The following is a 72089-nucleotide window of genomic DNA, read 5'->3' as shown; positions in this document are numbered from 1 at the left end:
CCCAATGAAAGATTTTGCAGGTCATCCTTACCCTGAAAAAATACCAAATAGGCATAAAGAAGAAAACTGGAGGTGAAACCATTCAAAAAATTTTCATTAGCATAATAAATGTTCAAACTGTAAAAGCAGGTTAAGCACCTGTACAGAAGGAAACTGTACTCAAACTTTACACAGACACTTAGAGCTAACAAATGCGAGAAACCAATATCCATTTCTTTCTGGATTACCAATTTTGCTGTTGGGAAAATAGGCCTCTACTGAGCAATGTAAATTCAAACAAGATAGCAACCTCTCAGAACGCAACACTCACAGTCGTAGAGTTCTGTTTTCACAGGTTGGAGTATAATAGGGTAAAGTACAATACACCAAATCTTCTTTGGTACCCTTTTCCTTCCATAAAGCTGCTTTTAGTAGATGCGCACAGAATTCATTTTATACACATTTAAAAGTTTCTAAGTTCAAGAGGCCAGTTCCAGCACTTTGACTTGCATCTTCTTCATCATCACAACAGAACAAAATAAACTCTCTCTTTGTAAGTCACGTTTTCAATTTTTAGTGACAAGGTGAAGTGCGAGAACTGCTCACTTGATGTTAAAATGTCCTAAGTATGTACCTATATATTTCAATTCTGTGAAATAGGTGGAATGAGTTCGAGAAAAGGATTAATTTTGTTGCTCTGGGAGAGAGCTGGTACAGATAAAATAGGCTGAATGGCCTCCTCCCATGCTAAAAATGTCCATAACTGTTCTTGGCGCTGCTAAATTGAAGTGGGCATCCTTTCATTATGACTGTGAGACGTAGCATGTTACAATAGATGGCATAATGGAGAAATCCTTTGTTATTAATGAATTTGTCGACACGAGGCATCCTTCCGAAGTCAAATGTTCGACATATACCTGTTGCACTGACTTAGTTCCAAACACTTACAATATGGAGGTGCTGGTGTTGGACTGGGATGGACAAAGTCAGAAGCCACATGGCATCAGGTTATAATCTGACAGGTTTATTTGAAATCACACAAGCTTTTGGAATGCAGTCCCTTCATCAGGTGCAGTCAGAGAGGAAAACACACAGACACTCAATTTATAAGCAAACAGATCAAAAGATCATACAACTGGTGTGAGTGGAGTGTCAGATAATAAGTCTTCATCCAGGATGTCTGTTTATTTGCAGATGTTTTGTTGAAGAAACACACAACTTGTAGTTACAGTCAGTGTGGTATCTTATAAATTCCTGCTTTGGAAATAAAGCTTAAAACTCTAAGACAGATTCTGAACACAAGCCTCTAAACTACAAGTCAGAGTCTGACCTGAGATGTCACCTTTTGTACATTCCTGTTGCGCTGCCCGATTATCATGACAGCACAGCACTGACATTGACTTCATAAACACTTTACTTGCCTCTAACACTCTTGGTCACCTGTAGAGAGTTATTATCTGACACTCCACTCAGGCCAATTCTATGATCTTTTGATCTTTCTGCTTATAAACTGTGTGTCTGTGTGGTCACCTCACTAACTGCACCTGATGAAGGGGCTGCACTCCAAAAGCTTGTGTGACTTGAAATGAGCCTGTTGGACGACAAACTGGTGTCATGTGACTTCTGACTTCAAACAGTTATAGAATATGTTTTCAATCCTACCTTGACTTGATAATAAGACAACTTCCTAAAATTTATAAAATGAGAAATATGTCTAACCCTGAGCCTTTTAAAAAGGAAATATTACAACCATAGTACAGTCAGACAGTAAAGACAGAAGGAACTGTGTCTGACACCACACAATTAATCCCCCTTATGGAAGAAAGGTTGGCTGCGTTCTCTTTCTTCAGGAACATCCAGCTAATACCACCTTACTACTGCTTGTTTTATTCAGCTGGTGTTCCATCTAATTCCTTTCGGTCTTGGTCAAACCCTCATGTAATTTATTTAAATTTTCAACAAAATAAATTTAACTTTATATTCCACAATTTGAACATTTCCTTTTAAGGTTTGAATGGTTCACTTTGTACAGTGCACATGTGGTGTTCATAATTGGAGAACATGGTGGAAAAATCAAGATATATTGACAAGCTAACTTCTGCGTTCTTGTCAGTAATGCCCTTTGAACAGAACATGAAGTTGCGGAACGATGTGGAGACAACAATTTAAAACTGGGAAGACCACTGTTTGTGGTCCGACCACACATTCATGCAATCCCTAAAGCTGTCTCTTTACATCTTTTTAATACTCTCTACCTGTCTCTTGTCTTGGCTCATTAGCAGTGAAACCTTCATCTGGAACTACTTCACTTCTGGACCTGACAATTCCAATGCATTCCCTGCTGGAGTCTCACATTTGCCCATGGCATCTAAAACACTCTAAGGCTCAGGGTTAGACATACTTCTCATTTTATAAATTTTAGGAAGATGTCTTATTATCAAGTCAAGGTAGGATTGAAAACATATTCTATAACTGTTTGAAGTCAGAAGTCACATGACACCAGCTTGTCGTCCAACTGGTTCATTTGAAATCACACAAGCTTTTGGAGTGCAGCCACCTTCACCAGGTGCAGTTAGTGAGGTGACCACACAGACACACAATTTATAAGCAGAAAGATCAAAAGATCATAGAATTGGCTTGAGTGGAGTGTCAGATAATAACTCTCTACAGGTGACCAAGAGTGTTATGAGGTCATCTAAAACTCCACTGCCTGAGTCTCATCTTGAAACAAATCCTATTCTCCGTACTTTCTAACTCACTGATACTATTAACAGTAAATTTATTAAATTCTCATTTTTGTTTACACATCGTTCCTTGGCTACGCCTATCGCTATTTTGGTAATCTCCACCAGTCCAACCATACTTCAGGATATCTGCACTCGTCTAATTATGTCCTCTTGCCCACTCTTGATTTTAAATGGCCCACTACTGGTTGTCAAACATTTAATTGTGTAGGCTTCAAACCCAACAAGAGACTTCCTCCACCTCTTCGCCGCTGTACCTTTCCTCTTTTAAGGCACTTTTTAAAACAATCCTCTTTGATCAAGCTCTTGATCATCAGAACTAAGAACTTAATAAGGCTCAGTTGTATTCTGGGATCGTTAATACTCCTTTCAGATGCCTTCAAAACTTTGCCTCCATTAAAGAGATATAAAGTGGTTGAAGACATTGCACAGCAGACAGGGATGAATTGGGGAGTTATTTCAAAGAGCTATGATATGCCAGAAGACCTCCTTCCACACGCCAACTCTGATTCTACGTAACAAAAATGATTTTCAGACTTGGGAAGAGCCTTCAAAAATGTCACTGGTAACCAGCTTTTGGGCAGAGTAGAGCTGCTGAGATGATAGACCAGGAAAGAGGGGTACCAGTAGTGATAATATGCTGAACACAATCAAATTTTGAGGTTGTAGAATGATGTGGTCTTCAGCATTTTTGAAACTTTGACCCTTTTCCTTCCTCTTCACGGAGCAAGTCAAATAGCGGCAGCACAATGTTGCATGGCTGCTCAAGCCTGCTCCACCGTTGATGATGATTGTGGCTGGTCTTCTCCATCAATTAAACTTTTGCTCGTATCTCATCCTCTTTTCAAAACATCGGTCTATTCACGTGTAGTATCCCTCTCGCTAATTTAATGAGAATTCATTCCAATCACTGAACTCCTAACGCTGACCCACCCCAGATCAAAAAATTCAGCTGAGATCAGGAACTCATCTAACCTGTATGGCTGAGCTGGCTTTTAAAAAGTTTGCCAGTGAGAGAGTCCCAGTTAGAAACATTCATTCAAAAAAATACAATTGCATGGATTACTCTACAATCCTAAGCTCCATTCAAATTCAGTTGGCTGAACGGTTGGTTTGTGATGCAAAGTGATGCCCTGCAGAGAGGGCTCAATTGCCACACCAGTGAGCTTACCACAAAGGATCTTTGCCTCAACCCCTCTACTTGCCCGAGGCATGGTGATCTTCAGGTTAAATCATAACCAGTTGTCTCTCTCTAAGGAGTGGCCAAATGGCGTGCTAAGACTTTACCTTTAATCCTGATAACATAGCAACAAGCAGATAACTCAGCTGATGTCACTGACTAATAGAATCCTCAATTATACTAATATTACCGATGTGATATCATCAGAAGGCATGCTCAACTAAGTTTTAATTTTCAAATTAAGTTAACAACCATTCAATCAATATTACTTAAGTACTCATATTACTGATCGTCTCGATACAACATTGCAGTTACATCTGTTCATAAGTGAAGTGCAATGTAATTGCACTTATTTTGGTTTTATCAATGTGATCCTGCAATGAGTCAATAAGCAGGTCACCCACAGGTTGCCAATCAGTGTGGACCCCCTCAGCTGTTATCACGAGCCTCAAGATCATCCAGAGCTTTCTGCAGTTCTTGAAGTTTCTCCAATGCCTTTTCCACCTGTTTCTGCCAGTTGCTTGCATGGATTTTCAATTGCTCCCAATTTTCCTTCACTTCTGTTGACTGTTTGAGGACAGCTTTGGCAATTCTCTGGGCTCTCTCTTCCGGGTTAGGTTCTGGAAATATGAAATGCAAATAATTTATCAACTATTCATGACTTTGATCGTTGGAACTGAAGTTTTCTTTCGAAACCCCTTTCCTTTAAAAGGTCTCTCTGGACTTTATCCTGAAATTGGGAATATATAGTATAAGACTAAAGATTTTGTTACAGGCACATCAATGATAAATTCTGTAATGAGCTAGCAGGTCATGGAGCCATTAACAGAAAATCTCAGAGAACCAATACAAAGCCAAATAAAATTGTGCAGATATTTGAAATTTATGACTACCAAGGAAACTTTAAAAAAGGAAAAAGATTAGAGCGACTAAATGGGTAAAATTCTCAACAAAAGATTTGACATATCCTTTCAGGATATCTTTCATAGCTATTAAAACAAACATCCAACACAAACCAAGTTTCATCTTTCAGGACTGGCAAGTTAGAATGATAAACCCTAAGTCTACCCTGCACAATTCGCTCTAGAACTCACTCAATGAGGTTGTTACGAGATATAGAGATAACAAAGTGTGCAGCTGGATGAACGCAACAGGCCAAGCAGCATCTTAGGAGCACAAAAGCTTACATGTTGGGCCGAGACCCCTCATCAGAAAAGGGGGAGGGGGAGAGGATTCTGAACTAAATAGGGAGAGAGGGGGAGGTGGATCGAAGATGGATAGAGGGGAAGATAGTTGGAGAGGAGACAGACAAGTTGAAGAGGTGGAGCTAGTAGAGGTGAGTGTGGGTGGGGTGGTAGGGAGAGGATAGGACAGTCCGGGGAGGATGGACAGGTCAAGGGGTGAGGTTAGTAGGAAGGAAATGGGGGTGTGGTTTGAGGTGGGAGGAGGGGATAGGTGAGAGAAAGAACAGGTGAGGGAGGCGGGGACGAGCTGGGCTTGTTTTGGGATGCAGTAGGGGGAGGGGAGATTTTGAAGCTTGTGAAATCCACATTGATATTATTGGGCTGCAGGGTTCCCAAGCAGAATATGAGTTGCTGTTGCTGCAACCTTCGGGTGGCATTGTTGTGGCACTGCAGGAGGCCCAGGATGGACATGTCGTCGAAGGAATAGGAGGGGAAGTTGAAATTGTTCGCGACTGGGAGGTGCAGTTGTTTGTTGTGAACCGAGCATAGGGACTGCTTTGCAGAACACCCAAGTCTCTCCTTGGTTTCCCCGATGTTGAGGAGTCCACAACGGGTACAGCGGATGCAGTATACCAGATTGGTAGATGTGCAGTTGAACATCTGCTTGATGTGGAAAGTCTTCTTGGGGCCTGGGATGGGGGTGAGGGAGGAGGTATGGGGGCACGTGTAGCACTTCCTGCAGTTGCAGGGAAAATGTCGGGTGTGGTGGGGTTGGAGGGAAGCGTGGAGCCAACAAGGGAGTCATGGAGAGAGTGGTCTCTCCAGAAAGTAGACAAGGGTGGGGATGGAAAAATGTCTTTGGTGGTGAGGTCAGATTGCAGATGGTGGAAGTGTTGGAGGATGATGCGTTGTATCCAGAGGTTGGTAGGGTGGTATGAGAGGATGAGGGGGTTCTCTTTTGGTGCTTATTGCGGGGATGAGGTGTGAGGGATGAGTTGCAGGAAATGTGGGAGACATGGTTCTTGACCACTGTGTGTGGTTGGGTGGGGGGGTGGGGGGTTGCGGTCGTTGAAAAACAAGGACATCTGACGTGTACGGGAATGGAATGCCTCATCCTGGGAGCAGATGAGGCGGAGGTGAAGGAATTGGGAATAGGGGATGGAATTTTTGCAGGAAGGTGGGTGGGAGGTGGTGTATTCTAAGTAGCTGTGGGAGTTGGTGGGCTTGAAATGGATATCGGTTTCTGGGTGGTTACCTGAGATGGAGACAGAGAGGTCCAGGAAGGTGACAGAGGTGTTGTAGATAGTCCAGGTGAACTTGAGGTTGGTGCCTGAGATGGGGACATATATAGCTCCATTCATATTCACAAATCTCTGTTTCAAATCTAATCTTCTGAAGCACGTACGTAATTTTTCATTGTCAATGAATGTTGTTATGTTGATTGCATAGAGAAAGTGTTTCAAGAGACTGATTGGCCTCATACTTTTCATCCAATTGTATTTGGCAAGTTGACGTTCAGCACTTCTGTAACAAGTCCAATTCCAGTAAGTGGAGCAAATGGCATGGTCAACATTTCAATATAAATACAAGAGAGAAAAATTAAGACAATGGCCTGAGTGTTTCGCCCGATTACAGCAGAGGCATTAACACATACTAGGTTACATTAATTTATCTCTGAATCTACCAAGGAATGAATTCTTTGACAATGTCATGACAACATTGAGACATTTGGCAAGCTCAGGGGCAAGGGGACTGGTTCAGAACTGTGCACAGAAACGTAATGAACAGAAACACTGTATGGTGAGAATGGTACTAAAAAGGAAATGGTACAATTTCATCTGTATCAATCTGTAGTTGGAAAACACATGGTTTGAACCGGCACCAATGCAAAATTGAATTGCCATTGCGTGACATACCATGTGTTCAGAATCAGAATGAGGAAGAGATGAAGCTTAGTTATGATTCATTTCATTAAAATGAATCTTAACTAACTAATCTAATTAAACGAAGCAGTTTTACATACAGAACGCTTGTTTACAAACAAAATCTGCACTGATTGACTTCCAGATAGTAAAATGAAAGCTGTTGATCTCAGACTTTGATTATACACAGAATTGAAAGATGAAGTGACAATCTTGGATTCAGGATTGCAAACTGACATCGGGGATTAAGCAACTGATAGAGACCATCCATGTAGTTAATCTTGAATTGGCAGCATTACAAGTGACCAGGACAATACCTGCTCTATAAAAATAAGAAAAATTAGAAACAGAAGACAACTAAGATACAAAAATGCGACATTCAATTCGAATTACAAAATACTTTAAGCAAACAATTTTATTTAATTCACATATATTATCTGCAATAATATCCATTTAATATTGGTTCTTCCAAACTGTTGCAGCATTTTGACATTAAAAGAATATTCCATCACAAGTATTGCTTGCTATAAAAATCCCAGCATGTTCTGAAATTCTTAGAATAAAAGTATTTCAATCCGATGGTGCTCCTGCATTATTCATCAGTTCCCCACTCAATGGGTATGTTCTGATATGCAGGAAACTTCTATTGTTCGATATGGGGACGGGTATTTACTTGGCATTGTTCTAATGGAGGCAGCACTGACAGATTATAATTTTCTTCCTGTGGGCTCTATAGTCCAGATTTTTCTCTCCTCCATTATATTGCATTAAAGATCAACAACATTCACCATTTCCTCAGTCTGAGAACCTGCCATGTTAAAAAGTGACCAATTAAAGTGTTGCATTGCCTTCAATTTCACAAGGACTGAACTAATCTGCTGCTTACGACACTGATTGCAAAATTAAAAACCATGAATTGATAACAAAAACAGCGGGATTTTGTACTTTCCCTTGTGGCAAGTTTGAAAATAGAGGACATTTAATCAGGTGGAAGGATGGCACCACCTACAATTCTGCTTAGAGCCAGATTAAATCCATGGTGAGAAGACTTGTGCATAACTTCCCAACTTCATTGCGAGTTAAAGTCCCCAATTGAGCAACTGACGTACACATACATCATCCCACAACAACTGGTATTGAGTCAACAGTGGGCAGGGGAGTCACCATTAAGAAATGTAACAGGCTTTCAAAGGCATTCAATGTGCAACATCAAGAAGGGGAAGTGGCGTGCTAATGGTGTTTCACTCAATCCTGGTCCGAGATCGAGCAATAATCGTAGGTTGGTTGCCAATGGTAACAGAGATCATCACCTCCCAAGTGACACTGCTGCTTAGTACACATGCTGGGTTCTGGTTAGCCAACCGCTCATGGAAAGTGACATCCCACCAGGTTTTCCACCGGTCTATTATGTGCCAGAGGGGAGAAAGATGTAGCTGCCTACGCATGAGAGGAGCAAGGTCAGGATGACATACCCCTTGAGGGGAGCGACCTGAGGCTGGCGTTCCCCTGAAGGGAAGCTGGTTGGGGCAAGCCGTTCCCTCATCAGTTCTCGAGTCAATGACCTAGACCCTCGTCGCTTCCACAGGATTCCATCCAGAGGCTAAATAGCTGCCTATTCATCAGTGCTTGCAACTACTTCAACTCCGATTCACAGCTGGACCTGCAGGTAAATCTGAAAAACCACTGTCCCAGAGTACAGTTTCTTTGCATAAAAGGCACATTTTCAAGCTAGGAAGTCAAGGTAAACCAATCTCTTCCAACCTTTAGAACTTTTGATGTTGGAAATCAGTCAAGTACAAAGTCGCAGCTCATCAGGAACTAAAACAAAGTTGCTGGAATAGCTCACCGGGTCTGGCAACATCTGTGATGGAAAACAAAAACAGCGTTAACGTTTCGGGTGCGGTGACCGTTCCGCAGCTCATCAGGGATGTTTATTACTGGAATATTAATTAAGTAGAAACTAAACAAAATTGGATAAAAGGCAGGAGATGGAGAGTGGTGATGCAAGGAAGTTTTCCATACTGGAGGCCTGTTGCCAGCGGTGTTCCACAGGGATCATTGCTGGGTCTGCTTTTGGTTGTCATTTATATAAATGATTTAGATGAGGATATAGAAGGCCTGGTTAGTAAGTTTGCAGATGATACCAAAATCGGTGGTACAGTGGACAGCAAAGAGGGGAAATGCCAGTTTTGAGGAAAGGTCACCAGACCCGAAACGTTAACTTTGTTTTTTCCTTCAAAGAAGCTGCCAGACTTCCTGAGATTTGACAGCAACTTTGTTTTTGTTCGCGATTTACAGCATCTGTAGTTCTTTCGGTAGTTAAGAAGGTGTTTCATGACTCAGACCTTTGAGGAGAAGAGTTGGAATGCCATGTTGAAGTTGTACAGGATATTGGTGAGGCCTCTTCTAAACTGTTGTGTCCAATTCTGGTCGGTGTTCAAGGAAGGATATTATTAAGCTGGAGAGGGTTCAGAAAAGAATTACCAGGATGTTGCCAGAAATGGAGGTTTTGAGATTTAAGGTGAGAATAGACTGGGGCTTTTTTCACTGCATCTTAGGAGGTTTCGGGGTCACCCGATGAATGTTTATAAAATAATGAGGGATCTAGATAAGGTGAACGCCAAATGTCTTTTCCCTACTGTGGAGGATTTCAAAACTATGGGGCATAGTTTTAAGATGAGAGGAGAAAGATTTAAAAAGGAAACGAGGGGCAATATTTTTATACAGAGGATTGTTCATATGTGGAATGAACTTCCAGAAGAATTGGTGGATGCGGGTACAGTTTCACTATTTAAAAGACATCCAGGTAAGTACATGAATGGAGGGATATGGCCGAGCGCAGGAGGCAGGCAGGACTACTTTAGTTTGGGATTATGGTCAGCATGGACTAATTGGACTGAAAGGTCTGTTTCGTGTTGTATCACTCTCTGACTCTATAAATACAATTTTATTTAAATGCTAGTGTATCTTCTTTAGCATTGATCAAGGGTAGGTTATGGACAAAATAGAGCTTTGTAATTAGTCTGATCTCAGCTGTTTAAGGAGACTGGTGAAGTCTTTGTTGTCAGAAAAGTGGCCTAAAAAGGAAACAAATACAAGATTGGGTTGCCTCTTGAGGTTAACCACAGATCTATGTAAATGTCTGGCTCACATTCAGGAGGACTTTGCAATGTGTGACTTACTAGTGTTTTATACCACTACAACAATCGAATATGATGGATTTGCTTTACAAGAAAAATGGTGAAGGGCTATTTTGTTTCACTTTATAATTTACAACACACTATCAAGGTCATTCATGTATGACAACTGAATGAATCAAATTCCATTTTAGTTGAGGAATCGAGTGGTAATATCAGGTTTGGCCTTTGAAATGACAAGTGTTATGATCCCAGTTGATGGTGATACTGGACAATTCAGATTCCAGGGTGAGATAAATTTTCGTTCTCTTTACTGTGGTATTCAATTACTGAAAATGCTCACAAACGGATGCCTATGTATATTTATAACAGAAGAACACAGAAAATTATTAGATTAAAACCCACGTCTTGTCCTTCTCACTACACACGGTATAGGTGGACAATTCAAACTTAAAACTTGCGCAGCATTCCTCCAGTATAGAATCCAAGCTCACAAATAACATTATTATGTGAAGCCTGTTCAATATTGCTCTCCAGAGAGAGAAAAATGTTTTCATTTTCTATTAATGTCCTCTTATCATTATTTTAATTTTACTTGGATGGATTTCATTTTAACAGCATTGAAACCTTCATTTTTTTTAGTTTTATGAATCACAGAAACTCAGTAAGCAGGTACAGCAGGTATTAAGGCAGGGAAATGGAATTTTGGCATTTGTTGCTCAAGAAAGAGAGTATACAAATACAAAAGAAGGTCGCTGCAACTATGCAAGGCATTAGTGAGTCCACACCTGGAGCCCTGTGTACAGTTCTGGTCTCCTTACTTAAGGAGAGATGTCATTGTATTGGAGGCAGTCCAGTGGAGGTTCACCAGGATGATTCCAGAGACGAGAATGCGTCTTAAGACAGACAGAGTAGTTTCGGCCTACATTCTCAGGTGTTCAGAACAATGAGAAGGGATCTAATTGAGGGATATAATATGTTCAAGCAGATTGATAAAGTTGACGTGGAAAGGATGGTTCCTCATGCGGGCAATAGAACAAGAGGTCATAGTTTTAGCATAGGGAAAGAAGGTTTAAAGGGATGATGAAAAATTTCTACACTGGAAGGGTCATGAATCTCTGGAATTCACTCCCTGAGAAGGCATTGGAGGGCTGTGACATTGAGCAAATTTGAAGAGGAGATAGAACGATTTTTGAGTTCATAATGGGTTCAAGAATTATGGAGAGCAGGTAGGAAACTGAAGTTGCAGCAGAGATAAGATCAACCACAATCATATCAAACAGCGGGGCTCAAGGAGCTGAATTGTCTTACTCCTCCTAGTACTTAAGTTCATTATCATTTTTGGTTTGGAGCTGTGAACTGTGAGCTGAGAGTGACCTTTGGACTGTGAGCAGCAGCTTATGTGAAAAAAGAAGAAACAATTTGATATTTGTTTATGAGGCTAGGTCTGGATGTTAATTGCAGGTCAATTCTTCTTCCAAGAAAACTCTATTGATGAGTCATTAGCAAAGAGAAACCAATATTGAACTGTCTTTAAATCAGAAGGATTGTCCCTGCAAAAGCTACAGGACAGAGATTTGATTGCCAACTGGTTGTCCTCCCATTATCAACTTATTCTAAGTTAAGAGGTCCTCTGTTACAAGTAATAATTAAATATCCCCCAAAGCCTACTGAAAGGTATTTGCATAGCTCAATGTTTTCAGAAACCAAGACAGAAGCTCAGAAATTACTGGAAATGCTCAGCGAGTCTGGCAGCATCTATGGACAGAAGTTAGAATTAACGTTTCAGATCCTGTGACACTTAGAAATAAGGAATTCTGAGGAAGGGTAATACGACCCAAAATGTTAACTCTGTTTTCTCTCCATAGATGCTGCCAGATCTGCTGGTTTTTTACAGCAACTTCTGTTTTTGTTTCTGATTTACAGCATCTGTAGATTGTTCAGATTTTAACTTAACATACAATCTCATCTGACTGTGAGATTTTAGATGATGGACAAAAACAAAATTTCTGGAAAAGCTCAGCAGGTCTGAAAACATCTGTGAAGGCAAAAAAGAGGTACGATGTCAGATCTGGTGGCCCTTCCTCAGACCTGATCAGAAGAAGGGTTAACAGATCTGAAATCTTACTTCTTTTTTTCCTTCACAGATGCTGCTGGACCTGCTGAGCTTTTCCAGCAGCTTTGTTTTTGTTCCTGATTTGCAGCATCCACAGTTCTTTCCATTTTAAAGATCATGCAGTCTGGTTCAGTAAACTGGCCAGTTACACTTGATTTAGTTTTTTCTCTTTGATACATTCCTTAATTATAATCTGTTTGTCTGTCTTTCTGTCTTTGCTAGAATTGGGGCTAGAATCAAAAAAGATGATGTTTAAGTCATAGGCGTTCGTCAGAATACCTTTTTGCTTAACTTTTTTTAAAAAAGATACTATATTGTTCATAAACTGTAAAATCTTTTGTTTTAGCTATGAACCTGGTGTCAGGTATTGTTATTCACAAAGTCTGGCACTGGCTTTTCAAAAAATCTGATTAGGAAACATTGGGATCAATTTTGAACGTCACTAAATACTTTATGTCAATGAGTTGCAAATATAGACAGTGAAGCTGATTGAATACGGCTGTGACTTCAGGTCATAAAATCAGTAATAACATACTTATATTAAATAAATAAAGACATTCCATCACATTCTCTTACTAATCAAGTTCACTTTGATTGTGACATTAATTTCTCTCCGTATTTGTTCTTGATAAAGCAACCACATTGATATTGTCTCTAATTCAGATAAGTGGGCAAGGTAAGGGCACTGTGACAGTCAGCCAGTGTTACTCAGAACAGCGGATGAGGGCTCTGTGACAGGCAGTGTTACTGAGAGGAGGGAGTGAGAGGCCTGTCACATTCAGTCAGTGATTCTGAGAGGAGGGGTTTAAGGCCGGGAGATAGTCAGAGTTACCAAGAGGAGCAGTTGAGGGCCCTGTGACGGGCCGTGTTACTGAGAGGAGTGGGTGAGGGCCCTGCGACAGGCAGTCTTACTCAGAGGAACGGCTAAGGTCCCTGTGACGGGCAGTGTTACTGAGAGGAGCGGGTGAGGGCCCTGTGACAGTCTGTCAGTGTTACTGAGGGCAACGGGTGAGCACCCTGTGACTGGCAGTGTTACTGAAAGGAGGGGGTGAGGGCACGGTGGCGGAGTGTGTTAAAGAGAGGAGGGGGTGAGGGCCCTGTGGCAGACAGTATTACTGAGAGGAGTGGGTGAGGGCTCTGTGACAGTTGTGTTACTTAGAGGAGTGGGTGAGGGCGCTGTGACGGGCAGTGTTACTGAGAGGAGCGGGTGAGGGCCCAGTGACAGTCAGGGGATGTTACTGAGAGGAGTGGGTGAGCGCCCTTTCCAATCAGTCAGTGTTACTGAGACGAGTGGGTGAGGGCCCTGTGACAGTCAGTCAGTGTAACAGAGGAGCGGGTGAGGGCCCTGTGACAGTCAGTGTTACTGAGAGGAGCGGGTAGGGGCACTGTAACAGGTAGTGTGACTGAGTGGAGCGGGTGAGAGCCCTGTGACAGTCAGTGTTACTGAGAGGAGCAGGTAAGGTCCCTGTGACGGGCAGTGTTACTGAGAGGAGCAGGTAAGGTCCCTGTGACGGGCAGTGTTATTGAAAGGAGCGGGTGAGGGCCCTGTGACAGGCAGTGTTACTGAGAGGAGCGGGTAAGGTCCCTGTGACAGGCAGTGTTACTGAAAGGAGCGGGTAAGGTCCCTGTGATGGGCAGTGTTACTGAAAGGATCGCGTGAGGGTTCTGTGACAGGCAGTGTTACTGAGAGGAGCACGTGAGGGCCCTGTATATGGCAGTGTGACTGAGCGGAGCGGTGAGCGCTCTGTGACAGTCTGAGGGCACTGTGACGGAGTGTGTTACTGAGAGGAGGGGGTGAGGGCCCTGTGACAGTCAGTCAGTGCATAACTGAGAGGGGCAGGTGAGGGCCCTATGGCAAGCAGTATTACTGAGAGGAGTGGGTGATGTCCCTGTGACGGGCAGTGTTACTGAGAGGGGGGCGCGAGGGCCCTGTGACGGGCAGTATTACTGAGAGGAGGGGGTGATGTCCCTGTGACGGGCAGTGTTACTGAGAGGGGGGGGGGGGGCGAGGGCCCTGTGACGGGCAGTGTTACTGAGAGGGGGGGGGGGGGCGAGGGCCCTGTGACGGGCAGTATTACTTAGAGGAGGGGGTGAGGGCCCTGTGACGGGCAGACAGTGTTACTGAGAGCAGAGGGTTGGTGTGTGGGGTGGGGGCGCTGGGATATGGGAGAGTTTAGGCCCTAACATTGCAGAACTCAATGTTAAGTCTGGAGGGCTGTCAGGTCCCCAAGTAGAAAATGAGGTGTTGTTCTGTCTGCTTGTGCTGGGCTTCACTGGAACACTGTAGCAAGCCGGAGACAGAGATGTTGGCCAGGTTGGTTGATAGTATATGTTTCAGGGTGTTGTTTTGTGATTGAATGCAAGTTTTATGAGGAGAAACTGGTAGGCTAATTGCGTTTTCCATGCAGCAGAGGAGGCTGAGGGGAAATCTGATCGACGTATACAAAATTATGAGAGGCATAGATTGATTGTGAGAACCAGTAGACGAGTTTAAGTCAGGGGGCATAGATTTCAGGTAAACTGTCAGCTATTTAGAGGGGATCTGAGGCAAGTGTTTTCACCAAAAGTGATACAAACATGTAATATGCTGCTTGACAAGGTGGAGAAGGCAGATACGCTTGCAATATTAAAGAAGCAACAGATGAGCATTTAAAGGGCCAGGGTATGGCAGGTAATGACTCAGTGCAGGTAAATGGGATCAGTAGTTTGATGTTTGTTAGTTGGCATTGATGTTGATCAAGTGAGCCTGTTTCTATACTGCATGACTTTATGAAGCAGGGGAGGAGATATCAAAAGGTCCTGGCAAAGATTTTTCAAGTCATTTCTGGCCACAGCTAAGGTGCCAGAGGACCGCTCATACTTTTATATAAAAGAAGAAAGGACAGATCCAGAAGTTACAAGCCAGTCTAACCTTGGTGGTAGGGAAGTTATCAGAAAGAATTTTAAGGGACAAAATGTCGCTGCACTTGGAGAAACATGGAATGTTCGGGGATAGTCAGCATGGCTTTGTTGAGGTAATGCCATGGTTTGCAAATTTTATCTAATTTTTATTGAGGAGATATCAGAAGTGTTGAAGAGGGAAATTCATCTGATGTGGTCTATATGTTTTTGATATGGTCAACAAAACAAGAGCTCATGGGATCTAAGACTCAGTGGAGTGTTGGATCCAACTTTGCCTGAAAGGCCAGAAGCAGAGGGCATGAACTCTTGCTTTTGGACATCAAGGTCCCTTTGTTTCTCAGTGCTCTCTAGGGATCTACTAGTCATTGTGAACATCTTTCACTTACCAGAGCTCCCAAAATGCATCACTACACATTTGCACTCTATCAATTGAGATTACCAGATCAAATTGTTATCCATTCAGATGCCACAAAGCTGTCAGATCAGAAAGTAACTGGATTCATGAATGATTCTCCATTTCCCCAAAGTCAGTTGATCTTCCCTGTCTCAGGCAAAGGCAGCATTTTGGTATGGCTGATATACATCTCGTGGCATGCAGAAAAGTGTCCTCTGAAAATGAGACACATCAATACATCACCAAAATATGGTAGGACAGTAAACACATGCTTTTTGCTTTTGAATATGGTAATTAAGAACACATTGCAGAACGTAAAGTCATGTAACGTTTTGTGAAAATGAACAAAAACATATTTCAAGATGCTGATCTATAAATTTTCTAATAATTTGAAGTTACCACGATCACTAGGTGAGTGGAAACATTTTCAATTGTTCCCACAACAAACAATTCTAAGTAACTGTCACAGAATCTTCTGTCATGCGCTGTAACATGTTTCTTTAAATAACATACGAGTCCCTGCATTATTTCTCACTCTCCAGCTTAGCATTACTTTATTTCTAAAATCTTACTCCTCTATAAAGCCAAGTGTTCTGCAGAAAAGTGGTTGTTCCTGCAATAGATGAAGTGGCTGACCTGTTTAAACATGAAGGTGTCAGCGCGGCTCCTCTGGCCCTTCTATGGGCTGAATCCAAAGCAGTTATGATTGTCTCCTCCTTATCCATTAGTTCATGTCTGAGTGCCTGCACGTGAAATTCCATTGAGAAATTATCACCATTTGAAAGCAACACTGTACATTTCCATTTAGTAAATCCAATCAATCAGCACTGTCAAAAAAAAACACTGATAATTGTATTAGGTTCCAATGAAGTAGTCAATCACTTAAGTTTCTAATATTGAAAGTACATTTAATGCAGAAAGACTAATTACCACCGCAACCTTAAGCAACAGTCAAGCAATGCTGACACAACATGTTAATGCCCATTAGAAGGCCTCTATTTATCAGATATCAGAAGTATTGAAGAGGGAAATTCATCTGATGTGGTCTATATGTTTTTCATATTATGTTCTTCATATTAAATGTGCTAATCTGTGGATGGGGACAAAGGATGAAGATGGGCATATTTACAGAAAAACACCGTGACTGACAAATCACATCACTGGTTGGAAATGAGAATTGAGAGGAAGATACAAAGATGCTTCAAGAGGATTTGGAGTGACTAAGAGAGAGGGCAAAAAAAATTGTTTGATTCACTTTTTTTTTGAGCAGCTCATGCTGGGTTCATCCTCACCTTCACCAGCTCTCACCTGTGGCTCCAAATAGTTACTAGAATCTGACAGAAGCCACATAATTGTAAAAAAAATTTCAATAGTAAGGTCAAATGCAGGGAAGGTAAACACTGCATCTCTTACAATTGGTGACTTTATGATTGGTCTATTCTAGCAGGCAAAGGCTGATTCTCCAATACTGGACAGATGAGACCAATCTCAAGGCCAATGGTCACGAGCACAGAACCATGTTGTGGAACATCTGGTTTCCGGGACAATTCACTCTAGATCTCCCAAACATACTGAAGAACTTGCAGCTTCTAATGTTGCTGTTCCAGTTTCAGAAAAACAGAGCTTGATTTTTGTTTTTTCATGAGATAAGACCCCTAACAAACAAAAAAAAATTCTGAAGAGACACAGTTTGTTTCTTGTGATTCAGGCCAGGATTTGTTCACACAACAATGATGGGAAAGTTAGAGGAAAAGTTTCCATATAATGGAATAGGGAATGCTTTTACTGCAAGTGATTATTCAAGCAAAATCTAGTGCTTCACTTAAAAGGGAACTGGGTGAAATATTTACAAGAAAAGAAAATTAAAACAAAGGAAACAAGTAGGGAATTTGGATGAAAAGTCCCCCTTCCTCCATTAGGAGGGTAGCACCAGCACATGCAAGACTAAACTAATCATCCTCAGGGCAAATTTTGTTTTAAATCAATTAGAGAAGGAATATAAATGTGGTTCCATTGTTTATAAAGGGTACGAAGGAAATGCCAAACAATTAAAAGCCTGCTTGTCTTACGTTAGTGGTGGGAAAATTTTAAAATCGATCTGAGAGATCAAATAAACTAACTGAGAAAGGCATGGACTAGTCATGGATAGTCAGCACGGCTTTGTCAAGGTAAGGTCATTACTTACAAATTTAGTTGAATTCTTTAAGAAAGTGGCAAGGAGGATCGATGAGGGTTGCGCAATGAATTTGTCGACATGGATTTTAGCAAAGCAATTGATAACGTCCCACCTGAGAAGTGCAAAAAAGTGAAAGCTCATGGGTCATGGGATACGGAGTAATGTGTTGACTAATCAGCTTAGTGGCAGGAAACAAGGGTAATTGTTCATGGCTGTGCTTATGAACAGAAAGCAATTTCCATTGGTGTTTCACAGGGCTTGATTTTGGGGCCCCTTTAATTTATTTTATAGATGAACGATTCAGACTTGAACATGGGGGGCACAATTGGTAAATTGGCAGACAACTGAAAAATTGGATGTAAGGTGGCTAGGACAGAGGATAGCTCCAAGTTCCAAAATGATATTAGATGGGTTGGCGGAGAAGGCAGGAAAGCAACAGATGGAGCACAACTCTGACAAGTGTGATGCATTGCTTTTCATGAGGACATAAAGGGAATACACAATAAATAGGAACATACTGAGAGGGGTAGATGAAGTGGGGGATCTAAGCATGGAAGTGAACAGGTTCCTAAAGGTAGCACTACAGGTCAGTAATGTTCTGATGAAGGCACAGGGAATGCTTTGCCTCATTGGGAAAAGTGTAGATTACCAAAGTAAGGACATCATGATAAAACTGTACAAGATACTGATGATGCCACAACTGGAGTAGTGTGTGCAGTTGTGTTCATCACAATCCAGGAAGTATATAATAACTCTGGAGACAGTGCAGAAAAGATTTACTCAAATATTGCCAAAGCTGGAGAATTGTAAATATGAGGCTGTTTTCCTTGGAACAGAAAAGTCTGAGGGATGACATGATTGAGGTATACAAAACAGTGAAGGGCAGAGATAGGGTAGAGTTAGTGTAGACAGGAGGAAGCTGCTTCCCTTGGCAGAGAATTCAAAAATCAGCAGTTACAGAGTCAAGCTAAGTGGCAGAAGGGTTAGAGGGGATGTGGGAAAATCCGTTTTATGCAGAGGGTGATGGGTGTCAGGAATTTGCTGCCTGAATTGGTGTTGGACTAAGAGATTCTAAACTCTTTTAAGAAGTACCTGGATCTGCACTTTAAGTGCTGCAGGTCCATGTACGTTTGTAACAATTTGGGATTAAAAAAGGCATCAGATGTCTATGGGTCAGTATGGACAAAGATGGCTGAATGGCTCCCTTCTGGTTTATATCATTTGTATGGCTCTATGTTGGTCCTGCGCAAGGCCAGCATACATTGGTCACACATTATCACTGTTGCAAAGGCACTGAACTAACTTCATGGACCGCAAGTGTTCATCTGGGATAGATACCCTGCACAAGGCTGATAGATAGGGATGGCCAGGATTCTGGCCCAGCATTTGATCTGATTTATTTGATTTATTGCAGTCACACGTACCCAATACAGGTGAACTACCCTCGTTTTTCCAGTGGGAACTGCTGTCAGATGAGTTATTGCAGTGCATTTTGTAGATGGTACACAATGCCCCCATTGTCTATCAGCAGTAGACAAACATCAATGTTGAGGTGATGGAAATGGTGCCAATCAAGCATGGATGGCATCAAGCTTCTTGAGTGTTACTGGAGCTGCGGCATCCAGGCAATCATATTCCATCACACTCCCAACTTTGCCTTGTCAGAGATGGACAAGCTTTGGGGAGAAACGAGAGGAGATACTAACCACATGATTCCCAGACGTGCTCTTGTAGCCACAGTATTTATATGGCTTATCTCATGCAGGTTCAAGTCAGTAGTAACGCCCATGAAGTTGATAACAGAATTTCAGTGTTGAAACTCAACAAAGGAAGATGGTGAGATTCTCTCTTGTTAGAGATGATCATTGCCTGGCACCTCTGTGGTGCAAACATTATTTGGCACTCATCAGTTCAAGCCCGAGTATTATCGACATCTTGCTGTTGATGCTAAACACTGTGCAATTATTAGTAAACATCCCCAAGATTCATCCTTGAGTTGACCATTTTGCCATCCTTCCACTGTGTCCTTCCACTGTGAAACAGTGAATAAATATAACTTAGATACATAAATGGAACTGTCCTGTTCAAAGGTCAAATCCAAAACTTCCAAAATATACAGCTTCTGTCTCACTGAGCTGAACCAGACACTTGATTCTTCCTCCTTGTAACCATGCAGCCAATGCACAGGAAGGGTCATGTGCTGGCTGATTGGTGACCTCAGTGCAATTGTTTCACTTATTTAATTTTGATCAGCAAACAAGCAAGCATACAAGCATCCAAAGTTGGTGTATTATGTGATTTTATGAAGGGAAGGTCGTGCCTCAGAAACCTTATTGAGTTCTTTGAGAAGGTGACCAAACAGGTAGATGAGAGTAAACCGTTTGATGTGGTGTATATGGATTTCGGCAAGGTTCGATAAGGTTCCCCACAATAGGCTATTGTACAAAATGTGGAGGAAGGGAATTGTGGGAGATATAGCAGTTTGGATTGGAAATTGGCTTGCTGAAAGAAGACAGAAGGTGGTAGTTGATGGGAAATGTTCATCCTGGAGACCAGTTACTAGTGGTGTACCGCAAGGGTCGGTGTTGGGTCCACTGCTGTTTGTCATTTTTATAAATGACCTGGATGAGGGCGCAGAAGGATGGGTTAGTAAATTTGCAGATGACACTATGGTCGGTGGAGTTGTGGATAGTGATGAAGGATGCTGTAGGTTGCAGAGAGACATAGATAAGCTGCAGAGCTGGGCTGAGAGGTGGCAAATGGAGTTTAATGCAGACAAGTGTGAGGTGATGCACTTTGGTAGGAGTAACCGGAAGGCAAAGTACAGGGCTAATGGTAAGATTCTTAGCAGTGTAGATGAGCAGAGAGATCTCGGTGTCCATATACACAGATCCTTGAAAGTTGCCACCCAGGTTGACAGGGCTGTTAAGAAGGCATACAGTGTTTTAGCTTTTATTAATAGAGGGATCGAGTTCCGGAACCAAGAGGTTATGGTGGAGCTGTACAAAACTCTGGTGTGGCCGCACTTGGAGTATTGTGTACATTTCTGGTCACCGCATTATAAGAAGGATGTGGAAGCTTTGGAAAGGGTGCAGAGCAGATTTACGAGGAGGTTGCGTGGTATGGAGGGAAGGTCTTACGAGGAAAGGCTGAGGGACTTGAGGCTGTTTTCATTAGAGAGAAGAAGGTTGAGAGGTGACTTAATTGAAACATATCAAATAATCAGAGGGTTAGATAGGGTGGATAGGGAGAGCCTTTTTCCTAGGATGGTGACAGCGAGCACGAGGGGGCACAGCTTTAAATTGAGGGGTGAAAGATATAGGACAGATGTCAGAGGTAGTTTCTTTACTCAGAGAGTAGTAAGGGAATGGAACGCTTTGCCTGCAACGGTGGTAGATTCGCCAACTTTAGGAGCATTTAAGTCGTCATTGGACAAGCATATGGACGCACATGGAATAGTGTAGGTTAGATGGGCTTAAGATCAGTATGACAGGTCAGCACAACATCAAGGTCCGAAGGGCCTGTACTATGCTGTAATGTTCTATAAAAACTCTGTATTGCAAGAAAAGACAAACAAAACATTGTATCGTATTATCCTACATGACAAGGCAAAGGGATCCTTTTATCAAATGGAAAGAAAGAATAGATATAATGTTGCAAAGATTAATCACAAGCCAGAGGATCGAGAAATTCTTAAAAGGCAGAAAACAACCAAAAAAAGAAGGGGATTAGGTAAACTTTGAGGATGGACTTGCAAATAATATCAGGACAGGCAACTGGAACTTTGTTAAATATATAGAAAGGAGGACAGGCCAAAGTTAATACAAGCCCCTAAGAGAATGAGGTTGGAGAAATAATATTGGGGAACCAGGAAATGGCTGAAGAGTTAAATAAATTCTTTGCATGAGTCCTCAAGGCCTACTGGTATTATCATTAACCTATTAATCCAGAAACCCAGAAAATGTTCTGGGGACCTGGGTTCGATGGTGGAAGTTTAATTTTTAAAAGAAGTCTGGACTTAAGAATCTACCGATCACCATGAATCCATTGTCACTAATGTCCTTCAAGGGAGGAAATCTGCCAACCTCACCTGGTCTGGCCCACATATGACTCCAGACCACAGCAATGAGCTTGACTCTCAACTGCCCTCTAAAATGGCCTCGCAAGCCACTCAGTTGGACCAACCACTACTTAGACTCAAAGAAATGAAACTGGATAAATCACACAGCATTGACCTAGGCACCAGAAAAGACAATGGCAGAAACTGCCCTGTCAACCATGCAAAGTCCTCCTCACTAACATCTTGGGGTTCGTGCCAAAATTGGGAGAACTGTCTCACAGATTAGTTAATCAACAGTCTGACACAGTCATAATATCTTTCACACAATGTCCCAGACTCCACCATCACCATCACCATCCCTGGATATGTCCTCTCTCACCGGCAGGACAGACCCAGCAGAGGTGGTGGCACAGTGGTGTACAGTCAGGACAGTGTTGCTCTAGGAGGCCTCAGCATTGACTCTGGACCCCATGAAGCCTCATGGCTTCAAGTTAAACATGGCCAAGGAAAGCTCTTGCCGATTACCACGTACCGTCCTCCCTCAGCTGCTGAATCAGTACTCTGCAATGTTGAACAACACTTAGAGGAAGCACTGAGGATGGCAAGGGCACAAAATGTATTCTGGGTGGGGGATTTCAATATCCACTGCTAAGAGTAGCTCAGCACCAGTGCTACTGATCGAGCTGGTCAGATCCTAAAGGACACAGCTGCCAGACTGGGTTTGCGGCACGTGGTGAGGGAGCCAACAAGAGGGAAAAACATACTTGACCTCATCCTTACTAATCTGCCAGCTGCAGTTGCATCTGTCCATGTCAGTATCAGTAAGAGTGACCATCGCACAGTCCTTGTGGAACAACGTCCCGCCATCACATTGAGAACAACCTCCATCATGTGTGTGGCACTATCACTGCAGTAAATGGGACAGACTTCACATAGATCTAGCAACTCAAGGCTGGGCATCCATGAGGTGCTGTGGGCCATCAACAGCAGCAGAATTGAACTCTAGCACAATCTACAACCTTCGTGGCTCAGTATGTCCCTCACTCAACCGTTACCATCAATCCTGGTTTAATGGAGAGTGCAGGAGGGCATGCCAGGAGCAGCACCAGGCTTACCTGAAGATGAGGAATCAACTTGGTGAAGCCACCAAACAGGACTACTTGCATGCCAAATAGCGAAAGCAGCAAGTGATAGGCAGAGCTAATCAATCTCACCATGGATCTGATGTAAGTTCTGCAGCCCTGCCACATCCAGTCATGAATGGCAATGGACAATTAAACAACTCACTGGAGGAGGAGGAGGCACCACAAATGTCCCCATCCTCAACGATGGAAGAACCAAGCACATCAGTGCAAAACATGAGGCTGAAGCATTTGCAGAAATCTTTAGCCACAAGCGCTGAATGGGTGATCAAACTCGGCCTCCTCCAGTGATCCCCACTATTGCAGATACCAGTCTTCTGTCAATTCAATTCACTCCATGTGATATCAAGAAATGGTTAGGGACACTGGATACTGCAAAGGCTATGGGTCCTGGCAACATTCCAGCAACAGTACTGAAGATTTGTGCTCCAGAACTTGCTGCTGCCTGAGCCAAGCTGTTCTAGTTTGTTTCAACACTGGTATCTACCTGACAATGTAGAAAATTGCCCAAGTATGTCCTGTACAGAAAAAGCAGGACAAAACCAGGCCAGCCAATTACTGCTCCATTAGTCTACTCTCAATCATCAGTAAAGTGATGGAAGGTGTGATCAACAGTGCTATCAGGCAGCACCTGCTCAGAAATAACCTACTCAGTTACGCCCAGTTTGGGTTCTGCCGTGGCCACTCAGCTCCTGACCCCATCACAGCCTTGGTTCAAACGTGGACAAAAGAGCTGAATTCCAGAGCTGAAGTGAGAGCGACAACCCTTCACATCAAGGCTGCATCTGACCGAGTGTGGCATCAAGGTGCCCTAGCAAAATGGGAATCAATGGGTTTCACAGGCAAACTCACCGGTGGTTGGAGTTATACCTGACACATGGGAAGGTGGTTGTGGTTGCTGGCAGTCAATCATTTCAGCTCCAGAAGATCTCTGCAGGAGTTCCTCAGGGTAGTGTCCTCGGCCCAACCATCTTCGGCTACTTCATCAATGACCTTCCCGCCATCATAAGGTCAGAAGTGGGGATGTTCGCTGATGTTTGCACAATGTTCAGCACCATTTGACTTCTCAGACACTGAAGCAGTCCAAGTTCACGTGCAACAAGATCCGGACAATATCCAGGCTTGGGCTGACAAGTGCCAAGTGACATTTGCGCCACACAAATGCCAGGCTCTGACCATCTCTTGACATTCAAGAGTGTTACCATCAATGAATCCCTCACTGTCAGCTGGGCGTTACCATTGACCAGAAACTCAACTGGTCATCACATTAAGATAGTGGCCACATGAGGAGGCCAGATGCTGGGAATATCACATCAAATAACTCACCCCCTGACTCCTCAAAGCCTGTCCGCCATCTAAAAGGCACAAGTCAGGAGTGCGATGGAACACTCCCCACTTGCCTGGATGAGTGCAGCTCCATCAACACTCAAGAAGCTTGACACCATCCAGGACAAAGCAGCCAGTACAACATCTACAAGTATCCACTCCCTCCATCTGCAATGCTCAGTAGCAGCGGTGGGTACTAACTACAAGATGCACTGCAAAAATTCACCAATGCTCCTCAGACAGCACCTTCTAAACCCAAGACCACTTCCATCCAGAAGGACAAGGGCAGCAGACATATGGGAACACCACCGCCTCCAAGTCCCTCACCATCTTGACTTGGAAATACATTGCCATTCCTTCCCCTCAAAATCCCGGAATTCCCTCCCTAATAGCGCTGTGGGTCAACCCACAGCAGGAAGAATGCAGTGGTTCAAGAAGGCAGCTCACCATCACCTTCTCAAGAGGCAACTCAGGATGGGCAAGAAATACTGGCCAGGCAGTGACACACATGTCCCACAAATGAATACAGTCACAGTAAAAGACACTGACAGTGTTCCAAAATTCCTGCATAATCAAAGGGCAAATGATAGGACAGGATATAAAACAGCAACTATCCCTAAAGAAAAGATATGAGGGAAACTAACTGGGTTAAAGACCATTAGGTCCCCTGGGCCCGAAGTGCTGCATCCCAGGATATTAAAAGTAATAGCTATAGTGATAGTTGATGCACTGATCACAATCTCTCCAGTATCCTTGGCTTTTCAAAAAGTCCCAGTGCCCCACAGGGCAGTATGGTGGCTCAGTGAGTAGCATGCTGTTTCACAGTGGCAGGGACCTGGATTCAATCCCATCCACAGGTGATTTTCTGTGAGGAATCTGCACCTTATCCCCGTGTCTGTGTGGGTTTCTTCGAGCTGCTCCGGTCTCTTCCCACAATCCAAACATGCACAGATTAGGTGGATTAGCCATGGGAAATGCAAGGTTGCAGGGGCTGGGCAGCTGGTTGAATCTGGGTGCCATGCTCTTCCGAGAGTCAGTTTGGACACAATGGGCCAAGTGGCCTGCTCTCATGCTGCAGGGATGCTATGACTAGTACCTTTATTTTAGAAAGGAAAGGAGACAAAAAAGATAACTACTGGCCAGTTAGCTTAATGTCTGTTATTGGAAAATGCAAGAGCCTATCAGAAAAGATGTAATTGCAGAGCACTTAAAATACGTAATACAATCACAGTCACTACGGCTTGATAAACAGGAAATTGTGCATGACAGATTTATAAGAATTCCATGAGGAGATTACAAGTAGTACAAATAAAAGGGTGTGACATTCAAAAAGGTATTTGTAAAAATAATCACACTTCAAGCAGATAAGACTTTTAATAAGACCACATAGTTTTGGGGAAATATATTAACATGGATAGGGGATTGACCAAATAATAGAGAACAGACATTTGGTACAGGGGGAGTCATTTCCAGGTTGGCAAGCTGTAAAAAGTGAACTGCCATACGGATCAATGCCACGGCCATTCTTGTTGCGAATAAATATTAATGACATAGTGATGAAAGTGAATGTACTATTACTGAGCTTACAGAAAACACAAAAATAGGTATGGAAGACAAGTGATGAGACTGCCAGACTGCCTGCAGAGGGATGTACAAAAGTTAAGATGCTCAGACTGGAGTATTTTTAACAGTATGGGAATGAAACGGCAGGAAAGTGGTATCGAGGAATATCAGTATTTTATGATCTCATTGAGTGGCAGACTCAATGGACTGAATAGCCTTCTGCTCATTCATCATATTTCAAGAGTAAAACCTAGAGTCAATGAAATTCTAATTGAATTAAATATGGAAAATCAGCAAGGACATGTTACATTGCTTAACCCAAAGTCAAAGTACAAAAGCAGATTCCACAAAAGCACAGATAGCACATTCTTTGAGATGCCTCTTACTTCCAGACCAAAACGTTGCAACAAAAACTCACTAATGTAGAACCAAGAATACAAATATTCATGCAGCTACTTTCATGATGTGAAATGTCAATGTGATCTGTCACCCGCCAGTGACACAATAAGCAATGCTGCAGTAAGGTCAAGACAGACAATTAGGATGATTATTATTGATCAGTTTGGGTATTCAGAGACAGTGAGGGGGTTCTCAGACAATGTTGAACCTCAAAGCACTTACAATCTGGGATTATGGTTTCCCTCCAGCACTACATTACAAAAGAAGAAGAAATGCTGAGAAATCAAAGGTCGAAAAACATGGCATACGTTTTAGGCAACACAGGAAGAAACCAGAGTGTGTCCAAATTCTGTGACAGAATATAATTTTCATACAACGCTTTCCTTAACATTTGGAAATGAGAAAGTATCTTTCATCAATGTTGTGTATATGGCTGCATTATTTTCTCTCAAACTGTGTTCTGTCATTGCTGTGAACAAAACAAAAAGTGTTCTGGAGAGATAGCAGGAACTGCACATGCTGGAGAATCGGAGTTAACGAGGTGTACAACTGGATGAACACAGCAGGCCAAGCAGCATCAGAGGAGTAGGAAAGCTGACGTTTCGGGCCTAGACCCTTCTTCAGAAACATCAGCTTTCCTACTCCTCTGATGCTGCTTGTCCTGCTGTGTCCATCCAGCTCTCCACCTTGTTGTCTCAGAAACAGTGTTATAGTGATTAGTATGAGTCCTAGCTCTGACCAACTTTTTGTGCGAAAGGTTGAATATTCATCATTCTAGTTCTTGTACTCATTTTGCAGGACCTAAATGCCACAGCACAGTGGCTGAGTGGTTAGCACCACTGCCTTACAGTGACAGGGCCCCAGGATCGATTCCAGTTGTGGACAACTGTCTGTGTGGAGTTTGCGCATTCTCCCCATGACTGTTTGAGTTTCCTCCAGTTACTCCCATTTCTTCCCACACTCTAAAAGATATTGCTGCTACGGGATTGTACGACATAATAAATGTGTTAGTGAGAATGGGGGGAAAAGAGTCCCTTAAGACACAAGGGTAGCCTTGGAGAAAGTCTCAAGGGCAACAAGGTGGTGCAGTGGTTGGCACTACTGCCTCACAGTACCAGGGACCTGGGCTCAATTCCACCCTTGGGTGACTCTTCGTTTACACATTCTCCCCATGTCTGTGAGGGTTTTCGCTAGGTGCTCCAGTTTCCTACCACAGTCCAAAGATGTGCAAATTAGGTGGATTGACCACACTAAATTGTCCATAGCTACCAGGTTTGTTAGCCTTGCAGGGGTAGGTGTGGACCTGTTGGGCTGAATGTTTCTACACTGTAGGGATTCAGTGAACCCTCTTTCTACCGATGTCGTTGGCAGAAATGTGCACAATGAGCTATGTAGGAATCCTGCTCATTGACTGCAGCTCCACCTTCAACACTATTATCCCCTCCAGACTGATCTCAAAACTCTATGACCTAGGTTTCTGCTCTGCCCTCTGCTACTGGATCCTTAACTTTCTGACCCAAAACCACAGTGAAGATAGGTAACTGCCCCTCCTCCACAATAACACTAGTGCCCTCTAAGGATGTTTCCTCAGCCCCCTACTGCACTCCTTGTGCACCCATGACTGTGTTGCCAAATTCCAAATTAACGCCATCTGCAAGTTAACTGACGACACCACTGCAGTGGGATGGATATCTAACAATGAATCAAAATACAGAAGGGAGGCAAAGGGTTTGGTGACGTGGTGCAGAGAACAACCTCTCTCTCGATGTCGGCAAAACTAAAGAACTGATCACTGATTTCAAAAGACAGGAGGAGAACACGCCCTGATGTATATCAATGGAACTGAGGTTGAGAGGGTGGAGCGTGTCAAGTTCCCCGGTATGACGATAATCAACAACCCGTCCTGGACTTTCCACGAAAATACGTTGGTCAAGGCGGCACAACAATGCCTCTCCTTCCTCGGGCAGCTCAGGAAATTTGGCCTGACCAATTTCTACAGATGCACCATTAAAAGCACATTGTCCAAGTGTATAATGGCCTGGTATGGCAACTATTCTGCCCAGGACTGTGAGAAACTACAGAAGCGGGTGTGCACAGCCCAGATCATCACGGAAGCCAACCTCTCATCCAAGGACTCCATTTACATGGCTCACTGCTGCGGAAAGGTAGCCAGCATCACCAAAGACCCATCGCACCTACGTAATGATCTCCTACATCCTCTTCCATCAGGCACCAGGTACAGAAGCCTGAACACATGCACACCAACAGTTTTAGGAACAGCTTCTTCCCAGTTGTTATCAGACTGATAAATAGACTCTCTAGCCTGAAATAACGCTGATCTTGCTAACATTGATCTCACTGAGCGCATGCTCTGTTCAATGTAACCTGCATGCCTCTGTCATTTTCATCTGTATATCCTTCGCTTACTATGATCTGCCTGTACCACTCATAAATAAAGATTTTCACTCTACTTTGGTACACGTGACAATAAATCAATCAATTAGTCAACAACCTTAATACAAGTTTGAGGAACAAGACTTCATCATCTGTCTTGTCACTTTCTAGCCTTCTGGTCCAATATTAAGTTCAACCAATTTAGATCAGAACCTACGCTTCCATCTTGCTCCTGTATCCCTTTTTGCATTCAGATGCCTATGTAGCTATTCACACCTCTTCTGGACACAACCTTTGATTTTTTTAAAAAAAATTACCATTGTGTTACCAAGCTTTTGCAAAAAATAATGTTTCGTAACATAATTTCTTCTACCCTCCACCTCATCACAAGCATTCCCTTGAGAATTTTTGGGAGTTTTCCGACCTCCTGTCTACCAGCCGGAAATACCTTACATTTGTGTCTTTCATTTCAGAGAGACTTTTATTACCAAAGCAGTTTTGTCTTACACCCAATGGAACAAACGCAAGAACATGATATTTCAAACAATTGGAATAATTTATACGAGAAGAAAAACATGTCGTGTGGTTGACAAGTCCACTCTTGTGGACTGAATGAGGGTGTACCGCAGGATAATCACCTAATCAATGTATCATTTCCCCTTTGCAGAGAAAACACTGGAAAAATTGAATATACCTGTATGTTTGAACAGATGAAGTACGGGTAAATCGCTGTTTCACTTTACAAGTGTATTTGGGACCTTGCTTGGTGACTGAGGAAATGGTCACTTTGGAATGCTGAAAGGGGATACTGGTGAAGATGCTGGAAGATAATCTGCTGAACGCAGAGGTTGATGGAGGGACAAGCTGAGAATAAGGAGAATTTATGATTCTGGGATAGGTGGAATGGATGAGGGCCGAATTTTGTGAAATGGATCAAAGTGAAAGTTCTGCGAACCATGTTGGGGTCCTTGGTTGTGGAAAAGAGAAAGCATCTCACACGTGCCGGTGCGGTGTGCTCTGCTCATTACAAACAAGCAGTTTTCAGTCGGCCAATCATTATCATATATGACCTATATGTCTGGCATAATACTGGCTGCAAATTTCATAGACAATGTTGGTCAATGCAATGAGGATTATTTTTGGACTGACAACAGCATCCTGCTAGGGGAAAATACCATTCACATAACCACTATACAGCAGCAGCATGAATTACTTGCTTAAGCTCAAACTTTTGAGAAGCTTTGGTTTTCCATGGCAATTTGAGGTAGACCAGGCACTTTTCAGTTCTAAAATTTGAACCATTTGACAATGCACAGTATACACATCAGTCATCTACTTGTGATATCCATTATAGAACATAGAACATAGAACAATACGGCACAGAACAGGCCCTTCGGCCCTCGACGTTGCGCCGACCTGTGAACTAATCTAAGCCCCTCCCCTGACACAATCCCATCATTATCCATATGCTTATCCAAGGACTGTTGAAATGCCCCTAATGTGGCTGAGTTAACTACTTTGGCATGCGGGGCATTCCACGCCCATAGCACTCTCTGAGTAAAGAACCTGCCTCTGACATCTGTCTTAAATCTATCACCCCTCAATTTGTAGCTATGCCCCCTTGTACAAGCTGAAATCATCATCCTCTGAAAAAGACTCTCACTGTCCACAATATCTAATTTTCTGATCATCTTATATGTCTCTATTAAATCCCCCCTTAGCCTCCTTTTCTCCAATGAGAACAGACCCAAGTCTCTCAGCCTTTCTTCATAGGGCCTGTGCTCCAGACCAGGCTGCATCCTGGTAAATCTCCTCTGCACCTTTTCCAATGCTTCAACATCCTTCCTGTCATGGGGCGACCAGAACTGCACGCAATATTCCAAATGAGGCTGCACTAGCATTTTGTACAGTTGGAGCATGACATCATGGCTCCGGAAGTCAATCCCTATAAATCCCGTGACTGTACAAAACGCTAGTCGAGTAGCCTGTATCTCAGTATTCTCCTCGACAACATTGTCGTTTTCCAGAGTGAATACTGTCAAAAAATATTCAATTAGTGCTTCCCCTATCTCCTCTGACTCCACACACAACTTCCCACTACTGTCCTTGATTGGCCCTCATCTTACTCTCGTCATTCTTTTATCTTTTATCTTATTTATCTTCATGATGTACTTTATGAGCAATACCACACATCCCCACATCACTTTAAACCTTTGGAACCTTAACAAGTTGTAGATATCTCCAATTAGCTCACTTCTTCGCTTGAAGCAGAGCAAGGACTAAGTCCTGCACGGTGAAAATGTTAGAAACAACAATGAGCACTGTCCTGCCGAGCCTTACCTAACTTCGTTACTGACCAAACTACCAGCACCCAGTTCAAAGTTGCACAATTGCTCAAGCTTTGCATTTCAGAGAGTGACTATTGTAAACATGGAAGCTAGGAGGAGGGAGGAGGCCAAATGGCTCTTTGAGCCTGCTCCACCATTCTTCATGATCATGACTGATCATCCAACTCAACAGCCTAATCCTGCTTTCTCTCCATAACACTTGATCCCATTCACCCCAAGTGTTATATCTAGCCATATCTTGAATACGTTCAATGTTTTGACATGAACTGCTTGCTTTGGTAATGATTTCCACGGACTCACCATTCTTTGGGTGAAGAAATACCTCCGAAATCGTCTATCCTGAATCCTCATACTGTGACCCCTGGTTCTGGACACACCCACCACTGGGAACTGCATCTATCCTGTCCAGTCCTGTTCGAATTTTATAAGTCACCTCATTCATTTGAATTCCAGCGAGAACAATCCTAACCGAGTCAATCTCTGATCATACATCAGACCTGCCATTCCGGGAAACAGGCTGATAAACATGCGCTGCACTGATAAACTATGAGAGCAACAGCATCCTTCCGCAGAAAAGGAGCACAAAACTGCACACACTATTTTAGGTGCGGCTTCACCAAGGTGCTGCGTAACTGCAACACCACATTCTGGCTTCTGTACTCGAAACCTCTCGGAACGAAGGCCAACAGACCATTTCAGAGACGGGAGGAACTGCCAATGCTGGAGAATCTGAGATAACAAGGTGTGGAGCCGGATGAACACAGCTGGCCAAGCGGTATCAGAGGAGCAGGAAAGATGACGTTTCGGGTTTGGGCCCTTTTTCAGAAATGGGGGAGGGGAACGGGATTCTGAAATAAATAAAGAGAGAAGGGGAGGTGGATAGAAGATGGATAGAGGAGAAGATAGGTGGAGACAGATCAAAGAGGCGGTGCTGGAGCCAGTAAAGGTGAGTGTTGTTGGGGAGTTATGATGGAGGTTCATCAGTCAAGGGAAGACAGACAGGTCAAGGAGGAGGGGATGATGCTGGTAGGTAGGAGGTGGGGTGGAGATTAGGGTGAGAGTTCGGGTTAGGGTTACACCCTAACCCCACCCCACCTCCTACCTACCAGCGTCAGCCCTGCCTCCTTGACCTGTCTGTCTTCCCTTGACTGGTCAACCCCCTTCCTAACATTTGTCTTTACCAGTCTCTTTCTCTTCACATATCTATAGAAACTCTGTCAGTCTTTATGTTCCCTGTATGCTTACTTTACTGCATTTACCCCTTCTTAATCAATCCCTTGGTCCTTCTTTGCTAAATTCTACTATGCTGCCAATCCTCAAATGTTGTTTCCATGGATCAGATACTATCGCTAATTGCCTTTGTTAAGTCATGGATTGGTCCTCTTACCCATTTTGCTTTCATGCCAGACAGGAATAAACAGTTGTTGTAGTCCGCCCACGTGCTCCTTAAATGTTTGCCATTGCCTATCCACTGTCATCCCTTTAAGCAACTCTTTGTGATCTATCAAGGCTAATTTCATGCCTCATATCTTCAGCTTTCATTATTAAGATGCAGCACCCTGGTCTCCAAGTCAACTCTCACACTCTCCATCTTGATTGAAAAAATTCTATCATGTTGCGGCCACTCATCTCGAAGAAATCTTGCACAGCTAGATTGGCAATGATTCCCTTCTCATTACACAGCACCCAGTCTTAGATGCACTGCTTTCCAGTTGGTTCCTCAACATATTGCTCAAGAAAACCATCCCGTATCCATTCCAGGTCTGTTCTAGTTCTGTTATAAACTAGTAGAGCTCTCAACAATAAATTAGAAGGTTATGGCTTCAAGCTGTAATTTATATTTAAGCATAATTTTTAGGGTAATACTTCAATGAAGTACTGAGGAATTTGGATTGTCGGAGATGCCAGCATTCAGAAGAGGCATTAACTTGAGGCTCCACCTGCTGTTAAGAGCTCAGATCAACTGAAGTCGTGACACACTTTGCCTGGGTAATAAATTCTAGTGACAAACCAGTCCATATCAATAGTGCAAGATAACAAAGTGTGGAGCTGGATGAACACAGCAGGCCAAGCAGCATCTCAGGAGCACAAAAGCTGACGTTTCGGGCCTAGACCCTTCATCAGAGAGGGGCATGGGGAGAGGGAACTGGAATAAATAAGGAGAGAGGGGGAGGCGGACCGAAGATGGATAAAAAAGAAGATAGGTAGACAGGAGTGTACAGGTGGGGAGGTAGGGAGGGGATAGGTCAGTCCAGGGAAGACAGACAGGTCAAGGAGGTGGGATGAGGTTAGTAGGTAGGAAAAGGAGGTGCAGCTTGAGATGGGAGGAAGGGATGGGTGGGAGGAAGAACAAGTTAGGGAAGCAGAAACAGGCTGGGCTGGTTTTGAGATGCAGTTGGGGGAGGGGAAGAACTGGGCTGGTTTTGGGATGCAGTGGGGGAAGGGGAGATTTTGAAGCTTGTGAAGTCCACATTGATACCATTGGGCTGCAGGGTTTCCAAGCGGAATATGAGTTGCTGTTCCAGCAACCTTCGGGTGGCATCATTGTGGCACTGCAGGAGGCCCATGATGGACATGTCGTCTGAGGAATGAGAGGGGTAGTTGAAATGGTTCGCGACTGGGAGGTGCAGTTGTTTGTTGCGAACCAAGCGGAGGTGTTCTGCAAAGTGGTTCCTAAGCCTCTGCTTGGTTTCCCCAATGTAGCGGAGGCCACACCGGGTGCAATGGATACGATATACCACATTAGCAGATGTGCAGGTGAACAAAACGAAAATGAGCTCAAAATTCATACTGGCAAGTAGACCCGCTTGACATTATGAATTGGTGCAGAGCACACTTACATGTTGGGAGCAACTGCGGACACTTGGTTCAATGGTGCTGCCTCCAAATGAAGCTACCTCACCCAGCTGCCGAGGGATCTGGACTGCATCGTGAAGCAAAAGGCTCAGGCTTCGTTGGTCACATAAATCTGTGGGTTCAGCTACTTGTTTGAAGATATCTGCAAAAGTTATCCAGAAGAAAAATACTGACATTCCTAAACTTAAGGGAGGTAGTTGAGAGTTCAATACATCCAATACATCTTCCTCAATTGCCTTGCTTTGTAAATCATCTTACAACATTATTTTTATGATCTTGATTGGCTATTTGCAAACAACTGTGGAAACAAAAACTTCTGTTTGTTTACAACAATGGACAATGTATGTTGTCTGATTCTCCAAGGAAGTCATTTTGTCAATTTCTTTCTTGATTGTAAATCTCAAACCTCTCTAATAGCTCCTCGTTCATTTCACAGAGGTAATCTTTGTGTGGACCTGGAAAACATCGGCACGGTCCTCAATGAATATTTTGTGTCAATCTTTACAATGGAAAAGGACACTGCAAGTAAGATATCAGGGCAGAGGACCTCGGAGCATCAGAGGTTAAGATACAGGGAGATGCAGCTGGTTGAGCAACTTTAAAAGTGGATACATCTACAGGGCGAACTGAAACGTATACCAGCTAGCGGGGGAAGTGAGGGAGGAGATATCTGGGCCGCTGGCAGCAATTTTCAAACCCTTGTCAATCACACGTGAAGTAATGAAACACTATTAACATTGTCCCACTATTAATAAACGGAGAGAGGAACAGACCAGGAAATTAAAGGCCAGTCAGAATAATCTCAGCACTGGTGAAGCTATAAAGAGGCATTCTTAGGGGTAGAATGTACTTGCAAGAAATAATCAGGGATAAACACTATGGATTTGTTAAGATGAGGTCACATTATGCATTTGATGTGGGCTTAGTAAAGTCCCCCTTGGCAGATTGAGCAAGAAAACAACAGCCATGGGATCAAAGGCAAAGAGGCACACTGGAGCCAAAACTGGCTGTGGCAGAGAGCACAGGGTGATTGATGGTAGAGGGATATCTATTTGACAGGATGTTTGCTTTGAGTGGGGTTGTGCAGGGCTTTCCACAAGGACCCTTGAAATTTGTCAAGTTAATTCATCATTTGGGCTTAAACACAGGATGTATGACTGTATTGCTAGCGAATGGCTAATTTAGTGAGGAGGATATCGATGGAATGGCCATGTAAATAACAGCCATGGGATCAAAGGCAAAGTGGCACACTGGATCCAAAATTGGTTGACAGACAGGAAGAATAAACTTCAGGAGGAGATCAACAGACTGGTCAGCTGAGCACAGCAATTGAACTCAACCAGGAAAAGTGTGAGCTAATGAACTTGGGACGGCGAACAACGCAAGGGATCACACTATGAAGGGTGTAATCCTGGAGATGACTGAAAAAACCAGCTGCCTGGGCTGGGGGTTGTCATGGAATCATATAGTACAGAAGAGGTCCTATGGCCCACTAAGGCTGTACCTCTAAAAATACACTGCAACATATACTAGTCGCATTTTTACACACGAGACCATTCTCTTAAATATTACGACATGTCAACTGCTCATCCAAGTACTTTTCAAAGGTTGTGAGGTTTCCTGTTTCAACTTCCCGCCCAGGCAATGCGCTCCAGACCTTCACCACACTCTGGATGAAAACGATTTTCCTCAAACCTCCTCAATATTCCCGTCTTTCTCTTTAAAATTATGCTCTATTGTTATTGATGCTTTAACTAAGGGGAACAATGCTTTCTATTCAACCCATCTATACCTCTCATAATCTTATATGCCTCTGTCAGGACCTCCATTCACCCACCAAACCTTCTCTGCTTCACAGAAAATAATGTGATTTTTTCCAGTCTTTCTTCACAGCTAAAATGCTCCAACACATGCAACATCCTTTTCATTCCCTCCAGTGCAATTACATCCTTCCTAATGGGTGGTGACCAAAATGCCACACACGACTCCAGCTGTGGCCTAACCAAACTTTTAAACAACTCCAAAGTGACCTTCCCACTCTTACAATTTATGCCACAACTGATAAAGGGAGGTGTCCCATATGTCTTTGTAACAACCCTTACTAGCCTGACCTGACCCCTTCAGGAATTCATGAACAAGCACTCCAGGGTCCCTTTTCTCCTCTAAGCTTCCCAGTGTCCTGCTATGCATTAGAGTGAGATTTTATTATCACATGCATTCAATACAGGGTACAAGAGTACAAAGAAAAGAGTACAAAGTTGCCTTAGACGGTGCCATCTCAGGTACAAAGTACCTTGGTACGCAATTTTAGTTGCAGAAGTAGAAAATTTATCCATCCTTCTTTACTCAGAGTCGTAGGGGAGTGGAATGCAATGCCGGAGAGGGGAGTGGAGTCAGCCTCAATAGGGGCATTTCATCGGCTATTAGACAAGCACATGGATGATAGTATAAGGTAGGGGCGGAGGTTAGATTGACCACAGGATTAGGGTAAAAGTTCGGCACAACATCGTGGGCTGAAGGGCCTGTACTGTGCTGTACCGTTCCATGCTCCATGTGATAAAAATAAATGAATAAGTTAAAAAATTCAGCACTACAGTCTTCTTAGTATAACAGTAGAAGAATAAAAACAAAAGTTTAAAAAGTCAAACATCACTCTCCACTGGAGTCGTACCTGAGGACTGGAGGGAGGCAAATGTAATTCCTCTCTTCAAGAAAGGAAATAGGGAAATCTCCGGCAATTACAGACCAGTAAGTCTCACGTCTGTCGTCTGCAAGGTGTGAGAAAGGATTCTGAGGGATAGGATTTACGACCATCTGGAAGAGCATGGCTTGATCAAATACAGTCAACACGGCTTTGTGAGGGGTAGGTCATGTCTCACAAAACTTATCGAGTTTTTTGAGGATGTGACTAGAAAAGTTGATGAGGGTCGAGCTGTCGATGTGATGTATATGGACTTCAGCAAGGCATTTGATAAGGTTCCCCATGGTAGGCTCATTCAGAAGGTCAGGAGGAATGGGATACAGGGGAACTTAGCTGCTTGGATACAGAATTGGCTGGCCAACAGAAGACAGCGAGTGGTAGTAGAAGGAAAATATTCTGCCTGGAAGTCAGTGGTGAGTGGGGTTCCACAGGGCTCTGTCCTTGGGCCTCTACTGTTTGTAATTTTTATTAATGACTTGGATGAGGGGATTGAAGGATGGGTCAGCAAGTTTGCAGACGACACAAAGGTCGGAGGTGTCGTTGACAGTGTAGAGGGCTGTTGTAGGCTGCAGCGGGACATTGACAGGATGCAGAGATGGGCTGAGAGGTGGCAGATGGAGTTCAACCTGGATAAATGCGAGGTGATGCATTTTGGAAGGTCGAATTTGAAAGCTGAGTAAAGGATTAAGGATAGGATTCTTGGCAGTGTGGAGGAACAGAGGGATCTTGGTGTGCAGATACATAGATCCCTTAAAATGGCCACCCAAGTGGACAGGGTTGTTAAGAAAGCATATGGTGTTTTGGCTTTCATTAACAGGGAGATTGAGTTTAAGAGTCATGAGATCTTGTTGCAGCTCTATAAAACTTTGGTTAGACCGCACTTAGAATACTGCGTCCAGTTCTGGGCGCCCTATTATAGGAAAGATGTGGATGCTTTGGAGAGGGTTCAGAAGAGGTTTACCAGGATGCTGCCTGGACTGGAGGGCTTATCTTATGAAGAGAGGTTGACTGAGCTCGGTCTCTTTTCATTGGAGAAAAGGAGGAGGAGAGGGGACCTAATTGAGGTATACAAGATAATGAGAGGCATAGATAGAGTTGATAGCCAGAGACTATTTCCCAGGGCAGAAATGGCTAACATGAGGGGTCATAGTTTTAAGCTGGTTGGTGGAAAGTATAGAGGGGATGTCAGAGGCGGGTTCTTTACACAGAGAGTTGTGAGAGCATGGAATGCGTTGCCAGCAGCAGTTGTGGAAGCAAGGTCATTGGGGTCATTTAAGAGACTGCTGGACATGCATATGGTCACAGAAATTTGAGGGTGCATACATGAGGATCAATGGTCGGCACAACATTGTGGGCTGAAGGGCCTGTTCTGTGCTGTACTGTTCTGTTCTGTTCTATGTTCTATTACAGTCCTTTCCTAAGCCACGAGTTTGCAGACACTCTGAACGAGGCTTCCCCCGTGATGGTTTGTATTCCCTGCGCTGGGCTAAAACCCGCCCATCCTTGCCAGTGGACTTCACTGCTGACTGCTGTAGCTGACCTCCATCGGGCACGACAGGCTTTGCCACATTAAGTACTCTCTTATCTTATTCCTTCTTCAGGCTATATCAATCTGCCACTGACCTGCCCATCTGACTGATGACAAGATTGGAGCAGACAAGGGGACCTGGTAAAAGGTGTTTAAGATTTTGAAGGGCATAGAAAGGATAACTGGAAGCTGCTTTTTCCATTAGTTGACATGAACTCACTGACTGAAAGTGTGGCTGATTCAGAAAGTGTCTGAATATTTAAGCAGTATTTAGATAATCACTTGTGTTGCTGTAGGCTCCAGGGCTATGGGTCAAACAATCAAAAAGGAAATAAATGCCATGTGAGTTCAATGTAGACAGATCTTTGTTGAGTAGTGCAGTAACGACAGACCGCACGGCCTCCTCCTGTGCAACAAACATCCATGACTCTACAATTACACAGCTTTTCTTTGAGACATTTCTCCACTTGACTGATTCTTTGTAAATGCAAGGCCGACAAAATAAATCCTTTTATTAAAAGCTTCCATCTCACTGAGAAAGCTTCAGGCCAATTTGATAATCTGCTCTGAAAATTCTGCTCATATTTTGATAGTTATGAAAAATTCTACTATCAGGGCTGTCACAATCCACAACATTCTAAATCAATCAACAATATTCTAGAAAGATGATCATTTGCCTATACAACAAATTTTAACTGATGTTTTTAAAAAATAGAGAAATAAATCTAGATCTGTCAAAAACTAATCAGTTCTTCCTTGGACCATACCTGTACAGACCAGGTTTCAATGAAATATGCCCATTAGTTGTGAGATACATTGTTGACAATAGAACATCAAATGGGGAAAAACATGACCTCACATTAAGTGTTATCACTGCTGCAAGTGAGCAGTAGAGTCATACAGCACTTCTGAATATTTTCCAAGTATTCTAATGATGAAAACATTATTGGTAACAAAAACAGCTGCTAAGATGGTGTCGTTGAGAAGCAATGGCATCAGACAGATGTAGTGCATCATTTATCCAGCAGGAATGCACTGTGCAGATTCTGCAAAGACCACGCTATAACTTAACATTAATAGTGGCAGTGACTAAATAGAGAAATATACTAAGACAGCAAACCTTTTGTTAAACAGTACCCGTGGTACCAGGAATGGGCTGAATAATCAAAAATTCCAGTTGATCAATAGGTCCACACACACAAAAAACACACACTCAATAACAGGAACATAATGCATGGGATATACACATTACTGTTCTCCTTCATTTACAGCATAAATAACTTCAGTAATGATGCAACTTCGCCTTAACTCAAACTTACTGGCAGGGAGCCTTCTCACTTGCACCCTCACCAGACATCACAGAGATGATGAGAATACAGTAAACATCTGGTGTGTACTTTTTGTCAGTTTATTGAGTGGGCTAGTTTGTTAAACAAAGTTTACGTACAGTTAAATCTACAGTTTACATGTGTATCAGCAATGATAGATTTAGTACTTACACTTGTATTTTTTCCTCCAGATGACCCTTGGACAGACACATCAAGCCAATTTTCAAAGAAACACTCTGATTCTTCCACTCCTACCCCTGGAAAAGGAAGTTACAGAATGTCACTGACTGACTTTACTTATTTGAATACAGCATAAGATACATAGAACATAGAACAGTACAGGCCCTTCAGCCCATGATGCTGTGCTGAACTTTTACCCTAAACCTCAGGTCTATCTAACCTCCACCCCTATCTTGTATTATCACCCATATGCCTGTCAAATAGTCACTTAAATGCCCCTGATGAGGTTGACTCCACAACCCACTCCAGCTGAAACAAAGATCTCTTTGAATTGTCATTTGTCAGACATGTATTGAATCAAAAAACAAATTTCTCACTTCCACAGATTTCTACAGCATGTTAATATGATTTGTGAAAGTTAATATTTCACCCTTTTATTTTACAAATACAACTTTAAACAAAATGCTACTGTAAAGAACTTCTACGCTGGTATTTGTGCATATGCCATTTCAGTTTTGTGATCTGTTTCTATGCAACGAGTGATAAATACTTCGATTAAAACGGTTGAGAGCAGTATATGTGAGATTTAATACCATGCTTTATCTGCAGATAGTCCATCTGCAGGTAGTTATTCATGAGGCTCAACTAACATCATGTCTCAGAGGAGCTTGTGACCTCTGGGTTAGGTACTGTTTGACCGTTGCCTACTGGTCACTAGTTGAGACGAAAGAGAACTACTAGCTGCTATCCATTTTCAACAAGTGATCACGATAATCTACCTGCATTTCAACGTCCCATCAACATTCAAGAATAATAAAATGTGAGGCTGGATGAACACAGCAGGCCCAGCAGCATCTCAGGAGCACAAAAGCTGACGTTTTGGGCCTAGACCCTTCATCAGAGAGGGGGATGGGGTGAGGGTTCTGGAATAAATAGGGAGAGAGGGGGAGGCGGACCGAAGATGGAGAGAAAAGAAGATAGTTTGTGGAGAGGAGAGTATAGGTGGGGAGGTAGGGAGGGGATAGGTCAGTCCAGGGAAGACGGGCAGGTCAAGGAGGTGGCATGAGGTTAGTAGGTAGGAGATGGAGGTGCAGCTTGGGGTGGGAGGAAGGGATGGGTGAGAGGAAGAACAGGTTAGGGAGGCAGAGACAGGTTGGACTGGTTTTGGGATGCAGTGGGTGGAGCGGAAGAGCTGGGCTGGTTGTGTGGTGCAGTGGGGGGAGGGGACGAACTGGGCTGGTTTTAGGATGCGGTGGGGGAAGGGGAGATTTTGAAGCTGGTGAAGTCCACATTGATACCATTGGGCTGCAGGGTTCCCAAGCTGAATATGAGTTGCTGTTCCTGCAACCTTCGGGTGGCATCATTGTGGCATTCAAGAATTGTTGCTCGAAGAGGCTTCTGTGTAACAAGTAGGAGTAGAATCAAGATCAACCATGTTGTTTTCCCAATGTGAACCAGCTGCCAACACCATATATATGGGACCATCTTAATCATTCTTCTACAATTAACTTTTACAACAGACAACAGGTGCAGGAGTAGGCCATTCGGCCCTTCAAGCCAGCACCACCATTCATTATAATCATGACTGATCATCCACAAACCGTATCCTGTCCCTGCCTTATCCCCATAACCCTTGATTCCACTATCTTGAAGAGATCGATCCATCTTTTTCTTGAAACGATCCAGAGACTTGGCCTCCACAGCCTTCTGGGGCTGAGCATTCCATATATCCACCACTCTCTGAGTGAAGAAGGTTTTCCTCAACTCTGTTCTAAATGGCCTACCCCTTATTTTTAAACAGAACCTCTGGTTCTGGACTCACCCATCAGCGGAAACATGCTTCCTGCCTCCAGAGTGTCCAATCCTTTAATAATCTTCTGCATCTCAATCAGACCCCCTCTCATCCTTCTAAGCTAGGTCCCTGTACAGCTGCAGAAGGACGTCTTTGCTCCTATACTCAATTCCTCTTGTTATGAAGGCCAGCATGCCATTGGCTTTCTTCACTGTCTGCTGTACCTGCATGCTTGCTTTCATTGACTAATGTACAAGAACACCAAGATCACATTGTACTTCCCCTTTACCAACTTGACTCCATTGAGATAGTAATCTGCCTTCCTGTTCTTGCTACCAAAAAAGTGGATAACCACACATTTATTAACATTAAACTGCATCTGTCAGCCATCCGTCCACTCACCAAGCCAATCCAAGTCATCCTGTATTCTCATAACATCCTCCTCACATTTCACACTGCCACCCAGCTTTGTGTCATTGGAAAATTTGCTAAGATTACTTTTAATGCCTTCATCTCTATCATTAATGGATATTGTAAACAGCTGTGGTCCCAGCACCGAACCTTGTGGTACCCCACTGGCCACTGCCTGCCATTCCGAAAGGGACCCGTTCATCACGACTCTTTGTTTCCTGTCAGCCAGCCAATTTATAATCCAAGTCAGTATTTTGCCCCCAATAACATGTGCCCTGACTTTGCTCACTAGTCTCCAATGTGGGACTTTATCAAAGGCTTTCTTAAAGTCCAGGTTCACTACATCCACTGGTTCTCCCTTGTCTATATTCATAGTTACATACTCAAAAAATTCCAGAAGATTCGTCAAGCACAATTTCCCCTTTGTAAATCCATGCTGACTCTGACCTATCCTGTCACGGCTATCCAAATGAGTTGTAATTTCATCTTTTATAATTCACTCCAGCATCGTTCCCACTACTGACATCAGTCTAACCGGTCTACAATTTCCTGTTTTCTCTCTCCCTCTTGGACTCACCCATCAGCAGAAAAATGCTTCCTGCCTCCACAGTGTCCAATCCATTCATAATCCTATCCGTCTAAATCAGATCCCCTCTCATCCTTCTAAACTCGAGAGGACACAAGCCCAGTCGCTCCAATCTTTCAACATATGATAGTCCCGCCATTCCGGGAATTGACCTTGTGAACCTACGCTGCACTCCCTCAATAGCAAGAATGTCATTCCTCAAATTGGGAGACTAAAACTGCACACAGTATTCCAGGTGTGGTCTCACCAGGGCCCTGTACAGCTGCAGAAGGACCACTTTGCTCTTATACTCAATTCCTCTGATCTGATTGAGGCATAGAAAATTATGACAGGCACAGGCAGAATACATTGTGAGAATCCTTTCCCCAGGGCACATGTGTCTAAGACCAGATGGCACAAGGTTAAGGTGAGGATGAAACCAGATGGCACAAGTTTAAGGTGAGGAAGTCTGAGGAAAAGCTTTTTCATGTCAAAACTGGTAGACGTATGGAGCACGCTGCCTGAGAGGGCAGTAGAGGCAGGTATTCTCAACATTTAAAAAGCATCTGGGATGAGCATTTAAAATGCTAGGTCAAAGTAGGCTCTGGACCAAGTGTAGATAAATGAGATTAGTGCAGTTTGGTGTTTGTTGGTAGGCATAGATATGGTGTTTCTATGCTGTATGACTCTACGAGATTGACGGTCACAAAATTTTATTCAACATCTGGCCGTTTATTCCTTGACATTAACTGGATGATGTTCATATTGTGCGCATTATACACGTCATTCTCCAGCACTAACATTTGTAACCGTGAAGAACCGTGAGGAAGAAAGGCTGAGGGTCTTAGGTCTGTTCTCATTGGAGAGAAGGAGGTTCAGAGGGGATTTAATAGAGACATACAAGATGATCAGTGGACTAGATAGTGTGGACAGTGAGAGCCTTTTTCTGAGGATGATGGCATCAGCTTGTCTGAGGGGGCAGAGCTACGCATTGAGGGATAATAGATTTGAGATAGATGTCAAAGGCAGGTTCTTTAGTCAGAGAGCGGTAAGGATCGCCCTGCCTGCTGATGTAGTTCACTCAGCCACATTGGGGGCATTTAAACAGTCCTTGGATAAGCATATGGATGATGATGGGATAGTGTTGGGGGATGGGTTAAGATTAGTTCACAGGTCGGCGCAACATCGAGGGCCAAAGGAACACTGGCTTTGTGTCCCAGAAATAGGTCCAGCATTGCACTGTCCCTTACAAGCTCATCTCCATGTTCATGTAAAATAATCTATCAAATGTATTTAAAGAATTATTTCCCAAGTCAAACTTTTATCTAATCTCAATTAATGTTGTGCAGTTGAAATCCCAGAATATAATTATTATTTTATTAGCTTCTCACCCCTCAGTGAATTCCCTGCTCTTCAACTGCCCACTGCTTGCAAGGCCGATAGCTTAAATTCCTCACAACATTAGCAAACCCTTGTGCAAGGATTTTGGTTCCTTTCTGCTTCAGCTGCAGACCAGCCCACTTGTAGAGGACATACCATCCTCACAAATTCTCCTTCAGATCCAGGAGTCTAAATCCCTCCCCAAACACAAACACTTGAGCCAAGCATTCATCTGTTTTCTTCCCCTTTTTCTTGCCTTCTCAGCATGTGGCACCAGGAATAATCCAGAGATTACAACTTTACAGGTCCTGCTATTTAATCCACTGCCTAGCTCTCAGAACGCTTGGTGCAAGCGTTACCCCAAACCAAATCACTCATCTTACCAATGTGTACATCGAGCTGTGTCTTACGGTCCTCCTCCTTCAGGATCCCCTTAATGACATTGTTGACCTGGTTAATATGCCACAATGGAGTCACAGGTACGACTGTGAAAAATCTGGTCCACCCAGATCGTTGCAATGAGCAAAAAAGCACACCATTTGTCTCTACTTGCCAGGGGGCTAAGGCAGTTTGGTGTGTCCACAAGGACAACTTTCATTGATGTACCAGAGAAAGCATCCTATCTGGATGCATATCACAGCATGGTTCCTCTAGCTGAACAATCCCTATTTATTATGGCTCTTGCCTTTCTTCTTCCAGGCAGAATTGGAGAGAGCGAGCGCGCGACAGACAGAGCGAGAGAGATGGGCAATGAGGGAGAGAGAGACAGACAGACAGACAGAATGGGCGACAGAATGTGAGTGTGAGCACGCCTGCATCAGACAGTGAGAGAGATGTTGCTGAGGTGGAGATAGTTGAGAGTGTTGATCACCAACGATCTCTCCTGGTCCACCCAGATCGTCACAATGGGCAAAAAAGCACACCAATGTCTCTATTTCCCCAAGAGGCTAAGGCAATTCAGTGTGTCCACAAGGACAACAATTATTGATGTACCATAGAAAGCAACCTATCACGGCATGGTTTGGCAACAGCTCATCCTCAGGTCATAAGAAACTACAGAGTCGTGAACACAGCATAGTCCATTATGCAAACCAGCCTTCCATTCTTCTGTTTGTGCCTGTGAGTCAAGTGATGGGGGATAACAGGGAGAGGAGAGATAATGACAGGGAGAGAGGGAGGGAGAGAGGGAGAGAGGGAGAGAGGGAGAGAGGGAGAGAGGGAGAGAGGGAGAGAGGGAGAGAGGGAGAGAGGGAGAGAGGGAGAGAGGGAGAGAGGGAGAGCGGGAGAGCGGGAGAGCGGGAGAGCGGGAGAGCGGGAGAGCGGGAGAGCGGGAGAGCGGGAGAGCGGGAGAGCGGGAGAGAGCATGAGAGAGAGAGAGAGCATGAGAGAGAGATGAGATGAGGAATAAGAAATGATGAGTGGTCAATACCTGGAGGAAAAAAAGAACCGTGTGTGAGCATTAAGAGAAGCCGCTGGCTGTAATATGGAGGCTATTGTTTTACTGATTGTACGAAACGAAAAGCAAGTGTCACCTCTTGGTGTTAGGGGACAGGAGATGCGCATTAGAGAAGGAGATATAGTCAGCCTGGTTAGAGACAGCAGACACGTTGCAAATGCATAGAAACTGAAATTAAAGCTTTCTTGTCAATGTGTAAAGAGGTGAGACAAATATGACCGGCTAATATTGTACCTTTGCGCTCAGTAAAATGATAGAATCATGATTCAGGGAATCCTTACAGTGTGGAAACAGGTCCGTCAGCCCAACACGTCCACACTGCCCCTCAAAGCTTCCCACCCAGACCCATCCACCTATAACTCACCTAACCTACACATCACTGAACACCTTGGGAAATTTAGCATGGCCAATCCACCTAACTTGCACATCTTTTCACCGTGGGAGGAAACTCGAGCACCCGGAGAAAACCCATGCAGACACATGGACAATGTGCAAACTCCACACAGACAGTGACCTAAGGGCGGAATTGAACCCAAGTTGTTGGTGCCATGAGGCAGCAGTGTTAACCAGAGCCCCTGTGCTCTTTATTATGCCAATTAAGCTGCAAGCATTTTTTTTTAAGAAAGTAAACTTACCATCGTCACAGGATGCGAGTGCTTTCAATTTCTGTCAGCTTGGAGAACTTTATCCGCATCTGCAAGGGCAAGGTGATGGCAATGGTGTGAGACTGGTTAATATTCTGCAGCTCGCCGTGCAAAAAATTAACAGCATCTCCAATGCTTTTTACCTCGGGGCATAACAGAAAGACAAGAACATGAAAAAATCCTGAAATCTTCCTCCAATTTCAATCTCAGTTGGACCATCCCTTCATCAAAAGCCACAACCAAACTGAACAGTAACTTGGTTCACTCCAAATCAACTATAACACTAATTTCCAAAACTCAATGTCCTGTTTTTCGAAGATATCTGCATGTTCCATGGAAAATCATGTATTTTCCACTGCCTACCAGGCCAATCATTTGTTCACTATGATCTCTGTCTCTCTCTCTCTCTCTGTATCTTGCCCTCTTTGATTTCTGTAATTCACGCCCTCCCTACCCTCAGCTACCTGTGCTCATATGCTCGAGGCTTCTCCAATTTTCTGATGTTCGTGCTAATGCTTTAAGATCCCCGCACTGAATGTCAGCAATTTTTTTCAAAAGCCTCAATGACTACTGCCCAGTGGCTCTGACATCCATATTTATGACTATGAAGTGCTTTGAGAGGTTGGTCATGGGCCACATCAACTCCAGCCTCCCACATTACCTTGATCCACTGCAATTCACCTACTGATGCAGCAGATCCATGGCAGATGCCCTCTCCTTGGCTTTACACACATCTCTGGAACGTCCAGATAACAAGGGCATCTACGTCAAGCTCCTACTTATTGAGCACATCTCCACCTTCAACACCATAATTCCATCTGCCCATCCTGGGCCTCCTGCAGTGCCACAACAATGCCACTCAAAGGTTGCAGGAACAGTACCACTTATTTTGCTTGGGAACCCTGCAGCCTAATTGGACCAGTGTGGACTTCACAAGCTTCAAAATTTCCCCTCCCCACCTACATCCCAAAACCAGCGCAGCTCATCCCCACCTCCCTAACCTGTCATTCCTCCCACCTATCCACTCTCCCACCTCAAGCCCTACCCCCATCTCCTACCTACCAGCCTCAGCTCCACCCCCTTGGCCTGGTCGTCCTCCCTGGACTGACCGATCCCCTCCCTAACTGCCCACATACACTCATCTTTACTGGCTCTATCCGCCGCCTCTTTAACCTGTCTGTCTCCTCTTCACCTACCTTCTCCTTTATTCAGAGACAAAGGGAACTGCAGATGCTGGAGAATCCAAGATAACAAAGTGTGAAGCTGGATGAACACAGCAGGCCAATCAGCATCTCAGGAGCACAAAAGCTGACATGTTGGGCCGAGACCTTTCATCAGAAAAGGGGGAGGGGGAGAGAGTTCTGAAATAAATAGCGAGAGAGGGGGAGGTGGACCGAAGATGGAGAGAAAAGAAGATAGGTGGAGAGGAGAGTATAGGTGGGAAGGTCGGGAGAGGATAGGTCAGTCCAGGGAGGACAGACAGGTCAAGGAGACGGGATGAGGTCAGTTGGTGTGAAATGGAGGTGCAGCGTGAGGTGGGAGGAGAGGATAGGTGAGAGGAAGAACAGGTTAGGGAGGCGGGACAAGCTGGGCTCGTTTTGGGATGCAGTGGCGGGAGGGGAGATTTTGAAGCTTGTGAAGTTCACATCGATACCATTGGGCTGCAGCGTTCCCAAGTGGAATATGAGTTGCTGTTCCTGCACCCTTCGGGTGGCATCATTGTGGCACTGCAGGAGGCCCATGATGGGCATGTCGTCTAAGGAATGGGAGGGGGAGCTAAAACCGTTCGCGACTGTGAGGTGCTGCTGTTTACTGCGAACCGAGCGGAGGTGTTAGCTTGCACTCACTGGAGCACTGCAGCAAGCCTGAGACAGAGATTTTGGACAGGGATCATGATGGGGCGCTCAAGTGACAGGCAATTGGAAACCTGGGGCCATTCTTACGGCCAGAAAAAAGGTGTTCTGCCAAGCGGTTGGTCAGTCTGTGTTTCGTCTCCCCAATGCAGAGGGAGACCATATTGAGAGCAGTGAATACAGTAGACTAGATTGAGTGAAGTGTGGGTAAATCGCTGCTTCCCCTGGAAGCCTTGGATAGTGAAGCGGGAGGAAGTAAATGGGCAGATGTTATGCCTTCTGTGGTGGCATGGAAAGTGCTGTTGGGTTATGGGGAGCTGTTGGGAATGGATAAGGAGTGGATCGAGGTGTCCCGATGGAATGGTCCCTGCGGAAGGCTGACAAGAGAGGGGAGGGGAATATATGCCTGGTGGTGGGATCTTGTTAGAAATCGTGGCTGATGTTCTTCTCGATGTGGATATTGATGGGTTGGTCATTGAGGACCAGGGAACCTCATCAGGGGTGAGGCCAAAGTGTAGGACATGGGTTGGACATGGCTGAGATCTCTGTCAACCACGAACGCAAGGATGCTCAGGTGAGGAAGAATGTAGACATTTCGGAAACCCTCCAGCAAAAGATGATATCATGAGTTCAAGTGGATCTGTCTGGACAGTCCTGTCTGAAGATTTTGTGATGTAAGACTCTGTTGTTTGTCATAAAGGATATGGTTGAGTGATCATATTCAAATAGAAGAGACCAAGAATGTGAGGCTGGAGAATGGGTTGAGAACCATGCCTCTAGGATTCCTCTGCATGTCTATGCTTGGCTTGGGCTACTATGGTTACCATGTCCCAGTTTTGTATGAGAGGCGTGATTCTCCACCCATAATGCAACCAACAAGCAGATACAATTGGGCCCCCACATACAAACCCATATAGATCAAAACCGGAAGTGACAGTACTCATGGTAACAGACCGGACAGTATAAATTCCAGACAGAGTAGAGTAACATTGTTTTGTTGGAGGCTCTAGTGATGATGTCATTGATCATGGTGACGAAACGTCTGAATGAAAACAAGCCAACTCGGCGAGCAAGTCAACAACCGCAATTTGAACTATCTTGTTCAAGTGTTTCATTTTTGATCTTGAATGTTAAATCTCGCTCCAACACAGGGATGGAAGATGACAGTCAACAGCTGCATTCTAACTAATTCATATCGAATCATTGTTTTGACCAGTCCAGAAACATGTAGGTTAGGCGGATTGGGAATGCTGAATTACCCACATTGCCCACATACGTGTAGGTTAGGTATATTCGCCATTGGAAATGCAGGCTGACAGGGATAGAGTAGGGAATGGGGATGGGTCTGGGTGGGATGCTCTTTGTAGGGTTGCTGTGGACTTGTGGAACTGAATGGCCTGTTTCCACACTGGGGATCCTATAAACCTAGGTTTTACTCAATTCAAGAGAGAGTGAGTTTATCAATTGCTAAACGCAAGAAGTCATAAGGCACCACAAATATGCACAAGTTAGACACAAGAAATTAGCTCAAAAAACATAAAAGTTAAGAGGGATACGGATAGTTCAGAATTTGGATTGTTTGTGAAGAATAGAAAGTGGGATGTTGTGGCCACTAAGTTGGGCGATCCCTGTAATGCTGATATGAATTCAGCAGTTAATTTTGAGATTCTTGTTGAAATTCTTTTGACCTTGTTTCCTTTTTGACATCGCCCTGGTTTGCAGAGCTCAGAGCAAAAGATTGTCTTTTCTTCTAACCTGCAGCGTAGGCCTATGAAATGGCTGTCCTAGAACTGCGACCTCCACAACTCCGTAGACCACATGAGCGTATTCGCCCAGGAATACACACACACTGACATTAAAGAACTATTGGGATAACAATACTCAGCATGGGACTGGAAAAGACAGCATGTAGAAACAGAAAACAGCTGTAAATAATGTCAAGAGGTCAAATAAAGTTATAAAGCAAAATTAATGGCTCTTTGCTTGCGTGCTCATTGTATTCAGAACAAAATCAACAAATTAAGAGCACACATACAGGTTGACGGGCATGATTTGAGAGCTATTACAAAGACATGGTTCTAAGGAGATCAACACTGGAGGTAAATGTGCAGGGCTACGTGACATTCAAAAAAGACAGGCAGGAGGGAAACTGACTGTAAGCGATGAAATTACTGTGAGAATAAGAAACAATCTTCAATCAGAAGATGTAGAATCCAATTTTATTTATTTGTTAATGGGAGGAGGACATCACTAGCTACGCAGTGTTTATTGTCCATCCCTCGTTGCCCAGGGGACAGTTCAGAGTCAATCATATGGCTGTGGGTCTGCAGTCACAAGTAGGCCAGACCACGTAAGGATGGCAGTTTGCTTTCCTAAAGGGCATCAGTGAAGCAGTTGGGTTTTTCTGACATTTGGCAATGATTTCATGGTCATCATTAAATTCTTCATTCATGATTTTCTTTTATGTTCAATTCAAATTCCACCATCTGCTGTGCTGTGATTTGAACACAGGTCCCCAGAATGTTATCTCAGTCTCTGAATTAACAGTCCAGCAATACCACCACTGGGCTATTTCCTCCCCAATCTTGGAACAAGAAAACCTGTAGCTGACTCCCACATGGGGAAAAACACTGAACCAGGAGCTTCTTCAAACGGGGTGATCGCCTTTCCTTACATTTTAAAATAGCTATGAACAATCAGGAACTTGTGGGAAGCTACTAAATTGGGGGAAGGAGTATTAGGTAGGAGCTGAGCAGTATTCATTGGGAGGAGCTTTTATTGAACAAGTCGACATTTGATACGCGGGAGTTATTGAAAGACCTACTGATCAGCATTCAGAACTGGCCTATTCCAGGGAAGGAGGAATGACAAGGATGGCAATCTAAGGACATACGGACATAAGAAATAAAGCAGGAGTAGGTCATCTGTCTCTTTCAGCTCACTCTGCCATTCAATAAGGTCATGGCTGATCTTTGTGTGGACTCAGCTCCACTTAGCCGCCATTCACCATAACCCTCAATTCCTTTCCTGTTCAAAGATCTACCTGTCTTGGCCTTTAAAACATTCAATCAGGGAACCTCAACTGTTTCACTGAGCAGAGAATTCCACAGATTCACAACCCTTTGGATGAAGCAGCTCATCCTCAACTCAGTCTTAAATCTGTTCACCCTTATTTTGAGGCTGTGCCCCCCAGTTGTAATTTCACCCATCAGTGGAAACAACTTCCGTGTTTCTTTCCTATCTATTTCTTTCATCATTTTAAAAGTTGCTATTAGAACACCCCTCATTCTTCGAAGTTTCAGTGAGTGCAATCCTAGTCTCCTCAATCTCTCCCCATACAGCAACATTTTCAATTCTGGAATCATTCTTGTGAAGCTCCTTTGCACCCCCTCCAGTGCCAGCACATCCTTTTTAAAGTGAGGAGACTAAAACTGTACAAACTACTCTACATCAAGCTTTACCAGCACCCTATACAACTGGAGCATCCCCTCCCGATTTTTAAACTGCATCACTCGAACTATAAGGGACACTATTCCATTTGTTGCCTCAATTACCAGCTGCATCTGCAAACGTTCTGTGATTCATACACAACGTTGCCCAGCTCCCTCTGCATAGCAGCATGCTACAATTTTTCACCATTTAAGTAATACTCCATTTTGCCCTAATTGCTACCAAAATGGACAGCCTCACATTTACCATCATTGCACTCCATCTGCAAGACCCTTGTCCATTCATTTAAACTTTGTGTCCATCTGCAGATTTTCATTATCCTCTTTACTCTACCACTCATTTTAGTGTTAAATGTGATCTGTGAACTGTAATAGTACATGGAACAACACAGCGCAGAACAGGCCCTTTGGCCATCCATGTTGCGCTGACCTGTGAACTAATCTAAGCCCATTCCCCTACACTATCCCATCAGCATCCATATGCTTATCCAAGGGCTGTTTAAATGCCCTTCATGTGGCTGAGTTAACTACATTGGCAGGCAGAGCATTCCACCCCCGTACCACTCTCTGAGGAAAGAACTTGCCTCTGACATCTGTCTTAAATCCATCACCCCTCAATGTGTAGCTGTGCCCCCTTGTACCAGCTGAAGTCATCATCCTCGGAAAAAGACTCTCACTGTGCACCCTATCTAATCCACTGACCATCTTGTATGTCTCTACTAAATCCCCTCTCAGCCTCCTTCTCTCCAATGAGAACACACCCAAGTTCCTCAGCCTTTCTTCATAAGACCTTCGCTCCAGACCAGGCAACATCCTGGTAAATCTCCTCTGCACCTGTTGCAACGATTCCACATCCTTCCTGTAATGGAGCGACCATGCAATATTCAAAGCGAGGCCGCACTAGCGTTTTGTAGAGTTGCAGAATGACATCACGTCTCCGCAACTCAATCCCTCTACCAATGCAACCTAAAACACCATCAGACTTCTGAACAGCACTATCAACCTGGGGGGCAGTTTTCAGGAACCTATGTACATGGACACCAAGATCCCTCTGTTCATCTCCACTACCAAGAATCTTTCTGTTGACCCGGTGTCCTGCCTTCCTATTATTCCTCCCAAAGTGAATCACCTCACATTTATCCGTATTAATCTCCATTTGCCACCTTTCGGCCCAATTTTGCAGTTTATCCAAGTCTCCCTGCAACCTGCAACATTCCTCCACAATGTCCACCACTCCATTGTCTTTAGTGTCATCTGCAAACTTACTAACCCATCCACCAATGCCTGCATCCAAGTCATTTATAAAAATGACAACAGCAGTAGTCTCAAAACAGATCCTTGAGACACACCACGAGTAATCAGACTCCAGGCTGAATATTTTCCATCAACCACCACTCATTGCCTTCTTAGTGAAAGCTAGTTTCTAATCCAAATGGCTAAATCTCCCTCAATCCCGTGCCTCTGTATTTTCTCCAATAGCCTACCATGGGGAAACTTATCAAAGGCTTTACTGAAGTCCATGTACACCACGCCAACTGCCCGACTCTCATCCACATGATTGAGTTTTTTGAGAAGGTGACCAATGAAGTTTGTGAGACACGACCTGCCCTTGACAAATCCATGTTGACTATCTCCAATCACATTGTTGCTTTCTAGATGATTATAAATCCTATCTCTTATAATCCTTTCCAAAATTTTTCCTACAACAGACGCAAGGCTCACAGGTCTTTAATTGCCTGGGTCATTCTTACTGCCCCTCTTGAACAAGGGCACAACATTTGCACTTCTCCAGTCCTCTGGTACTAAACCTGTAGACAATGAGGACTCCAAGATCAAGGCCAAAGGCTCCACCACCTCCTCCCTAGCTTCCCAGACAATCCTCGGAAAAATCCCATCAGGCCCAGGGGTTTTATCTACCTTCACACGTTGTCGAATTGATAACACTTCCTCCTTACTAACCGTAACCTTTGCAATTCTAGTAGCCTCTAACTCAGTCACCTCCTCTGCAATATTCTCCTGTCGCTCAGTGAAAACAGATGAGAAGTATTCATTTAGCACCTCTCCAATCTCCACAGCGTCCACACACAACTTCCCACTTCTGTCTTTGACTGGCCCTTTGCCTAGCCCAGTCATCCTCTTATTCCTCACATACCTATAGAGAGCTTTAGGGCTCTCCTTTATTTACCTGCCAATGTCTGCTCATGTACCCTCCTTGCTCTTCTTAACTCTCTCTTTAAATCCTCCCTAGCTAATCTGTAGCTCTCCATCACCTCATCTGAACCAACTGGTCTCATCGTCACATCAGCCTCCCTCTTCTGCTGAACAAGAGATACAATTTTTTTAGTAAACCACGGTTCCCTTAGCTGATCGCTTCCTCCCTGCCTGACAGGGACGTACCTCTCAAGGACACGCAATATCTGTTCCTTAAACCAGCTCCACAATTCAATTGTCCCCATCCCCTGCATTTTGCTAACCCATTCTATGCCTCCTAAGTCTTGCCTAATTGCACTACAAGGGAGGAATGGAGAAGCAGACAGTGAAGGGGACTATCAGAGATTACAACAGAACAGAGATAGACTGGAGAGTTGGGCAGATAAATGGCAGATGGAGTTCAATCCAGGCAAATGCGAGGTGATGCATTTTGGAAGATCAAATTCAAGGGCAAACGAAACAGTAAATGGAAAAGTTTTGGGGGAAATTGATGAACAGAGAGATCTGGGTGTTCAGGTCCATTGTTCCCTGAAAGTGACAATGCAGGTCAATAGGGTGGTCAAGGCGGCATATGGCATGCTTTCCTTCATTGGACAGGGTATTGAGTACAAGAGTTGGCAGGTCATGTTGCAGTTGTATAGGACTGTGGTTCGGCCACATTTAGAGTACTGTGTCCATTACCAAAAGGACGTGGACGAGAGGAGGAAAATTTAGGGGAGATATGCATGGCAAGTTCTTTACACAGAGGTTGGTGGGCACCTGCCAGCAGAGGTGGGCGACGCAGACACACTAGCATCTTTTAAGATATATTTGGACAGGTACACGGACGGGCAGGGAGCAAATGGACACAGACCGTGAGAAAATAGGTGACTGGTCAGACAGAGGATCTTGGTCGGCGCAGGCTTGGAGGGCTGAAGAGCCTGTTCCTGTGCTGTAATTTTCTTTGTTGTTTTGACTGACTGGAGTGAGGGAGGGAGGGTGCGACGGCTGGAGCGAGGGACAAATGGATGGCTGGAGGGACCGAGCGAGGGAGGAATGGATGGCTGGAGGGAGGGAGCGAGGACTGACAGGAGGAAGGAATGGATGAATGGAGGGAGGGAGCAGGAGGACGGGGCAGGGGGGTAGGAGGAGGGGGTTGGGGGGGAAGGAGGAGGGGCGGGTAGGGAAGGGAGGAGGGGGCAGGGAGAGAGGAGGGGAGGAGAGAGGGTGGGTTCGGTGCCAGGCAGCTGTTCAGGCAGGTACCAGAGATAGTGGGAACTGCAGATGCTGGAGAATCCAAGATCTTGGCCTGCTGTGTTCATCCAGCCACACATTTTAGTGTTCAGGCAGGTAGCTGTGCCCAGGAGCCGGGCGAAGAGGCCTTCTCCCAGCTCGGATCCCCGCTCCCGGCCAAGGCGGCGCAGGGCCGAGCCACTGAGCAGCGAGCTTTCCAGCAGCCTGGATGCCTGCTCCTCGCCCAGTGGTCATGCCGGAGGCTGTAGGGGTCCGGGATCGTGGTACGCTGATCCCGATGCAGAACAGCTGGGTCCTCAGTCCCCTCCCGGGAAAAGGGTTCCAGACAGCGGACTCGTCACCGAGGCAGAGGGGGGGGGAAAGGCGTGAGTAGGAACAGGAGAGGAAGGGGATTGACTGAGAGGGAGAAAGAGACAGACTGTGTGTGTGAGAGAGAGAATTAGAAATGCAGTCTGATTGCGGATGGGTTGGGTTTAAACAGATTTTTAAACTTTTAAAAAAAAACTCAATGCTCCCTGCTGAGCGGGTGGAGATGCACGGATAGATAAACACACGGCGAGAGGAAGAGAGACACAGAGAAAGACAGAGCGCCGGGGGCGGGGGCAGGGGAGAGGGAGAAGTTCACAGGGAGAGACGGAGAGAGAACGGCAGAGCACACACAGAGGGAGGCAGAGACAAGACGAGAGACAGAGAGGAGCGCGCGCGCGCACGCGCACACACACACACACACACACACACACACACACAAGAGACAGAGTGAAAGAGAAAGAAAGAGAGACAGAAGTGCACAGCGAGGTGGCAGAGACAAGACAACAGAGAGAGAGAGAGACGTAGACACAGAGTGAGGCACACACAGAGATGGAGAGACAGAGATTGTGGGTGTGGCGAGGGGTGGGTTTTTGAGAAAATGGGAGGGGGGAGCGAGGGCGAGAGAGAGAGACACAAAGAGACAAAGACAGAGTCGTAGAGTTGTGCAGCAGGGAAACAGACCCTTCAGTCCAACTCCTCCATGCCAACCAGATATCGTAAATGACTAGTTCCATTTGCCAGCATGTTGCCCATATCCCTCCAGACCCTTCCTATTCATGTGTCCATGCAGGTGACTTTTAAATACTGTGATTATAATAGCCTCTGGCACTCCTCTGGCAGTTCATTCCATACACAAACTATACTAGGGAGAACACATTGGCTCCAAATCCATCCACCATCCTCGGAGAAAAAGAACAGGAAATAACATGACCAACACAAGGAAACCTAAACACTTGAATAGAAAGCGGGACCGAACACCAGCGCTTCACTGGAGGCTCACTGATGATTTTGCCTGGAATGGTGACGAATCATCTGAAAACTAACCTTCCAGCTCAGTGAGCAATCTTACATCCAAAACCTCAACCCTGAGCTAAAAATCTTCTCAAAACTCGATAATACTTGGCCACTTGATTGACAGATGCATCCTATTTTCTTTTAAAAATAAACTTTTTTTGTTTGATGTATGACTGACCAGTGTTTATTGTCCTTCCTTAACTGAGGCTTGGGAACTCTGCAGCCCAATGGTATCAATGTGGACTTCACAAGCTTCAAAATCTCCCCTCCCACCACTGCATCCCAAAACCAGCCCAGCTCGTCCCCACGTTCCTAATCTGCTCTTCCTCTCCCCGATCCCCTCCTCCCAGCTCAAGCCAAACCCCCATTCCTGACCTACTAACCGCTTCCCGCCCCCTTGACCTGTCTGTCCTCCCCAGACTGACCTCTCCCCACCTACACTCACCTCTATTGGCTTCATGTCCGACCCTTTAACTTAAGACCATAAGATATGAGTGTAAGTAGGGCCATTCGACCCATCAAGTCCACTCCGCCATTTAAATCATGGCTCATGGGCATTTCAACTCCACTTCACTGCACGCTCCCCGTCGCCCTTGATTCCTGTGAGATCAAGAATTTGTTGATCTCTGCCTTGAAGGCATCCAACGTCCCGGCCCCCACTGCACTCCGTGGCAATGAATTTCACAAGCCCGCCACTCTCTGTCTTCAGAAAAGTCGTCTCATTTCCGTTTTAAATTTACCCCCTCTAATTTTAAGGCTGTGCCCACGGGTCCTAGTCTCCTGGCCTAACAGAAACAACTTCCTAGCGTCCACCCCTTCTAAGCCACACATTATCTCGTAAGTTTCTATTAGATCTCCCCTCAACCTTCTCAGCTCTAATGAGTACAATCCCAGGATCCTTAGCCGTTCATCGTATGTCAAACCTACCATTCCAGGGATCATCCGTGTGAATCTCCGCTGGACACGCTCCAGGGCCAGTATGTCCTTTCTGAGGTGTGGGGCCCAACATTGGACACGGTATTCTCAAAGGGGCCTAACTAGACCTTTATAAAGCCTCAGAAGCACATCACTGCTTCGAAATTCCAACCCTCTTGAGATAAACAACAACATTACATTCGCTTTCTTAATCATGGACTCTACCTGCAAGTTAACTTTTAGAGAATCCTGGACCAAGAATTCCAGATCCCTTTGTACTTCTGTTTTACGAATTTTCTCACCATTTAGAAAATATTCCATGCCTGTATTCTTTTTACCAAAGTGAAAAACCTCACATTTACTCACATTGAATTTCATCAGCCATTTCCTGGAGCACTCTCCTAAACTGTCTAAATCTTACTGCCGCCTCTCCACCTCCTCAGTACTACCTGCCTGTCTACCTATCTTCGTATCATCGGAAAACTTCGCCAGAATGCCCCCAGTCCCTTCATCCAGATCATTAACATATAAGGTGAACAGCAGCGGCCCCACCACTGAACCCTGCGGGACACCAATCGTCACTGGTTGCCATTCTGAAAAAGAGCCCTTAATCCCAACTCTCTGCCTTCTGTCAGACAGCCAATCCTCAATCCAGGCCAGTATCTCACCTCGAACACCATGGGCCCTCACGTTGCTCAGCAGCCTCCTGTGAGACACCTTATCAAAGGCCTGTTGGAAGTCTTGATAGATAACATCTGCTGGGTTTCCCTGGTCTAACATACCTGTTACCTCTTCAAAGAATCCTAACAGGTTTTTCAGGCACGACCTCCCCTGACTAAATCCATGCTGACTTGTTCTAATTTGACCCTGCACTTCCAGGAATTTCGAAATCTCATCCTTGACAATGATTCAAGAATTTTAATCAACTACCGAGGTCAAGCTAATCGGCCTGTAATTTTCCATCTTTTGCCTTGATCCTTTCTTAAACAAGGGAGTTACAACAGCAATTTTCCGAACATAGAACATAGAACATAGAACAGTACAGCACAGAACAGGCCCTTCAGCCCACAATGTTGTGCCGACCATTGATCCTCATGTATGCACCCTCAAATTTCTGTGACCATATACATGTCCAGCAGTCTCTTAAATGACCCCAATGACCTTGCTTCCACAACTGCTGCTGGCAACGCATTCCATGCTCTCACAACTCTCTGCGGAAAGAACCTGCCTCTGACATCCCCTCTATACTTTCCACCAACCAGCTTAAAACTATGACCCCTCGTGCTAGCCATTTCTGCCCTGGGAAATAGCCTCTGGCTATCAACTCTATCTATGCCTCTCATTATCTTGTATACCTCAATTAGATCTCCTCTCCTCCTCCTTTTCTCCAATGAAAAGAGACCGAGCTCAGTCAACCTCTCTTCATAAGATAAGCCCTCCAGTCCAGGCAGCATCCTGGTAAACCTCCTCTGAACCCTCTCCAAAGCATCCACATCTTTCCTATAATAGGGCGCCCAGAACTGGACGCAGTATTCCAAGTGCGGTCTAACCAAAGTTTTATAGAGCTGCAACAAGATCTCACGACTCTTAAACTCAATCCCCCTGTTAATGAAAGCCAAAACACCATATGCTTTCTTAACAACCCTGTCCACTTGGGTGGCCATTTTAAGGGATCTATGTATCTGCACACCAAGATCCCTCTGTTCCTCCACGCTGCCAAGAATCCTGTCCTTAATCCTGTACTCAGCTTTCGAATTCAACCTTCCAAAATGCATCACCTCGCATTTATCCAGGTTGAACTCCATCTGCCACCTCTCAGCCCATCTCTGCATCCTGTCAATGTCCCGCTGCAGCCTACAACAGCCCTCTACACTGTCAACGACACCTCCGACCTTTGTGTCGTCTGCAAACTTGCTGACCCATCCTTCAATTCCCTCGTCCAAGTCACTAATAAAAATTACAAACAGTGGAGGCCCAAGGACAGAGCCCTGTGGAACTCCACTCACCACTGACTTCCAGGCAGAATATTTTCCTTCTACTACCACTCGCTGTCTTCTGTTGGCCAGCCAATTCTGTATCCAAACAGCTAAGTTCCCCTGTATCCCATTCCTCCTGACCTTCTGAATGAGCCTATCATGGGGAACCTTATCAAATGCCTTACTGAAGTCCATATACACCACATCCACAGCTCGACCCTCATCAACTTTTCTAGTCACATCCTCAAAAAACTCGATAAGGTTTGTAAGGCATGACCTACCCCTCACAAAGCCGTGTTGACTGTATTTGATCAAGCCATGCTCTTCCAGATGGTCATAAATCTTATCCCTCAGAATCCTTTCTAACACCTTGCAGATGACAGACGTGAGACTTACCGGTCTATAATTGCCGGGGATTTCCCTATTTCCTTTCTTGAAGAGAGGAATTACATTTGCCTCTCTCCAGTCCTCAGGTACGACTCCAGTGGAGAGCGAGGATGCAAAGATCTTCGCAAGTGGCGAAGCAATTGCATTTCTCGCTTCCCAAAGCAGCCGAGGACAAATCTGATCCGGGCCTGGCGACTTGTCAATCTTAATGTTTGACAAAATTTTCAGCACATCAGCTTCGTCTATCTCTATCCATTCCAGCATGCACACCTGCTCTTCAAAGGTTTCATTCACTACAAAGTTCGTTTCTTTCGTAAAGACAGAAGCAAAAAACTCATTTAGGGCTTCCCCTACCTCCTCAGGCTCCACACACAAGTTCCCTATGCTATCCCTGATCGGCCCTACTCTTTCTTTGACCATTCTCTTATTCCTCACGTAAGTGTAAAATGCCTTTGTGTTTTCCCGGATTCCTTCTGCCAAGCCTTTCTCGTGCCCCCTCCTGGCTCTCCTCAGACCATTTTTGAGCTCCTTCCTTGCCTGCATGTAATCCTCTCTAGCTGAACTTGACCCTAGCTTCCTCCACCTTATGTAAGCTACCTTCTTCCTTTTCACTAGAAGCTCCACCGCTCTCGTCATCCAAGGTTCCTTAATCTTACCCCTTCTTGCCTGTCTCAGAGGGACATATTTACTCATCACTCCCAACAACTGTTCCTTAAACCGTCTCCACATGTCTATAGTTCCCTTACCATGGAACAACTGCTCCCAGTCCATGCTTCCTAACTCATGTCTAATCGCATCATAGTTTCCTCTTCCCCAATTAAATATCCTCCCATTTTGCCTAATCCTCTCCTTCTCCATAGCTATCTAGAACGTGAGGCAGTTATGGTCACTATCACCAAAATGCTCTCCCACCACAAGATCTGATACCTGCCCCGGCTCGTTTCCGAGCACCAAGTCTAGAATGGCCTCTCCCCTCGTCGGCCTGTCAACGTACTGCGTTAGGAAACCCTCCTGAACACACCTTACAAAAACAGCTCCATTCAAATCTTCTGCTCGAAGGAGGTTCCAATCAATATTAGGAAAGTTAAAGTCACCCATTACAACAACCCTACTGCGTCCACACTTTTCCAAAATCTGTCGACCTATGCTTTCTTCAATCTCCCTGCTGCTATTGGGGGGCCTGTAGTAAACCCCTAACGAGGTGACTACTCCCTTGCTGTTCCTAATTTCCACCCATACTGACTCAGTAGGCAGATCTTCCTCGACAAAGGAAGCTTCTGTAGCTGTGATACCCTCTCTGATTAGTAGTGCTACACCCCCTCCTCTTTTTCCCCCCTCCCTATTCTTTTTAAATGTTCTAAACCCTGGAAGATCCAGCAACCATTCCTGCCCATGAGAAACCCATGTCTCTGTTATGGCCACAACATCATAGCACCAGGTACTGATCCATGTTCTAAGTTCATCACTTTTATTCCTGATACTCCTTGCATTAAAGCAAACACACTTTAACCGATTCCTTGGTTCCTTCCCAGGAAAATCCTTCCCACTAGCTGGTCTACCTCTTGCTACTGCCTCACCTGCATCAATGCTCACCTCTGGTATACAGCTCAGGTTCCCACCCCCCTGCCATACTAGTTTAAACCCTCTCGAACTACTCGAGCAAACCTTCCACCCAGGACATTGGTCCCCTTCCAGTTCAGATGCAACCCGTCCTTCTTGTACAGGTCCCACCTTCCCCAGAAGGCATCCCAATTATCAACATATCTGAAGCCCTCCCTCCTACACCAGCTGCGAAGCCACGTGTTCAGCTGCGCCCGCTCCCTGTTCCTCACCTCGCTATCTCGTGGCACCGGTAGTAAACCAGAGAACACTACTCTGTTCGTCCTGCTCTGCAGCTTCCATCCTAACTCCCTGAAATCACTTTTTATATCCTCAAACCTATTTCTGGCTATATCATTTGTGCCAATATGTAACACGATTTCTGGCTGTTCGCCCTCCCCTTTTAGAACTTTATACACCCGATCGGAGACGTCCCGGACCCTGGCACCAGGGAGGCAACATACCTTCCGGGAATCCCGATCTTGCCCACAAAATCTCCTGTCGATTCCCCTAACTATCGAGTCCCCTACCACGAGTACTTTTCTATTCTGCCCCCTTCCCTTCTTTGTCACAGTGTCAGGCTCAGTGCCAGAGAACTGACTACTATGGCTTTCCTCTGGTAGGTCATCCCCCCCAGCAGTATCCAAAATGGTATACTTATTGCTGAGGGGAATGCCCACAGGGGATCTCTGCACTGTCTGTCTGTCCCCTTTCCTCCCCCTAACTGTAACCCATCTATCCTCGTCCTGAGCCTTAGGAGTGACCAACTCCCGGTAACTCCTCTCAATTACCCCCTCTGCCTCCCGAATGATCCGTAGTTCATCCAGCTCCAGCTCCATTTCCCTAACACGCCTTGCTGATATATATGGTCACTGCTTTCCTTCCCGGCTGCCCCTCTGGTCCTCGTCACTTCCTCTGCTGCTCCCGCTCCTTCTCTGAAAGAGGAAAAACACCGCTGCCCGCTACCGGTAAGTAATTTTAAAAATAAACTGCTTTACCTTAGCTGCAGTCTTCCGGGTCCATCTTGCCTCTGCTGCTGCTCGCACTCATAATGGCCGTTGGCGTCGAAGGGTGAGTATTTATACTCACTGCTTTCCTTCCCGGCTGCCCCTCTGGTCCTCGTCACTTCCTCTGCTGCTCCCGCTCCTTCTCTGAAAGAGGAAAAACACCGCTGCCCGCTATCGGTAAGTAATTTTCAAAATAAACTGCTTTACCTTAGCTGCAGTCTTCCGGGTCCGTCTTGCCTCCGCTGCTGCTCGCACTCAAAAAAAAACTACACTGACTTTTGAAAGATCATAGCCAAAGCCTCTGCTATTTCCTCAGCCACCTTGTTCAGAACTCTAGGATATAGCCCATTGGGGCCAGGAGATTTATCAATTTTTAGACCTTTTAGCTCTTTTAGCACTTGCTCTTTTGTAATTCCTACCATCCTCAGCTCTGCCCCCTGGCTCTCCCTAATTGTTGGCATATTACTCATGTCTTCCACTGTGAAGACTGACGCAAAGTACTTATTAAGTTCTTCAGCTACTTCCTTATCTCCCACCACTTGCCTTCCAGCATCAATTTGGAGTGGCCCAGTGTCTACTTTTGCCTCACGTTTGTTTCTTATGTATTGAAAGAAGCCGTTACTATGATTTCTGATATGACTAGCTAGCCTACCTTGATATTTGATCCTCTCCTTCCTTATTGCTTGTCTGTCTCCTCTGCACCTATCTTCCCCTCTATCCATCTTCAATCTGCCTTCCCCTCTCCCTATTTCTTTCAGAGCCCTCTCCTCCTCCCTCTTTTCTGATGAAGGGTCGAGGCCCGAAACGTCAGCTTTTGTGCTCCTGAGATACTGCTTGGCCTGCTGTGTTCATCCAGCTCCACACTTTGTAATCTTGGATTCTCCAGCATCTGCAGTTCCCATTATCTCTGATGCCAATTGTTTTTATTTTGTGGACAGCTGCTATCAATAGCAAACCAAACAAAAGCTTCATTTGTCATTGTCAAAATTGGTAATAGCCCACGAGCTGCAGAGTGAACAAAAAAAAGTTACCCATTTGCTTGTGACTCTCAGATGGATTTCTTTCCGATTTATTTATTCTTTAATGAGACATAGCTGTTGCTGATTGTCCAGCACAAATTGACTTCTTGAACAGCTTCATGTTGCTGTACACAGACCCACAATGCTGTTCCAAAAGAGATTACTAATATTGACTCAGGAACAATCATTCATTTCCAAATAAGTTTGAGAGTAGCTTGGAGGTGATTTTTACTGGGATTAGTGCTACCATGTCTGATGTCCTTGACCTTGAAGATGAGTTTTCTAAGTCTGGAAAGGCGGGTGTAAGAATAGTTGGAAAAAAATGTGGCAGTGCATCTTGTATATGGACACATTATTGTGTCTTGGAGTTGGTTGTGGAGAGAATGGATACGGTGCCAATCAAGGGGCTGCTTTGGTCTAGACTCAAGATCGTTTCCAGTGTTGTTGGATCTGCACCATCATTGGCACACTTCTGACTTGAGAATTGGAGGGCGGCTGCAGGCTTCGGAGTCAGGAGTTTCTACATCAAATCGCAGAGTCGTTTTGCTTTGTTCCTTTGTCTGTTAGTCTGTGGTCCCAAGTGATATCTAAAACCAAGCTCTTGTGAGCTTGTTATTCTAAACTTAAAATTTATGTTGAATATCAGATGGAATTTGTTTTATTGACTCCATTCTGCAATCATGTCGATCTGAAAATGTTAACTGCATTAATTAATACTAAGCAGAAACAGACTTTGTAGTAAATGGTTTGACGATTTTCTGTGTCTGGAACATCCCTCTTCCTTCTCGAACGAAGATCGTGCCAACCTATGGTGCCAAACTGCGGGTCAAACGGACGGGGCTCATAATCTTTAAATTCCTCATCAAAATTAGTGTAATCGTATGGTTCTGTGCAATAAAAGAGAAAGAATAAACAGGTTCCCACAATTTTGCTGATGTTTATGAACAGAATGCACAAATTCAAAAGTTTGCGCTGGCATGTCTGCTTCCTCCAGCCTGTTTAAACTGTTCCATTCAATGTGAAATTTGTGATAAGTTTTAGCACACAGGTCTGTTTCATCTGTGCCACCGCCTTCAGAGTGTATTCAATTCTAATAGACATACATGCTTTCCCCCTTTTCCAGTAATACATTTCTTGAAGAGTTCAATGATATTTGGATTTTAAATCTTATCCTCATATTCTTTAGATTCTCAATCATCACTGAATCTGATGTCACCGCCATTCCATCCAGTGTCAAACAGGAGTCAACTGGCATATCCAAATTTTAATTTGAGTTTAGTGCTACACAAATATATTACTTTTTAAAAAATTATATTCAAGTCAACATTAACATTTCATTCCCTGACACCGGGTGAACTTACTTTTAAACTCCAATTTTCCTTCAGTATTAACAGAGAGGTGAGCCTTTTTGCAAGCGCCGAAAGTCTCCACCAGTTTATGCTAAAGCTTGAGGAACTGTAAGTTTCACAAATATGTTCCTATTAAACACTAATTCCTATTGAAGCAGTATTCAGCTACACTTGTTTAACTAGACAGCAGAAATGGTCAAGATTTTAAAAGCGATTAAGTACTTTGAAGAGGAGTCACTCTTTGAATTAAATTCCATGTTGGTGTGTGTGAGTCCATAGGTTCCTCACTCTCAATGAACCATTCAAACTGACATGCAATTACTGAAACACACAGACAAAAAAAACATGAACGGTCACTAGGATTTTGAGAGTGATTTGGAACTTGTATTCAATACCTTCTGGGGTAAATCTGTTCCAATCTGGATAGTACTCATTTATCACCATCCCACCTACCTTCCCCAGCACCTCCTCCCTCTCCACACTATTTGTTTCTGAGCTCCCGTCCACCCTCCATTTTGGAGGAAGGGTCCTGACCCAAAACATCAACTTTCTTGAGCCTCTGATGCTGCCTGCTTTCCCCCAGCTCCACAATGTGTTATCTCAGACACCAACTTTGGCAGTTCTTACTATCTGGATAACTCATTCTCACCTTGTAACAAGTGATTTATCGTCATTTTCTTTTCAGATTACACATGTACATGTATATACATAAATATACATGTGACACCTTTATGCCTGAACCACGAACCGAGAGGATTTTTAAAATAGTCTCTTCATATCTGCATGCAAGAGAAATCAAGGTCATAATTTTCATTTTAGGAATCACTTAAACACTCAAAGTACTCACAGTCAGTGTCCCATTTCCTTGACCAGTCAATTTGATGAGAATATTTCGTCCAAGAGGAAACCGTAACAGTAATTATATTTTATCATCAAACTCTTCATTGCATCACTAATATTTCCTCGTCTGTTTGAAATGTAAGACAATGAAATAATCATGGGCAGATTGGCCAACAATGTAATTTAATGTGTGTTATGGCAACTGAAAATCACAACCATTGAAGAGTGTTCTTTAAAATGCTGTTATCATACAACAGAGTACTTTTTGAGATGCAGTGATGAATATAATTCCTGAGATGCAAATAATATATGCTTAATTAATTCCAGAGAATAACTTTACAATTAAAAAGAAGCTAAGAATCTCTTTACATCGTGATGCTTGTCAGATTGCCACTAGTCAATGGAAATCGTTCAGAACGATTATTTATTGCCAGATGAAAAGGAAGCGTACACATTTCATTTTTACATCTCATCCAAGAGACAAAAACAAACACCTTTACGAATTCATTGTCAAACAACAAGACTCACTCAACAAGTCATTTGGCCCATTGAATTTCCTCCACCATTCGGTGAGATCATGGTTGATCTCATTACATTTATTATTATACAACATTTCCACCAAGCCCTCCTGAAAGCTAATACATTCCAATCCAAGTAACATCCTGGTAAATCTCTGTTTCTGTTCCATGCCTTGTCTTTCCAAATATTTTTGAGTCATCTAAAAATTTAGCCACAGCACATTCACCTCTTCCTCCAAGTCATTAATAAACAAGCTCAAGACCTGTGGTTCCTTCAGCGCTGCCCCATTTCTTACTCACAAGCCAACCCTGGCATCTCTGTCCATTTGTCTGTTCTTTCTATAGGACATGTATCATTGGATATTTAGTTCCCAACACTTATCCCCTTACAACCACATGTCTGTGATACCCAGAACAATACATCTGTCAATTTCCATCTGCACCACAAACTCATTCACTTTGTTTTATACACTCCCTACAATTAAATAAAAGACCTTCAGTCTGGCATTTACGGCCACCCTTCTTATCTGCTGCACCTGAAATGAGACTCCTGACTATTTCCATACTTTTTGTCCTATTACTTGCTCTGGAAACTTTGCTGAGCACTTACTAGCTTCTAACTTTTTCCATAATTTTCCATGCAACTGGACTCACCCGCTCCACACTTTTCACTTTGATGCCCTACCCCAGACCTAGCTATGTCTTTTGCCAGGATATTTGTCCCAATATGATTCTCATCAAGCCTATGCCACCGGAACAACTCCCTCCTTCCCCATACCAATGCCAATGTCCCATGAATTCAAACACATTTCTGCCATGCCATCATTTGAACAATGCATTTACATCTTCAGTTTTGTTCACACCGTGCCAAATTGCTCAGATAAGAATCCCGAGATTATTACCTTTTGGTTCTGCCTTCTCACTCAGCACCTCAGTGCTCGTAATCCCTCAGCAGAACCTCTTTCCTCTTTCTTCCATATCAATGGTACCTGTGTCCACCACGATAGCTGGATTTCTACACCTCCCACTTCAAATTCCTTGGTAGCCAAGACGGAATATCCTAAACCTGGGCGCCAGGCAGGCAACACTACTTTCGAGACTCTCGATCCTAGTCACAACCAACAATGTTCATTCTCCTAACTATACTACCTCTGATTATAACTACATTTCACTTTTTATCCCCTCTTGAATGTCCCCCTGTACCACCGTGCTATAGTCAGTTTACTCATCTTCCATATACCCTGACCTCTCATCCACACAGGAAGAAAGAATCTCAAACCTGTTCGATAAGATCAAAGGCCAAGGTTCCTTCTGCACGACATCCTGGATCCTTCCACCTGCCCTGTTCTTAGTCACAGTCTCACGTCCCTGGCCACTGACCGAGCTTCAGGTAGTTAATCTAAGGTGTGTGACTGCCTCCGGAAACAGAGCATTCCCTGGTAACTCTCCCCCGCATGATTTGTTGATTGGTCGAAACTGAGATTCCAGTTCATCAACCCTGAGCTGGAGTATGGTGTCTGACCACTCCCCCGTCATGTAGGTTTAAATCATCATTGGCCCGGCATCTCCATTTCAATTACTTATATCTTAATTTGATTTCAAAACATTAGTTTGTAGCCTGTATATATTTCTCCGATTTACTTTCAATCTGAAAGTTACCGATAATAGATTCTTAAACCAGTAGCTATCACCAACCAATGAACCGGGTTCACCTTCTGGGTCCCCGCTTCTGGCTTCAATTTGCCCTGTCTCAAAAAAAAAGCTTACCAACTATCAGGCAAAAAAAGCAAGCAAATAGCACCTCTTACCCTCTGCACTGACTTACCACATGGCCACCAAATTCCCCAAAATATCTATTCACTTGGTGCATTTCACTGTAGATGTGATCTCTCCTTCCTGGCCATGCAAAGCATACTGATCCATAGCAATATACTACCTTCAAAACCTCAGCTCTTAGCTTATTACTTTTGAGTACATTCTCAAATGCTTGCTCAAAGTCCAAATACAACACATTTACTGGTTTTCCTCTACTAATTCTGGTTGGGACTTCCTCCAAAAACCCAAACAAATTAGCCAGACATAATTTCTCTTTCGTCAGGCTATGGTGATTCTGTTTGATTAGATTCTGATTTTCCAAATGTCCTGCTATTATTTTCTTCACAGTTGATTGCCACATATTTCCAACAATTTGCCTTTCTCCTTTTTAAATAGGGATGTCACATCGGCAGTTTTCCAGCCCTCAGATGCTTCTTGAGAATCGAAACCTTTTTCAGAAATTACAATCAATGCATACACCAACTCTGAAGCTCCTTTGTTTGGAATCATAGAAAGTAAACCATCAGGGCAAAGAGTCTAATCTGCTTTCACTCCATTAGATTGTCTACTACTACTTCTGTAATGGTAGTGATGGTGTGGTAGTGATGTATTTAATTCATTACTAAAGAATACAGGGATAAGGGGATCCTTGAAGTAGCTTCCACTGTGAAAACTACCCTTTTCTCATTATTGTTGTTTCTTGATTTGAAAATTAAACTGGCCATCTCAGCCTAGCATATAATTGATGGCATTACCTCGAAAACCTTCTCTGCTAAAGTGTTGAATAGATTGCTACCACCTGAAAGAAGTAATTCTTCCCCTGAATTAACAGGCAACCAATATGAAAATGTGGCCTCTGTGGTCATAAAATATTTCACAAATGGGAGCATTCTCTACGGATATACACTATCAAGCCTCTTAAGAATCTTAAATGCTGAAAAAATAAGATTTCTTTCAATCTTATAAATCCCATCCGCCCAACATTCCTAAGCATGGCAATCCCCTCCTCCATTTCCAAAATCAACCCAGGGAACATTAGGTGTACGGCCTCCGCAGCAGGGACCCTGTGGCCGGACACCAGTTATAAGTTACCATCCTGCTGCCCCTTCTCTACTTCTGTTTGCGATGCAGTCCTCTGTCCATCCTAATATACTACCCTTGAACTCATGGGCTGCTTTCTTTTGAGTCACCTTATGAGTTGTAATTTATCAAATGCTTTTTTGAAATCTAAACGTACTACATCAACTGGTGGACCTTCATCAGTCATGTTTGTTTCCATCTCAAAGCACTGTAGCAGGACCGCGGGGGCACATCGCCGCGAGCGGCTCAGGACCAGTGAATTCAAATATGAAATTACACGAAAGACAGCATTGAATTTAAAGCATCAAGAGAAAAGGGATTTGGAATCGAGCATTAGTTTGTGGGGATGGAGCAGCGCTTGGAACATTGAGTTCAATTCTGGTTGCTTCATTATAGGAAGGATGTGGAAGCTTTAGAGAGGGTGTAGAGGAGATTTAGCAGGATGCTGCATGGAATGGACGGCAGGTCTTATGATGAAACATTGAGGGGGCGAGGACTTTTTCCATTGGAGCAAAGAAGAATGAGAGGTGACTTGATAGAGGTATGCAAGATGATGAGAGGCATAGCTGGAGTGGATAGTCAGATTTTGTTTCCCAGGGCAGAAATGACTATTACGAGGGGGAGAAATTTTAAGGTGACTGGAGGAAGGAATAGGGGAGATGTCAGAGGTAGGTTCTTTACACAGAGAGTGGCGGGTGTGTGGAATGCGCTGCTAGCAGTGGTAGTGCAGTCAGATACATTTCAAGACTTTTAAACAACTCTTGGATCGGCACATGAAGGATAGTAAAATGAAGGGTATGCAGGGTAGTTTGATCTGAGTGGGATAATAGGTCGGCACAACATCGTGGGCCGAAGGGCCTGTACTGTTCTTTGTTCTCTGTTCAGCCAAAGGTTCTTTCCTTTTAAGGAGAGGGTAATTGATTGTAGTTTTTAAAAGACAGAACTGGAGGACAGAGAAAGATATCAAGGAAGGTTGCACGTTAGTGACAGTATCAACAAGTCCACAGCAGATGCACTCTGAGTAACTACACTGTTTTGAAGGCGAGAGGACCAATGATATCAGTTAAGCCCCTCTTGTTCTTGTATTGTGTACTTCTGATATCGGCGCAAATGGACAACCTCACTCTCCTGCTCAGCTGCAGAGCGAATAATGCTGCAATATTTGTCAACTCCCAAATGGGCATTGATACATTAGTAAATCTCACATCAATAAACTTACATCTCAAGGTTCTCACCTTCTAGGACTGTTTGTAGTGGTAAATAACCCAAGCGAGGATGTTTGGCAAAGTATTTCTTTGATCTGAAGTTATTTTTCAGCACCTTGGTGAAATCACGCACATCTTCACCTGATGTTGTCTAAAAATGTAAAATAAATCAAATTTAGTTAAGAATTAATAATGAACCAATCTACTCAACTCACTCTATAATCCATGCTATTCCTGCTAAATGTCTTTGAGGATGTAAAATTGAAGAGTCTGCAACTCTGAGGGATAAAGTCGGCTATCTTTCTGTAAGATTATGATCAAGGTTAGATATGTCTGAATGTGAGTTTCGGACAATTAAGCTTGAGTTTCATAGAGTCATACAGCATGAAAACAGATCCTTTGGTCCAACCAGCCTTTGCTGATCACAATCCCAAACTGAACTAGTTCCACCTGCCTGTGCTTGGCCCATATCTCTCCAAACATTTCTATCATCTTTCTATCTTCTGGGTACATCACCTCAGCAGATTTCTCCATCTTGTGGCCAAATACTGAAACTATCCAATTAAATAATTTCAAATGATACACAGATCCAGGATTCACATTAGTAGCCTTTCTGGTTGAATTCCTAATTATTTTAACAATAGTGCATTTCGTTGTCCAATTATGCCATGTAATCCAGTGATCCAAAATTCATCTCATTGGGTTTAATTTGTTTGTTTTTTTGTCTTGTGTCAAAGATGAGATCAATACATTGGTGAGAAATTATCTTGGTTTGGAGATTCAAAGTCACTATAGTCCCAGATGAGACCACAGGTCTGCTCTCACAGTCGAGAGATATAACTGGAGGTGGTTTAAATTGAAGGTTACCGCACCTCAGATGAGGAGAGAGGTTGAGAAGAAGATTCCTTCATTAACTTCAGACAGTGTCGGATCCCAGGCTGTTGGTATCACTCTGAATTACAAACCAGCCAACTGGCTCCCAGGCAAAATAGGCAATCAGTTTGGGTAGAGATAAGGAACAGCAAAGGAAAGAAGTCACAGCTGTGACAGTTTCAGATTCATAGATCCCCTGACAGAAGATACAGTCCAGGATAGCATACAGTCGATAGACCAAGAAGTAATGGGATCTTGTAAGAAAGATGTTACCATAAACTGTGAATCCAATTGGCACAGATAGCCTGGAAGATTCTTTTTTATTCACGGGATGTGGATGTTGCTGGCTAAGCCCAATTACCCTGGAGAAGGTGGTGGTGAGCTGCCTTCTTGAATAACTGCAGTCCCTAGAGTAGTGCTGTTCAGAAAGAAGCTCCAGAATCTTAACTCAATGACTATTAATGAACAGCGATATAGTTCCGAGTCAGGATAGTGTGTGTGGCTTGGAGGGAAACTTGCATGGGGCACTAATTATACATTACTGATGATAGAACAGATGTTGAAGGTGGTGGGTGGGGTACCAATCCAACAGGCTGCTTTGTCCATATGGTTCAAGCTTCCTGAGTGTTGATGGAGCTGCACCAGTCCTGACCAGTGGATATTACATTCCTGACTTGGGCTTTATAGATGGTGGACAGGCTTTGTGTAGGTAGGGGGCTCATTATTCACTGCAGAATTCTTAACCTCTGACCTGCTCTTGTCGTCACAATAATTATAAGTTTGGTCCAATTCAGTTTCTGGAAACCTGATAAGCCTCAGCATATTGGCAGTAAAGGAGTGTAAGTCATGGGGTAATGGTTAGATTCTCCTTAATGGTGACGTTCATTGCCCGTAAGTTGCACAGCACAACTACCACTTGCTTCTCATCACTTATGTTCCGTGGACATGGACTACTTCAGCATCTGAGGAGCTATGAGTGGTGCTGAACATGGCACAATCAACTGAGAACATCCCCACGTATGGCATTCTGACGGAGGGATGGCATTTGGCATTTGATGAAACAGTTGAAGATGGTTGAGCTCAGGGCACAAATTTACGTAACCCCCGCAGTGATGCTTTGGAGTTGGGGCAACTGACTTCCAATAACCACAACCACTTGCTTTATGGTAAGGTTCCAGCCAGCAGAGGGTTTTTCACCTGATTCTTACTGACTGCAGCTTTGCGACGGCTCCTTGATGTCATATTTGGTTGAATGGCACCTTGATGTCAAGAGAAGTTATCTACCCCTCAGGATATATTCATAGAGTGCATTCGGAGTCTTAAAACTGTACCACTGGAACCAAGCAGGGATTAAGATATTTTAGACCTGGTAGTATGTTTTGAGATACAACTCATCAACCATAACATAGTACAGGATTCTCTGGATAAGAATGATCAGGATGTGGTAGAATTTTACATCAAGGATGAGGATGAGAATTTGGTCTGAAACTGTTTAATATCTTTAACTTTCATTGACGATAACTCAGGAGTATAAAGGCAGAGTTGAACTGGGAAAATAGTTTAAAAGGTAAGACCATAGAGAAGCAATGGCAGATGTTTCAGGGGATATTTCATAACTCTGAACAAAAATA

The 72089-nt window shown here is 44.0% G+C and overlaps 2 long non-coding RNA genes across 6 annotated transcripts; both read right to left on the bottom strand.

The window, feature by feature from the left end:
- Positions 1-4114: 4114 nt before the first annotated feature.
- LOC132208258 (uncharacterized) lies at positions 4115-12264 on the bottom strand. The gene is made up of 2 exons (XR_009444340.1): positions 6343-12264; positions 4115-4523 (listed from the first exon to the last, which is right to left on the bottom strand). It is a non-coding gene; the product is annotated as an uncharacterized LOC132208258 (long non-coding RNA).
- A 3144-nt stretch (positions 12265-15408) lies between these two features.
- LOC132208259 (uncharacterized) lies at positions 15409-69732 on the bottom strand. Of its 5 annotated transcripts, none has more exons than XR_009444341.1 (9): positions 69616-69732; positions 64777-65094; positions 64140-64233; positions 61751-63665; positions 45798-45856; positions 39550-39635; positions 33806-33963; positions 16194-16300; positions 15409-15772 (listed from the first exon to the last, which is right to left on the bottom strand). It is a non-coding gene; the product is annotated as an uncharacterized LOC132208259 (long non-coding RNA). The 5 variants fall into 5 exon arrangements; XR_009444344.1 differs by having other exon boundaries at positions 15410-15772; positions 64975-65094; XR_009444342.1 differs by lacking the exon at positions 33806-33963 and having other exon boundaries at positions 15410-15772.
- Positions 69733-72089: the final 2357 nt, after the last annotated feature.

Source organism: Stegostoma tigrinum, unplaced genomic scaffold (genome assembly GCF_030684315.1).
Source record: "Stegostoma tigrinum isolate sSteTig4 unplaced genomic scaffold, sSteTig4.hap1 scaffold_337, whole genome shotgun sequence".
Lineage (NCBI taxonomy): Eukaryota > Metazoa > Chordata > Chondrichthyes > Orectolobiformes > Stegostomatidae > Stegostoma > Stegostoma tigrinum.
The sequence above is the reverse complement of the archived record's forward strand: the minus strand, read 5'-3'. Positions and strand labels throughout refer to the sequence as shown.